Source organism: Triticum aestivum, chromosome 5A (genome assembly GCF_018294505.1).
Source record: "Triticum aestivum cultivar Chinese Spring chromosome 5A, IWGSC CS RefSeq v2.1, whole genome shotgun sequence".
Classification (NCBI taxonomy): Eukaryota; Viridiplantae; Streptophyta; class Magnoliopsida; order Poales; family Poaceae; genus Triticum; species Triticum aestivum.
The window spans coordinates 659,032,845-659,104,933 of NC_057806.1; the positions used below are offsets into that span (position 1 = coordinate 659,032,845).

Consider the following 72,089-nt stretch of genomic DNA (forward strand, 5'->3'; position numbering starts at 1 on the left):
ATATTCTGGCCGGACTGGACCGCGACTACGACCCCGTGGTGGCGGCGATCGGCGCTGTCAAAAACATCATCACAGCCGACGATCTTTTTGCCCAGATTGCTGCCTTTGATCAAAGGATGGAGATGCTAGGCGACTCATCTTCAGGCGGGTTCTATTCATCCGCTAATGCGGTCTACAGAGGTCGTGGCCAGTCCCGTGGCAGATCTCGCGGGCGTGGAGGAAGAGGCCGTGGCCGTGGTGATCGTGGTGACCGCGGTGACCGACAGTCGTCTTCCTCCAATGGAGGCGGCGGATTCAGAGGCCGTCGTCGACAGCAACAGCAACAGCAGGCTCGTGAGCAACAGCATGACTATCCAGAATGTCAGATATGCTACAGACACCATCCAGGAGGTGCACGAGTTTGCTGGTGGCGTTATGAAGAAAACGACCAGGAAGAAAAGCAAGCGCATGCAGCCTCCTATGGCGTGGACACCAACTGGTACGCCGACAGTGCAGCAACAAACCACATCACAGGTGAACTTGACAAGTTGACGATGCGGGAGAAGTACAATGGAGGCGACCAAATTCGCACGGCAAGAGGTTCTGGTATGGATATCACACACATTGGCAGTTCAATTGTTAAAACCCCCATGAAAAATTTACACTTGACCAATGTCTTGCATGTTCCTCAAACCTCTAAAAATCTTGTTTCCGTTCATCGATTCACTCTTGATAACAATGTTCTTATTGAGTTCTATCCTTATTTTTTCTTGGTTAAGGACTTGAAAACAAGGAGAGTCATTCTTAGAGGACGATGCGTGGGAGGACTCTACCCACTCATATCATCATCATCATCATCTTCATGGTCCAATAAACAAGCAAATATTGTCACCAAGCTATCTACATCAAGGTGGCATAGTCGTTTAGGTTATCCATCTTCAGTCATAGTTAGATATGTTCTTAGCAAAAATAAACTCTCTTATGAGCCTAGTAGTGAGTTAGTTTGCGATCCGTGTCAACAAGCAAAAAGTCATCAATTACCTTACCCAATTTCTACTAGTGTGTCTACTGCCCCTTTACAACTTATCTTTTCAGATGTATGGGGGCCAGCTCCTATTTCAGTTGGTAGATTTTCCTATTATGTAAGTTTTATTGATGACTATAGTAAATTTACTTGGATTTATCTGTTGAAAAAGCGATCTGATGTATTCCAAGTTTTCCTCAATTTCCAAAATCTTGTTGAACGCAAACTGAACTCTAAAATCATTGCTATGCAAAGTGACTGGGGTGGTGAGTATGAAAAACTAAATTCTTTCTTTCAAAAGCTTGGCATATCACACCATGTATCTTGTCCTCACGCTCACCAACAAAATGGATCCGCTGAAAGAAAGCACCGTCACATAGTTGATATGGGGCTTGCCTTGTTAGCAAATGCTTCCATGCCGCTTAAATTTTGGGATGAAGCATTCTTAACTGCTACATATCTCATCAACTTGCTTCCAAGTAAAGTTATCAAATTTGAAACACCCATTACACGATTTCTTGGTGTCACACCCAACTATACATCTCTTCGTATTTTTGGTTGTGCCTGTTGGCCCAATCTTAGGCCTTACAACACACGCAAACTCGCTTTCCGCTCAAAACGGTGTGTCTTTTTAGGCTATAGCCCCATGCATAAAGGGGTTAAGTGCCTTGATGTTCCTACTGGTCGGGTGTATATATCCAGAGATGTTGTATTTGATGAGTCCGTGTTTCCCTTTGCATCCCTTCATTCTAATGCTGGTGCACTTCTCCGCAAAGAAATTCTCCTTCTTCCTTCACATCTTCGGTCTTTTGATCATGGGGGCGACAACAATTGTACTAACCAATGTGATGATATTCCTGCTGGTACTAGTCTTTCTCTTATGCCTGTGCAGGTCCCTGGAGAAAACGGTGCTCAAAATGACCAAGATCTCGAAAATATGGCTGGTTTTGATCCTATATTTCATGCTGAGGAAGGAGACGAAGCTGGCACAGATGACGAAGAAGATCTGGCGGCGCCTGCCACCCCTGCACGCGCGCAGATCTCGGATCACGCGACCGCGTCCGCCTCGGATCAAGCCCCTGATGGCTCCAGTCCTGGATCCAGGGCGGGCCACTCCCGTGCTGCCGCGTCAGCTTCAGGCGGGACCAGCAGCGGGGCCGAATCCCCCTCGCCCCGCGCGCCAGCGTCAGACGGGACCAGCGGCGGGACCAGATCCTCTCCGCATCACGCGCGCCTCCAGTCGCGGTCGGGTGGCGGATCCTCTGCGCCAGTGCCTGCAGGAGGGGCAGCCACACCAGAAGCCACAGGATCCCCTGCGCATATGACGACAAATCAGTCCACTGCATCAGCAGATTCTCCTGGATCTTCTGTGGCAAGTATACCAGCGGTGCAGCGAGAGGTTTCTTCACGTGTTATGACCCGGCTACAGAAAGGTATACAGAATCCTAAAATTAGGAAAGATGGAACTATACCATATGGAATGTTGTGTATTTCAGGAGAACCAACATCGTTGAAGAATGCACTTGATGATCCTAAATGGAAAAAGGCAATGGATGAGGAGTATTCTGCGCTCATGAGGAATAAGACTTGGCATCTTGTACCAAATCAGAGAGGTAAAAATATTATTGATTGCAAATGGGTGTATAGAATTAAGAAGAAGGCAGATGGCTCCATTGACAGATATAAGGCACATCTAGTTGCAAAGGGCTTTAAGCAACGTTATGGCATTGACTATGAGGACACCTTTAGTCCCGTTGTGAAAGCTGCAACTATCAGACTTGTGTTAGCCATTGCTGTATCCAGAGGATGGAGTTTAAGGCAGCTAGATGTACAGAATGCGTTTCTGCACGGTGTTCTGGAAGAGGAAGTGTTTATGAGACAACCACCTGGGTATGAGAGTAAGAAATTGCCACAGTATGTCTGCAAGCTTGATAAAGCACTCTATGGTCTAAAGCAAGCACCCAGAGCATGGTATTCCAGATTGAGCTCACAGTTAAAATATCTTGGCTTTGTTGCTTCCAAGGCTGACACATCCTTGTTTATTTATAACAAGGCAGGAGTAGTCATTTTTGTGCTTATATATGTTGATGATATCATAGTTGCAAGTTCTTCACAAAATGCTACTAATGCTCTTTTGCATGATTTGAGCTCAGAGTTTGCCTTGAAGGACCTAGGTGATTTGCATTTCTTCTTGGGTATTGAAGTCAAGAAAACTCAAGATGGTATTGTGTTAAATCAGGAAAAATATATTCTTGAGCTTCTGTCTCGCATGGGGATGAAAAATTGCAAGCCAATGTCTACACCTTTATCCTCCTCAGAAAGTCTCTCAGCATATGAGGGTGAGCCACTTCAAGAGGAGGAGAGTACAAGGTATAGGAGTACTGTGGGAGCACTACAATATTTAACTCTCACACGTCCAGATATCTCATTTGCTGTCAACAAGGTTTGTCAATATCTTCATGCACCTACTTCTGCACATTGGTCAGCTGTCAAGAGGATTGTGAGATATGTGAAACATACTATGGGAATAGGACTTCATTTCAAACGGTCTAATTCTTCTCTTGTGAGTGCATTCTCTGATGCTGACTGGGCAGGATGTAGTGATGACAGAAGATCAACTGGAGGTTTTGCAGTGTTCTTTGGATCTATTCTTATCTCCTGGAGTGCTAGAAAGCAAGCTACTGTGTCACGCTCAAGTACAGAAGCTGAATACAAGTCTTTGGCTAATGCAACTGCTGAGATCATTTGGGTTGAATCACTTCTTGAGGAATTGGGAATCAAGAAGAATCGTATCTCATGTTTATGGTGTGATAATTTGGGAGCAACATATCTGTCTGCAAATCCAGTGTTTCATGCCAGGACAAAGCACATAGAAATTGATTTTCACTTTGTACGAGAAAGGGTTGCGACAAGGAAACTTGAGATTCGATTTATTTCTTCTAAGGATCAAGTGGCTGACGGTTTTACAAAAGCACTACCAGCAAGACCATTTGAAGAATTCAAGAGTAATCTTAACTTAGGTTAGTTGAGATTAAGGGAGGGTGTTAGAATATAGAGTTGTAATCTCAACCTCCTTCCTTCTCTTGTATTCTACCCAAACTCTTTCTGTCATAACCTTGTACGTTAAGCCAGGCTTCGGCCACGCATCAATATAAACTACCACGCGGCTCCCTCGATGGAGTAGGAACGCTTCATATCTTTCAGGGTGACCCTGACCGACCGACCGACCGACTTGACTGAGTGACACAGCGATATTGATCACTCATCACTCGATCGACCTCCATAGACTGAGGTGCGAGGTCCATACGGCCAGGCCGCTCACCGGTCTGTACGTACGCGGGGTACGTACGTACTCGGTACTCATGCTGGCTGAGGCCTGACGGGGACCTCCATTGAGCGTTAACTCGCCAGTTTGCCACGAGCCAGCCAACGACGTCCATCTCGAGCTAACGACGTCTCCGGCGATTGATTGAGGTGGTCGCGTCGCATGCACGCATTGACGGCGCAAGTGCAGCGTGCGTGCATCGCACCTCGCAGTCACGTACGCGTCGTAAATGGGTGCGCGCGTGACGCACCTCCGCCGTGTGTCACCTTAGGTGTGCTCCTCTTCGTCTTTTTTAGCTGTCCTACTCGATGCCAGATTAATCACGCCGTTGTGTTAAAAGAAAAAGGGATCGATCCCGCGACATTTTTTTATAGAAAATACAACATAGACTGAGATGTTTACATACATGCGCATACACTTTGTAAAGTTTAGGATTTCGGTGCCGCGTTAGCTCTTTATATCAGAGGGTCAATACATATACTACAAGGCATATACATTGCTTAAGAATCCAATCCATATACAATACTAAGCCTAACACCCTCCTTCAATCTTAAACGGTCTTCAAACAACGGGAGTGGCAGTGGCTTGGTAAAGACATCCGCAAGTTGATCTTTAAACGAGATGAACTTGATCTGTAATAGCTTCTGCTCAACGCGTTCCCTTACGAAATGAAAATCAACTTGGGTATGCTTTATTTGGGACATGTTAGTTTTAGTTAGCTGATATGCCCGAAATTTTGAACGAACTAAGACATTTCCTTTTTAAAATAATCAAACGTTATTCATTCACTAAACAAATGACATCGTATAAGAGAAGCCGAACCACGTGCAGAAGGGTTATGGCCACAACCAAAAGTACATCTAAATTCTTTGACATCATTGCCTCTAGCATCATCTTTTGTACTATCGCTTTTCCTCGAGCCTTCCCGTGAAACAAAGTCGCAGAAGACCAAACATGCACAAACTGAACTAACCTTGTAGCTTCTGAAAAGCCGCATGTGCCGTCCACCCCCAATAGATGATAACCTAAGATTGTCGAACACACTATGGTCGGGGCACACCCCATACAAGGCAGGTTGCCTTACAATGGCCTTGATGTTGTACTATATATCATGGAAGAAGATAAGGAACAGAAAAACATGAAAAACAGAAGAACCGACGATAAAACCAAACTTGACGCCACACTTGCCGTCTTGACAGGCTGAAGCGTCGGCTGATAACCCACCGAATCTAGACCCCATGATGAAGGAGACAATCACACCAGGAAGGAGACAATGCCACATGCTCCTCGATGTTTACCGCGTCGATCTCAATAATCAGATCGGGATGGATATAGCCGCCGGACTTGTATTTTGTGTGACATGGCCTTCACTGTCAAGATGCCACAACCTTTGGCATATAAAATTATCAGGGCCACTTCGATTCAAGAAATTCCATGGGCATTTTGATAGATTTGAATCCTCATGAGTTTTCCCTATATTGATTGTTTGACTCGTAACATTGAATCCTTTACCCCATGACTCATTTATACTACATTCCATAAGATTTTTTTTGTGAGAAAATTTCCGATCTATTCATCTTCAAACATGGCAGTACAACGAATACCAGAAATAATAAAAATTACAACCAGATCCATATACCACCTAGCGACGACTACAAGCACTGAAGCGAGCCGAAGGTGCGCCGCCGTCATCGCCCCTCCATCGCCGGAGTCGGGCACAACTTGTTGTAGTAGACAGTCGGGAACTCGTGGTGTTAAGGCCCCGTAGGGCCAGCGCACCAGAACAGCAACCGCCGGAGATGAAGAATAACGGAGATCGGAAGGATCCAATTCGAAGAGATATGAACAACGACGAGATCCGAGCAAATACACCAAAGAGATCCGTCGGAGACACACCTCCACACGCCCACCAACGGTGCTAGACGCACCGCCGGAACGGGGGCTAGGCGGGGAGACCTTTATTCCATCTTCAGGGAGCCGCCGTTGTCTCGTCTTCCTGAGTAGGACACAAACCCTAGCAAAATTGAACGAAACAACTAAAAACGGAGCCCTCCCGCCGGCCCTTGCCGAGATCCACCGCGCCCCCATGGCCCTAGGGCCACCGGAGAGGAGGCGGACCTACGGCGGCGCCGGCAGGAGGCAGAAGCCCTGGCTTTTTGTGGAGGAGGAGGTGGCGGCGACTAGGTTATGCAGGTTTGTCCCTCCATAAGAATTTTCATTGACTCAAAATTCCTAGAAAGAATTCCTTGGTTTTTCCTGTGATACAATCAAACAAACTAAAATCTTATATGATTTAAGTGAGCATGACATTGGAACACAATTTTTTATTCCTGCGCCTTTGGATCTTGCAAATCAAATAGGCCCTTAGACTACTCTCTCACGTTGACACATGGTTCCACCAGCTCCAGGTTCCGAAGTGGTCACAAAAATGAGGGGAACCGGCGAAACCACGAGCTAGAAGATGGAGCTTCCTTGCCTTCATGGTTTGGGTTTACTGTCTCCACTCTTTCCGCCTCACGACATACGGTCTTCCATTCATTTAGCATTTTTAAACAAGGCTAAATCATATAGTTTTTTTTATTTGAGGGGTCAAGAACATCTTTTTTAAGGGGAGGGCCAAGAGCCCAATCATACTGTACACGCAGCAATACCAGCCCTCCTCGGGTGAGACTATATCTCGCTTAATGCGAGACAATAGCTCGACTTGCTTACAAGAAGCCGGTAGTGGGCCGGCCCAGTAGGCATCGATTTTGTCATGTTGGTGTCATGAAAATGTCAAACACATATATTTTTTACTTTTTTATATTTTTAAAATACTAAATACATATAATATGAAAAAAAATATTTTAGTTAACTTTTAAAAAGTGCTCATCGCACATAAAAAATCATGTACTATAAAAATATATTGCTCAATTTTTTGGAAAATGTTAGTATCATTCAAATTTGACATTTAAAAAAAATGTTTCAAACAAATGTAGAAGACATTTAGGAAACTCTCGTGTTTCAAAAATACATTCATGACATATTAAATAAAATATACAATGTAAATTCTTTTCCATAGTTCTTTTTAAATCATATCATTCAAGAAAATATTTTGACGTAAATTTGAAAAATGTTTAATGTGTTCTAAGAAAAGTTCAAAACACGTATTTAAAAAATGTTGATCCTGTATTATAAAAAACTTAACATATATAATGTATACAAAAAATGCAGAATGTGTATGAAGAAAGTAGAGATACATTAAAAAGAGTAAAGGAGAAAACCAAATTGGTGAAAACTGAAGAATGACACAAGGAAAATCGAAGGAAAAAAGCAAAAGAAAGAGCAAAGAGGAGAAATCAGAGAAAAGCCAAAGAAAGCCGATGCAAAATTGTGAAAACAAATCGATTAAAGACATGTCAGAAAGAAAGAAAGAAAAACTCGCGCGCAGCTACACGTGCTGTAGGTGAAACCTATAGGCTTCCGGACATGGTCCTTAATGGGCTTGTTGAATGGACGCCTGTCCAGCAATGCAATTCCAACCCGTTTGGAAATGATACAGTTCACTATATACTACATGGGCGTGGCAGGCCCGTGTAGGAGCTTCTGTTACAACTTTTAGGTTAAAAATAGCGACGTCAAAGAAAAATATTTTGGTCAAATAGGGAACTTCTATCGAGTAAAAGCAGATTGGAGTTGTTCTTTGCAGCTTGTGCAACTGGTACAGCTGACATATCCACCACCTCCGTTATTTCATACCAGTGCATTGGACACGTACAACGCTGGGAATGAACACCCATTTTGTTTCCAGGGTAACCAATCTGTGCGCCCGAGCTATTACTACGATGACATCTACAGTCGGGCGCCTTAAACCAGCCTCATATGTCTAGACGGACCGTCCGGTCACTAATCAGTCATAAAATTTCAACCTAGACGGATTCCTTAAACAAGCTTCAAATGCCCGGGTTGACCGGCATTCCTCACATCCAGCCAAATATAGGGCAGATATGGGGTGCCCGACACGCCCGACACATCAGACCCGACAGCCCGATCCAACCGTAAATTGCATCAAATCTACCAAACCCTTCCTCCTCCTCCCGTCGCCCTCCAACCTTTCATGTGTCCGAGCCCTCGCCGTTCTCCACCCTTGCTCCCCATCCTCACCACCCGATCCACCGCCGGAGATGTCGTCCAGCCTTTCCCTGACCGTCACGACGGTGACGCGGTCCGCCTACGCGGTCCGCCTCATCCGTCAGCGTCCCTTCGTCGGATCTGTCTTGAAAGGCGGAGAACGTCGCCCGAAAGTTGCGGTGACGCCAGCAGCGAGAGAGGGAGAAGACGGCGGCGCAGGGTGGTTCAGACATGCACTAGTAGAAAACAGGGCTTTGGTCCAGGCCGGGTCAGCTCATTAGTCCCGGTTCAGTCCAGAACCGGGACCAATGGGGGCATTGGTCCCGGTTCGTGAGCCCAGAGGGCCGGCCGGGCCACGTGGGCCATTGGTCCCGGTTCATCTGGACCTTTTGGTCCCGGTTGGTGGGATGAACCGGGACCAATGGGCCTCGCTCCTGGCCCACCACCATTGGTCCCAGTTGGTGGCTTGAACCGGGACCAAAGGCTCCCCTTTAGTCCCGGCTCATGTCACCAACCGGGACCAATGAGGTGCCTACATATACCCCTCGCTCGCGAGCAGAGCACCCCAGTGCTCTGTTTTTCTCTGGCCGAGGGGGAAAGGGCTTGGTGGTGCTCTAGCTCACCTCCTATGCACACAAGGTGTTCGATGGAATGCCTGAGCCACACCACTTAAGCTTTCTCCTCTCCAAGCTCGACCTCCAAGCTCCATTTTCCATAATATTTGTCTAGGTTTAGCGGTCCGTCACGTCCCGTCCCCGTCTTCGCCGTCGTCGATCACCCGCGCCGAGCTCATCGCCGGCACCACCATGGTGAGCCTCTTGTTCTTATCTTCTTTCTGAAAGGAAAAATATTCTTACTTGTATGTTTACATAGATACTTGTATTATTTTCTTACTTTTATTATTGCATCTTATATAGTGCGATGGCTTTGGTATCCGCCCCCGTCGGCCCTCGTCCTGTCTATGATTCGGATGTGGTATATATATTATCTTTATAACTATTGGTTCATTTATTGTTTATGAAAATTATGCCGACCAACGTGACATGGATTTTATTTATGTAGGATGTATGTGAATCGGAAATGCCAACCGACCCTATTGTCGAGAGGTTAAATTTAGTTGAAGAAGAAAACAATTTGTTGAAGGAAAAAATAAAAAAAATGAGGAGGAGAAGATGATATTGGAGTTGCATGTTGCGGATGTCGTCGATGATCACAAGATCAAGATGGATGCAATGCGCTTGACGATTAGAAAGATTAGAAAATATGCCATTCATACCGAGGCTTGGTATCATTATGTCGTTGGATCAATTGTTACCTTGGTTGCGATTATGATCGCATTTGTTTTCGCATTGAAATATTTTACATAGTTTCAATGTATGGTTTAATTAATTAGATGCTCTCGAGAACTATATGTTGTTAGATGAGAACTATGTATGCACTTTGGTTTTAATGTGATGATGAACTTCTATTAATTTGGACACTTAATTATATATAATGCACACAGATGAACCGGCAATGGATGTACGGTGATAGACACACCCGCGAGTACATTAAGGGCGTGCATGAGTTTCTCGATGCGGCTGAGGCAAACAAGCAGAATGGTTTTATGTGTTGTCCATGCACTCAATGTGGGAATACAAGGTCTTACTCTAACCGGAAAATCCTTCACTCCCACCTGCTTTATGAGGGTTTCATGCCACACTATAATGTTTGGACGAGGCACGGAGAAATAGGGGTTATGATGGAAGACGGCGAAGAAGAAGAGTACGATGACAACTATGTGCCCCCTGAATACGGTGATGCTGCAACGGGGGGAGCTGGTGAAGACCAAGAGGAACCAGACGATGTGCCCAGTGATGCTGCAACGGGTGAAGCTGCTGAAGATCAAGAGGAACCAGACGATGTGTCCGATGATGATGATCTCCGCCGGGTCATTGTCGATGCAAGGACGCAATGCGAAAGTCAAAAGGAGAAGCTGAAGTTCAATCGCATGTTAGAGGATCACAAAAAAGGGTTATACCCCAATTGCGAAGATGGCAACACAAAGCTCGGTACCATACTGGAATTGCTGTAGTGGAAGGCAGAGAATGCTGTGGCTGACAAAGGATTTGAGAAGCTACTGAAAATATTCAAGAAGAAGCTTCCAAAGGATAACGAATTGCCCGACAGTACATATGCAGGAAAGAAGGTCGTATGCCCTCTAGGATTGGAGGTGGAGAAGATACATGCATGCCCTAATGACTGCATCCTCTACCGCGGTGCATACAAGGATCTGAACGCATGCCCGGTATGCGGTGCATTGCGGTATAAGATCAGACGAGATGACCCTGGTGATGTTGACGGCGAGCCCCTCGGGAAGAGGGTTCCTGCGAAGGTGATGTGGTATGCTCCTATAATACCACGGTTGAAACGTCTGTTCAGAAACGAAGAGCATGCCAAGTTGATGTGATGGCACAGTAAGAACCGAAAGAAAGATGGGAAGTTGAGAGCACCCGCTAACGGGTCGCAGTGGAGAAAAATCGAGAGAAAGTACTGGGATGAGTTTGCAAAGGACCCAAGGAATGTATGGTTTGCTTTAAGCACGGATGGCATTAATCCTTTCGGGGAGCAGAGGAGCAATCACAGCACCTGGCCCGTGATTCTATGTATGTATAACCTTCCTCCTTGGATGTGCATGAAGCGGAAGTTCATTATGATGCCAGTTCTCATCCAAGGCCCTAAGCAACCCGGCAACGAAATTGATGTGTACCTAAGGCCATTAGTTGAAGAACTTTTACAGCTGTGGAATGGAAACGGTGTACGTACGTGGGATGAGCACAGACAGGAGGAATTTAACCTTAAGGCGTTGCTGTTCATGACCATCAACGATTGGCCCGCTCTCAGTAACCTTTCAGGACAGACAAACAAAGGATACCACGCATGCATGCACTGTTTAGATGACACTGAAAGTATATACATGGACAAATGCAGGAAGAATGTGTACCTGGGCCATCGTCGATTTCTTCCGACCAACCATCAATGTCGAAAAAAAGACAAGCATTTCAAAGGCGAGGCAGGTCACCGGAAGAAGCCCGCCATGCACACCGGTGATCACGTGCTTGCTATGGTCAATGATTTACACTACGTAATCTTTGGAAAGGGTCCCGGTGGACTAGCTGTTCCGAATGACGCTGAGGGACACGCACCCATGTGGAAGAAGAAATCTATATTTTGGGACCTACCCTACTGGAAAGACCTAGAGGTCCGCTCCTCAATCGATGTGATGCACGTGACGAAGAACCTTTGCGTGAACCTGCTAGGCTTCTTGGGCGTGTATGGGAAGACAAAAGATACACCTGAGGCACGGGAGGACCTGCAACGTTTGCACGAAAAAGACGGCATGCCTTCGAAGCAGTATAAAGGTCCTGCCAGCTACGCTCTTACGAAAGAAGGGAAAGAAATCTTCTTTGAATGCCTGCTCAGTATGAAGGTCACGACTGGCTTCTCGTCGAATATAAAGGGAATAATAAATATGCCAGAGAAAAAGTTTCAGAACCTAAAGTCTCATGACTGCCACGTGATTATGACGCAACTGCTTCCGGTTGCATTGAGGGGGCTTCTACCGGAAAATGTCCGATAAACCATTGTGAAGCTATGTGCATTCCTCAATGCAATCTCTCAGAAGGTGATCGATCCAGAAATCATACCAAGGATAAGGAGTGATGTGGCGCAATGTCTTGTCAGTTTCGAGATGGTGTTCCCACCATCCTTCTTCAATATCATGACGCACGTCCTAGTTCATCTAGTCGACGAGATTGTCATCCTGGGGCCCGTATTTCTACACAATATGTTCCCCTTTGAGAGGTTCATGGGAGTCCTAAAGAAATATGTCCGTAACCGCGCTAGGCCAGAAGGAAGCATCTCCATGGGCCATCAAACAGAGGATGTTATCGGGTTTTGTGTTGACTTCATTCGTGGCCTTAAGAAGATAGGTCTCCCTAAATCGCGGTATGAGGGGAGACTGACTGGAAAAGGCACTCTTGGAAGAGACTCCATAATATGCAGGGACGGATATTCTTGGTCTCAAGCAAACTACACAGTTCTACAGAACTCTACCTTGGTGACCCCGTATGTAGATGAACACAAGAACAGTCTGCGCTCCAAACACCCGGAGCAGTGCGACGACTGGATTACATGTGAACACATCATGACTTTCAGCAGTTGGTTGGAAACACGTCTCAGAGGTGACAACACTGTTTGTGATGAGTTGTACTTGTTGTCCAGGGGACCATGTTTGACTGTATTGACTTATAAAGGATACGAGATAAATGGGAATACATTTTATACGATCGCCCAAGATCAAAAGAGCACCAACCAAAACAGCGGTGTCCGCTTTGATGCAGCAACCGAGAGTGAAAAGGACACATATTATGGTTACATAGTGGACATATGAGAACTTGACTACGGACCTGATTTTAAGGTCCCTTTGTTTAAGTGCAAATGGGTCAATCTGTTAGGCGGCGGGGTACAGGTAGACCCACAGTACGGAATGACAACAGTGGATCTGAAAAATCTTGGGTACACTGACGAACCGTTCGTCCTAGCCAATGATGTGGCAGAGGTTATCTATGTGAAGGACATGTCTAAAAAACCGAGAAAAAGAAAAGATAAGGAAGCGAATACATCATACGATGAGCCAAAGCGCCACATGGTTCTTTCAGGAAAAAGGGACATCCTAGGAGTGGACGGCAAGACAGACATGTCTGAAGATTATGAAAAGTTTCATGAAATTCCTCCCTTCAATGTCAAGGCTGACCCAAGCATCCTGATAAACAATGAAGATTATCCATGGTTACGGCGCAATAAGCAAATGACACAAGCGAAGAAAAAGTGAAGATTTTCTCCCGCAACTATTATGATGATACCATGCCAACTTTGTAACACACGAACATGCTACCATTGTCCGTTTTGTACATGCACATGCTATGTAGGTGAAATTATGATACCATCCCAACTTTCAACTTTTTCAGAGTTCATTTGAAATGCTTTCATGTCTTATGGTTCGGCCCTCGTAATACCATGACCATTAGTCCCTGGCCCATGCCAACTTTCAACTTTCTAAAACTAATGGCACTAACAAAAAGTTTATAATTTTGCTCCTCGCCCCTGGCCCATGACCATTAGTCCCGGTTTGTGCCACAAACCGGGACTAAAGGGTTGGTCCTCATTGCGGGTAGAGTTTAGTCCCACCTCGCCAACCGAAGGGGGCTCACACCGGTTTATAAGCCCTTCCCTCTCTGCCTTGTTGAGCTCCTCTCGAAGTGAAAATAGATGCCCTAATAGAGAAAAGTTTAACCTAAATTCATAGTGAATTTCTCTGAAATTCATAGAAATTTACTAGGAATTTAGGTTGAATTTTCTCTATAAGCGCATCTATTCTCATTTTTTAGTAAGTTAATCACAAACTTGTGATTCAAACAATTTTCAAAGAATTCAAATTTTAACTATTAAAATTTGAAAACTAATGGCACTAACAGAAAGTTTATAATTTTTCTAAAACTAATGGCACTAACAGAAAGTTTATAATTTTTCTAAAACTAATGGCACTAACAGAAAGTTTATAATTTTGCTAACCTAAAAGCAAACAGAATTAAAAATTAAAGCAAAAAACAAAAGAAAATAAATAATGCAAAAAACAAATCAAAAAAATAGGAAAAAACTATTTTTATAGTAAAGTTAATCACAAAATAAAATAAATAAAGCAACAAAGAAAACAAAAAAACTAAAAAAGTGTTTTCAAATTTGAAAACTAATGGCACTAACAGAAAGTTTATAATTTTTCTAAAACTAATGGCACTAACAGAAAGTTTATAATTTTGCTAACCTAAAAGCAAACAGAATTAAAAATTAAAGCAAAACAAAATAAATAATGCAAAAAACAAATCAAAAAAACAGGAAAAAACTATTTTTATAGTAAAGTTAATCACAAAATAAAATAAATAAAGCAACAAAGAAAACAAAAAAACTAAAAAAGTGTTTTCAAATTTGAAAACTAATGGCATTAACAAAAAGTTTATAATTTTTCTAAAACTAAAAGCATAAAGAATTAAAAAAATAAAGCAAAAAACAAAAGAAAATAAATAAAGCAACAAAAAAACAAAAAAATGCCACCTACTGGGCCACCACGGCCTGAATACGACTAGAAACCCTACCATGGGCCAGGATTCAGGCCCGCAACAGGCCCAGTAGGCCCACAGGCATTGCAGTGACAGATTAGGCCCGAAAGCCTGCAGTTGAGAGGAGCTCGGGAGGGTGGGCGCAGCAGCGCTTATAAACCACTCTCGAGCTCTCTCAGCTAGCTAGGTGGTACTAAACTTTTGACGCGGGGCAGCACAAGGCCATTGGTCCCGGTTAGTGGCACCAACCGGGACTAAAGGGGGCATTGGTCACGGTTGGTTCCACGAACCGGGACCAATGGTCTCAGTATATAAGAAAACACTTGTGAAATTTTCATTCAGTTCCTCATTCTCCCGCTGCCCCGCCCCCCTCTGCCTCGTCGCTCGTGCCCGTCGTCGCCCACGCCCATCGTCGCCGCCCCCGTCGCCGCGCGCCACCCCGCGCCGTCGCCGTCCGCCTCACCGCGCCGCCCCGACGCCGTCGCCGCCCCGCTCCACCGCTGCCCCGACCTCGCCGCCTCGACGCCACCGCTGCCCTGCGTCGCCCTCACGCCGTCCCTGCCCCATGCGCCACCGCCTCTGCCTCAGGCCGGCCCCGACCCCTCCCCGTGCCCGTTGTTGCTGTCGCTCCGGGGAAGCACCATGCCGGCTCCCGCGACCCATTCATCCCCGAGGCCGTTCATCCGCCGCCACACCGATTTCGGCCGGCGACCTCGACCTCTCCCCGCGCTGTGAGCCCCTGCCTCCTCCCCTTTCCTTCTCATTGTCGTCCCCGCATGCCATCCGTAAGCTGCACCGCCAACCATCGTCGCCGTCGCCGACCACCGCGGCCTATTTTTCATTTTTTTGTTAAGATGTATGTATGTATGTATGTTCACTGTATATATAATGCTCTGTATATGCTGTATAATGCTCTTTATATGTTCATATGTAACATTTAAGAAAAAAAGTGTTGTGTTGGAGAAGAAAAGAGGAAGAAGGAAGAAGAAGGAGCGTGTATATGTCCTTTTTTAGATTTTTTGTTGTTTGCATTTTTATAAAAATGTATATATGTATGTATGTTCTCTGTGTATATGGCAAAATTTCAGAATTTTTTGATTGGTTTAGAATAGGTTTTCAGCAAGGAATTTGAATCTGGTTCAAATTTCATTTGAATGAAATTTAAAAAATTTAAACTATGGATCAGAAGGTTTTTGGTGAAATGGAGTGTGGGTACTATCATGAAGTTGGAGTAATTTTTGTGGTTGTAAAAGAGTTAGGAAAATTTAGAATGTGCTAAATATGTCAAAAATGTTTTTCTGTTCATACAAAGTTTTTTGTTCATAGAAAGTTTTTTGTTCATAGGCAGAAAGTTTTTATATATGACTATGGATATATGAGCAATGATGATCCATGGATGTATGCATTGATATATATGTATTTTTGTTCATAGCATTTTTTCCATTTATATATGTATGTGGCTATAGATGGATATATATGAGAGGTTTCCTAGTGTCAAAGTATTGAAGAAATCCATGGCTTCATCATTAGCCGGAAGTAACCAGGGCATGACGAAGTCCTCCAAAGTTATTTTGGAATGGTGTCCTGGATAGGATAATTTGCCTTTTTGTATGAATTTCAGCAAAGGCCTTCCAAATAACGATATTTGGAAGGTTCTTGCTGAACTTTGTATCAAAAAGCGAATTATCCTATCTAGGACTCCGTTCCAAAATAACTTTGGAGAGCTTCGTACCATCATGCACCTGTTACTTTCTCCTAATGATGAAGACATGGTTTTGTTGAATCCTTTGACACTAGGCAACCTCCCGACCCCTCGGCGATCCTCTCCAACATGAGAGGAAGAAGAGGATAAAAAAAGAAGAGGAAGAAGAAAAGAGAGAGGAGAAGAAAGAATAGAGGAGTTCTTCTCCTCTATTCTTTCTTCTCCTCTTTTTTTCTTCTTCTTCCTCTTTTTTTTATCGGGAACGAGGGTCGTCGAGGGACATAGATGTAGTGTCGTCGTTGTCGATATATACCCCCTCTCGATAGCTTCAACACGTGGGGGGGGGTCGATATTACCCCCTCCTTGAAGCGTTCTCGAGGCCACCCCAAACCCTTGAAGCGTTGTCGAGGCCACCCCAAACCCTAGAGAAGCAGCGTCGAGGCCACTAATTAATATATATGATTCCTTACTATGATTAGGTAGCTAGTTCTACGTTTGCCACTAATATATCCATCTGTAATGTTTGAATAATAATTGCCATGTTGTAAATATTTGTAGAAACTATGGACACCGCCCGAGACGAAGCAAAAGAAGCGTTGCTGAGGGACATAATCGCAGAAGGAAGTGATGCCGTCTCGTTGTTTCTCAACGACACCGATGGTCTGGAAGGAGAGGGTGAAGAAGGTGGCTACGGTGACCTAATGCCGGTGCAAGAAGAAGAACATGAGGACGACTCCGGTGACCCAATGCCGGTGCAAGAAGGAGACCGTGATGACAGCTCGGTGACCGAACCGAGTCCGGCCAGGTATATATATTAGTTAAGCCTGTGCTGACTAGCTAATTGATGCATTCATTGTTTTGGTATGTACACATATTAATTAAGTCTTTGTTCTTTTTTCTAGCCCTCCGGATCGAGCACAACTTCGGTAAAGAGACGAGGCCCGAAGAAAAAGTTGAGCTCGGATGAAAGGTTTGAGATCATAGCAATCGCGCCCGACGGCCAACCGATTGAACCCATCCGAACAAAGAACGCATTTGTTGCTTAGTGCGGGGTTCTGGTTAGGGACAAGATCCCGATCAGCATCCAGCAATGGTTTAAGCCGGCTACAAAAGACCCTGAGGTGTCTTATGTCAATGATATGCAGAAAAATGATCTTTAGACTGAGCTGAAGTCAAATTTCACCCTACCGCCAGAGGATAATCCAGAGAACCCAGTTAAAGAGCAATTAATCAAGTCTTTTGCTCTTAAGAGGATGGCAGAACTATTCAGGAGGTGGAAGAAAGAGCTGAATAAGTTTGTCGAAAATGATGAGACACCAGAATTCAAGGGCAGATATGAGAAGATCAGAGATCACTGGCCCGCATTTGTGGCCCACAAGACATCGGAAAAGGGTAAGAAGATGTCGGCGACAAACAAGCAAAATGTTGCGAAGAAGAAGCATCACCATCGCACGGGATCAGGTGGCTACCTCGTAGCCCGGCCTAAGTGGGCCAAGACTGAGAATGATCTGGTTGATAAAGGGATCGAACCAGAGACAATTAACTGGCCAGACCGTTGTCGGACTTGGTTCTTCGAGGCTGGCGGAACCTTGGACCCTGTAACAGGGAAGTGCATTTGGACGAACGATCAAATGGACATACCAGTCAGGAAGCTTAAGCAGTATATCGAAGCAGCGCAGCAAGGGACGTTCTTTCCATATAGAGAGAACGACGAGCTCACAATGGCCCTCGGGAATCCTGAGCACCCTGGACGGACACGAGGCACGCCAGGCTCCATTCCGTGGAAGGTTGGGTTTCCGGACGCAGGCGGATACAAATCCCATGAGAGGAGGAAAAAAGTACAGCAGACCCAAATGCAGGCGCTGCAAGCAAGGGTAGACGCGATAGAGGAACGAGAAGCAAATCGCAGCAAACGTACTGCCGAAGCTTCCCCCGAAGCTACCCCGCCATCTCAGCACAGAAGCAGCGTGGCTTCCACCGAGCTACTTCAGCCGGAGCATGCCTTGACGGCTCCTGCCAGCTATCCCGTGGATGCTATCACGGAGTCTCAAAATTGCCACCTTATGACGCAATGGATGAATTTGAAGGTCAAGGCGGCTGTTGGCTCTGTTTATCCTACTGAACCCGGCGCAACTTTTCACTGCCGGCCGATTCCAGAAGGATATGCTAGGGTGATGGTGGATGAAATAACGGAGGGATTTGAGGACCTCCAGCTTGACCATCCTACCCGTGAAGGGGAGACTAGGCTAGGGTCTGCTCTGAAGACTCCATGCCTATGGCGGAAGGAGCTCATTAACCTTCCGAACTGGACGCCTCCGCCTCCTCCTCCTCCCCTGGCAAGTCAGGGCACTCCGCCTCCTCCACCGCCTCCTCCTCCGGCGAGTGATGATCAGGACACTCGACCGGCTCCTTCTCCAGCGCGTGGCGGCACTCCGCCTCCTTCTCCACCTGCGCCGACGCGCCCGAGCAGCCAGCCTCCTCCTTCTCCGCCTCATCAGCAAGGGCGGAAGAGACCTGCCGCCGCTCCGGCTGCTCCGGCGCGTCGTGGTCCTTCTCCTCCGCCTCGTAAGCAAGTAAAGAAGACAACCGCTCCGTCTGCTCGGTCGGCGTCTAGCAGTACAACCAGAGGCGGGAGGACATACAGATTCGGTCCTTCTCTGAAGACTCCAAAGAAGTTACCATACGAGAGGACCCCGGAGGAGAATGCCGAGATCGCACGAACCGAAGTGGATGACTGGTTTCAAGGGTTGAAAGCAAAGAGACATCCACTTCCGGAGGAGAAGGTAGATCCGGTGAAAGCGAAGCGCACTCTGGCTGCCCTGACAAAACCACCGAAGTCTCCACCGAAAGGAAACTATGAGCGCATTATTAGAAAGGAATTTGCCGAAGCGGAGCGGTCGGGAAGTACTGTCAGTGATCAAAGGCTGAAAGAACGACGAGCTGGGAAACAAATTACCCAGCTCGGCGAACAAGTGAAGCAATCGTGCCCCCCGCTCAAGGTGCCTAGCCACAACGTCGCCAATGATCCGAGGATGGTGCCCGGTTATAGCAATCTTGCAGATTACCTGCCCGACGATGTACATTATGAACCCATGGACGTGCAGATACAAAGATACGAGTACGGGAAGCCTCTCGTCAAAGATGAAAGATCTCTATCAATGATGATGCGAAGATTGCATGATTGGTACTTGAAAATCTGCAGAGACTCTGGGGGGAGGAGTACTTTGTATGTGAAAGTTCAAAAGGAGCATGACCTCGTTGGAATTGAACTGTTGCCTGTTCCATTTGAGAAGTTCTATCAGTTTTTCAATCAATTGGCCCTCGATAAAACAACGATCGCCTGCTACTGTCTGTAAGTAGTACTACTTCTGTCATTAAGTCTCTCTATATAGCTCAGCTCTTTCATTGCATGTATTTATAATCATCCTCACTATATTATGCAAATTGAAGATCGTTGAATTGAAGAAAAGACAAGTCGATGATATTGGGTTCATTAACACATATCTCATAGATGCAACTCAGGTTAAATTTCATGCCGCAGCTACCGAGGCCAACTTGCTACGACCGTTCGTAATAAATGAAAACAAAGATATAATACTCTTTCCTTACAACTTCAAGTGAGTGTTACTGTCTTGTGCGTATTCGGTTTCCCTTATATATTAGTCAAGGTTATAGTAATGTAATTGATGAGTTATGCATGCGTGTGCAGTTTCCACTATATTCTCCTAGAGATTAAGCTTGAGCATGGACTAGTAACCGTCTTAGACTCAAGACGAAAAGATCCCCAGGACTATGCAGACATGACTCAAATACTCGAGAAGTAAGTTAAATCGATCATTATCCACCATATCAGCAAATTTGTTCATTTCCTGATATATCAAGTAATTGTTTTCTTTGTCCGGCAGGGTTTGGAGAAAATTCACCAGAAAAGCTCCGGGACTACCGAAGGAGCTGCAATTTAGACACCCGAAAGTAAGTACTATAGTAGCATGTTCCGCGCATCTACTAGTCATTCAAGCGCTAGTTTCATCAATACCATTTGGAATTCTTGCTTATCAGTTTGATTGACCTCTATTTCTTGTAAAGTGGTTGTGGCAGGAACAAGGGAATGATTTCTGTGGATACTACGTTTGCGAGTCCATCCGCCACACGACCTGTGAGCGGGGCTACACTGACGAACAATATGAAGTACGTAAATAACAACATTCACAATTTTATTTTATTACCATAATTTGTGTTGAGTTTCATTCATTCATATATATATGTATTGACCCCCTTCTTTAAATTAGATGTTTCGGAAGCGGGATGAAGTCCTAGCACTAGCTCGCATGCGAGTAATTCAAGAGGAATTGGCGGCATTCTTTCTTGACCACGTGATCCCTGAAGACGGAGAATTCTATGTGGACCCTGAGTCCGTATGATTATACTTGTAGGAGATAATTATTGTATATATGTAGCCGGTAGTGTCGGATAGATATACGAGAACTTGTTGTTCGACCAATCTCTCGGAGAAGGAGAGGTGGTCGATATCACTTCTCTCTGTATGCATATATGTTCATGACGATCTTCTGTTTTCTTCGTTTGCTTACTACCTAGCTAGCGTGTCTAGTCCTCTCTATACGTATGTATAGTACGTAGCGTCGACCAAGCACGGACATAAGAGAGGACACTTCTCTCTATTAATTATAGCTAGCTAACACAATATATGAAACACCTAAATTAATCCCCCAACCCCCCCCCCCTTTAAAAAAAACAAAAACCCCAGCCACAGAAATGCTAACGCGTGGATGCCTATTGGTCCCGGTTCGTGCCACCAACCGGGACCAAAGGGTCTCCTGCCTGGGCTCCACGCACAGGCCACGTGCAGACCCATCTGTCCCGGTTCTGGATTGAACCGGGACTAAAGGGACAGGGCATTAGTACCGACCCTTTAGTCCCGGTTCCAGAACCGGGACAAAAGGCCCTTACGAACCGGAACAATAGGCCCTTTTTCTACCAGTGATGGTGGAGCAGTTGTCTCCTCTACCGCGCCTGGAACTCCGCTCCCCTTATCCGAGCGCCAACGCGGATTACGCTGTCCGACTCCGTTGGGATAGAGGAGGATTCGACGGTCGGCTGGGCCATTCCGAGAGCTTTTCGCCCATGCAGATTCCAGCGATTGACATATGTGACTCGCCACAGCTCGTTCGGGCGCGGATAAGCACGGGCACCAGCGGCGCCCATACTGCCCTCGACATGTTCGACGGAATGACAGAACAAGGGTCGTCACATTTTCTTTGCTCTTGTCCGATCAAACTTTTGCATAGACCACTAGTTCATTTCGCACATGATGAATGCTTACAAACCAGTATCATGTAGGAGGCGTTCTTGTCGAACATGATCAATGGCAATGACGATCCGACTGGAATGGAGTATGAATTGGAGGGCACCACCGCATTTGAAGTTGGGACAACATCCGACCCCAATCCGAGCAACAACAACAACAACAACAAGAAGAAGAAGAAGAAGAAGAAGAAGAAGAAGAAGAAGAAGAAGAAGAAGAAGAAGAAGACCATGACGGCGAAGGCAAGAGGGTCGGCATTCTCAAGATTTGAGGACATCTTGTTGGTCAAAGCTTGGTTGGTCACTACGACGGATCCAATATGCGGCACAGAGCAAAAGGGGAATATGTATTGAGAGAAAATTTGGAAGGAGTATCGTGAACAAAAGGAGTATGTGGACTAGCATCCTATCGTGACCACCCGCAATGTGGCATCTCTCAAACATCGCTGGGGGGTCATTCAAGGGGAAGTGGACAAGTATATCGGCGACTACTCACAAGTGACCAAACACCCCTCAAAATGGGATGGGAGTGGCAACTCACGTAAGCTCAATTGCTTCATCTTGTCATCATTTGCGTATGATTCTTGTGTTTGCATTCTCGTGCTCATACATATGTTGTTTGCTAGATGGCGGTGGCGTCCATTTTGTATCACGAGGTGGAGAAAAAGTTGTTGGATTTTAGCCATTGTTGGATCATATTGAATGGCAAATCGAAGTGAAACTAACTCGTGGCCAATCTCAAGTCCTGCAAGAAGAGGAAAGATGTCTCAAGCGCCCACAAATCAATGGCGATGAAGAGGACGATGTTGTCGTCACAAATGGAAGATCCACCGTGCCAAAAGATAACTGCCAAGTCATGGGAAAATAGTGGGAGAAGGCACGGGCCTCCCGTGACGCCGCGGCTACAAAAATGTCGTCCACATGGACAGAATTTTTTTTGGCTAGGGAGAACAAGGAGGAGAGGTACAAGCTCATGGTTGATACACAAAAGGAGAGTATGGAGTGAGACCGAAAGAGGACGAAGAAGAAACTTAAAATTGAGAGAGAAAAGATCGAGTTGGAGTAGTAAGATGCGCCGATCAAATGAGAACTCGAGAAAGCCAAGACATTTGGCAAGATAGAGCTTGAGAATGGGAGGTTGCAACTCACACGAGACGCCGTGGATGCGAAGATCATGTTGGCGAACAAGACTCTCCTGAATGAACATGCGAAGAAGTGGCTTGCGAATAAGAAGAAGGAGATCAACAACCGTAGAAAATACAAGGTGACGAAGACGGTTGCGAGCATATAGAGAGCCGATTTGTCAAGTCTAGCCGTAGATGCTCCGAGGAACAAAAAGCAGCACACCACACGTGTGCACGGCTCCAAAGCCAAAAAAAAGCCTATCATCTTTGGTAACCACCGACCCTGTACGCTGAACCCTCCCATGAGCGGAGCCACGGGCGAACAGCGACGGCACGTACGCACCGGACGACGGTCGACCGCTGGCCGATGCTGGCGACGCAGACGGCTGGGTTTTACAGCTCGAAAAGCGGAGGCGGCCGGGGCGACAGCGTGTGGGCGCGGGGGCGAGGGGCGCACACGTTGCGCTGCCGCCGCCGTGCTCCCCCGGCCCGCGACGCGCCACCACCTTTCCCCGTCGTCCGCCCCGCCCCTGTCCCTCGTGTACGTGACACACGTCGACTTTGTTAAGTCCAATCCGGCCAGGAAACATCTAACCTTTTGGCCTTTCCGCTATACTACGAGTTTTAACATAATTAAACACGGGGGAATCTGTCGCTTTCTAGCTGCGTAAGGGACAGGTTGTAGTAATAGTAGGTTATTTGTAGGTTTGGTTTGGTTTTGTGCGCTGCATGCGATGGCTTCATCGGCTGGTCGATCGATCGAGCGTGCAAAGGGGGAGGGATGTGAGCTGGACAGCTGCTCTTCGGTCTGGGTGTCGACTGGCTCCGGTCGCGTGCACCGAAGGCTTTGCCTCTTTGGATCAAAGGTTTGTACCATTATAGGGAATTTTGTAGGGTTTTTATAAACAACGCTAACTGTTTCTTTAGAACGTAGTACAAACGCAAGCTTTCGGAGAGACTGGGCCGGCATACACTCACCCTTATGAATACACACGCATATCCTACCTTTATGAGCACCTCGGAGAGACTGAGCCGACATATCATCTTGAGATTGATGGAGCCACCACAGGCACCTCGTAGTCAACGAGAATGTCTGCTCCCAGTCTCTCACTAAACGCGTCTCGTCGAAAATTCTGAAATAAATTCAGGATAATGCGAACACCTGGGTTGAATCCTGGTGGGCTGGGGATACCACTGTCCTTCTAACCATCCAACCATAGACTGGTTCACAACCAAGCGAACAGTTATAACCCGCGACCCTTATTGGTGGTGGAGAGGAGGTGACATGCGGCACGGTCAACAAGCCCGGCCTCCTCTCTGCTATGTCACCTAAAATGACTTCGTGGTTAAAAACAACCAGGATTACCGAAAAGACACAAAAAGGAAATCAAATAGTTCTCTTGTGAAAATGATAGGTAAGTTTTGGAATGTGAGAGGTATTGGTCAGGATTGTTAGAGAAATGATTTGTGAGAAGAAGCTGGACTTTGTTGGTTTGCAGGAGACAACTAAAACTCGTTTCTCCAAAAATGAGCCCCACAATTTGTGTGGAGAAAAAAATTACGTGTGCAATTTGGCCCCTCCTAGGGGAAAATATGGTGGAATTTTAGTTGGGGTTTATAGTGATATGCTAGATGTGGTTCAAGTGGAAATAGGGGTGTATTTTGTAAGAATTTTGGTGTTTGACAAAATTGCCAAATTCCAATGGAACTTCATTATTGTTTATGAAGATGCACAAAATTGCCAAATTCCAATTGAAGTGGAAATAGGGTTGAGAGAATTGCCATTAAATGGTAGAAATTTTACTTGGGCTAATAACCAAGTGGATTCTACCTATGAGAAAATAGATATGGTTTTAATATGCCCTTTATGGGAAGAATAATACCCCCCTTGCTTTTCTTCAAGATTTAGCAAGAGAAGTGCCAGATCATACTTCTTTGATTCTTGTCATTGGATCTCACAGTGTTACACAACCTATTTTTATGTTTGAGAATTCACGGTTGTGCAGAGAAGCTTTTAAATATTTTGTCACTAAAGTCTGGCTGTGAAAAATTTGATGGTTCTGCCATTGAAAAATGGTTGCAAAAACTTATAACTTTGAGAAGGGAACTTAAGGGGTTGAATAGAAATGTTGATGCTTGGTATAGAAAGAATAAAGCTAAGCTAGTAGGAAAACTAGATATATAGTATTATTAAGAATGTTGAGATTAATGGCTTAACTACACATGATAGAAATGATCATAAAGAACTAACAGATAAATTAGGGGATCTACTGAAACAAGAAGAGTTAAAATGCCTGTAGAGGTACAATGAAAAAGAGATTAAGGAACGAGATATAACACTAGATACTATCATGCCAAGGTGAATGGGAGAGGAAGAAAAGGTAGAATTATTTCCCTTGAACAAGAGGCAGGGGTGATTGACGGAGAGGATTTCTTCTCGAATATTTCACCGAATTTTATAAGAATCTTTTTGGTAGGGCTAACGAGTCTACGATTTATTTAAATATCCAGGGTGCTCCGACAACTCCTGATGATGATGTTGAGAAACTTACTAAACCCTTTTTCATGGAGGAATTGCATTCTATGGTTTTCCATACGGAGAAAAATAAAAGCCATGGGCCTAATGGTGTCTCTGTGGATTTTTATCAGCATTTTTGGGATGTGGTCAAGTGGGATCTAAAAGATCGATTAGATGATTTTCATAAAAGAACTTTAGATATTAATAGGTTGAATTATGAGATCATTACTTTAGTGCCTAAAACCAAGGATGCCAAACAAATCGAGAAATTTAGCCCCATTCGTTTACTTAATGTTAGCTTTAGATGAACAAACTTAGGAAGATAGTTAATACCATTATCTCTCCAAATCAGATTGACTTTATGAAAGGTAGCTACATAATGAAGTGTTGTTATGCCGCATGAAGGTTTGAGTTCCATACATCACAATGAACAAAGTGCTCTACTTTTCAAGATTTATTTTGAAAATGCATATGGCAAAATTAAATGGCCTTTTGTTTATCAAATGATGAACTTAAAGAACTTTCCTGATCAATGGTATGAATGGGTGATGAAAACTATGAGGTGTGGCCATGTTGGTATGAAAGTCAATGATATTATATGATCATATTTCAAACCCACAAAGGCTTGAGGCAGGAAGATGTGCTGCCCCCTGCCGTTTGACTTAGTTGCTGATGCTCTTACCATTATTATGGAAATAGAAAAGGTAAATGATTTTGTCCGTTACTTGCTTCAACCACATGGTAGGTGATAGAGGATAAGAAAGCTTCAGGAGCCCTCATTTCATCGCCTACATTTGTTTTATTTCTTTCGTGCCACCATGTCCATGGTAAGATGCATACTTTCACTCGTTCTTCTTCATCTAGTTTGAGCACATCTTCTAATAGGTTGAGAGGATCTGGGCATTGAACAAGCTTCATCCTAATTTGTTCCAGTTGAGCCATTCTCCATATCTTTTCCACCTTTTTTCATTTGAGAGAGCAGTGTCCTTCGTCTTCATCTAATTGGATTTCGAAGGTCCCATTTTTTCAGAATCCTCTATTATTTTAGTTCTTCCACCCATGCAATAGAGAGGGAATGGGAAAAGAAGGGTTACTTTTATTTGCATTTTTTCCTTAAAAGATAGACTTTGAAATAGGAGTCTTGGAATAATGCTGAATTCAAAGGTTTATTTCTTTCTATAGTATAAGAAAAACAATTTATTTCTATTTCTATAGTATAAGAAAAACAAATAGTATAAGAAAAACAAATCGAATCAAATTCATGGATTTACCACGACCTCGGTTGTGACTGTGACTCCATAGATAAAAATGGAAAATTTCTCTCTTCGAGACCATTGGAAAAGGGCATTGAACGAGAAAGAAATCATCCACAGATAATAAAACTATCATATGCCTTGGAAAGTGATATGAGGTGCTCGGAAATGGTTGAAGTAATTGAATAGGAGGATCACTATGACTATAGCCCTTGGTAGAATTCCTAAAGAAGAAAATGATCTATTTGATACTATGGATGACTGGTTACGAAGGGACCGTTTCATTTTTGTAGGATGGTCTGGCCTATTGCTCTTTCCTTGTGCTTATTTCGCTTTAGGGGGTTGGTTTACATGGACAACTTTTATAACTTCTTGGTATACCCATGGATTGGCTAGTTCCTATTTGGAAGGTTGTAATTTCTTAACCGCATCAGTTTCTACCCCTGCCAATAGTTTAGCACACTCTTTGTTGCTACTATGGGGGCCCGAAGCACAAGGAGATTTTACTCGTTGGTGTCAATTAGGCGGTCTATGGACTTTTGTAGCTCTCCATGGGGATTTTGCACTAATAGGTTTCATGTTATGCCAATTTGAACTTGCTCGGTCTGTTCAATTGCGGCCTTATAATGAAATCTCATTCTCTGGTCCAATTGCTGTTTTTGTTTCTGTATTCCTTATTTATCCATTGGGGCAATCTGGTTGGTTCTTTGCGCCGAGTTTTGGCGTAGCAGCGATATTTCGATTCATCCTTTTCTTCCAAGGATTTCATAATTGGACGTTGAACCCATTTCATATGATGGGAGTTGCCGGAGTATTAGGTGCGGCTCTGCTATGCGCTATTCATGGAGCGACCGTAGAAAACACTCTATTTGAGGACGGTGATGGTGCAAATACCTTCTGTCGTGGAATTGTCACGGCAGATGTCCTAGTGTAAGGACTTAGTCACGAGGCCAACGCATCTATGTGGTAGCTTGAAGGGGTTGAGCGGAATCAAGAGATGCAACACACAAGACGAGGATTTAGACAGCTTCGGGCCCCGGGAAACATCATCCGGTAATAACCCTACGTGCTGTTTGTGGCTAGGTCTCATTATGATCATGAGGGAGTCGCCGTAAGCCGGCTCTCCTCTTTGTGTCTAGCCCTAGATATTGTTTCTTGTTCCTTGTCCCTCTTTGGGGAGCCCTGCCCCTCCTTATATAAGTTGAAGGGGCGGCTTACATGTAGAATCCTATTAGGATTAGAACTAACTTATTCTCTATTACAAGTCGGATACAAGTACGGGTCTTGCTTCCTCATAAAGGAAATATTCCTCATGCCTTCTGTCTTAAGCCGGCCCACCATAATATGAGCCGGCCTACTGGGCCTTGGGCCTAGTCTTCTATGTGACACGCCGTCGGGGTCATCTGTGAGTCGTCTGACCAGTGAGCCGCCAGACCCGTGAGTCGCCAGTCCTCCGGCGGGTCATCGGTGAAGCACCAAGTCCGGCCGGGTCATACTTCCGGCCTGGTCATACCGCGGGGTACATCCCCGACACCTTCCGTGCTTTTAACCCAACTCAAGCTGAAGAAACTTATTCAATGGTCACTGCTAACCGCTTTCGGTCCCAAATCTTTGGTGTTGCTTTTTTCCAATAAACGTTGGTTACATTTCTTTATGCTATTTGTACTTATCACCGGTTTATGGATGAGTGCTATTGGCGTAGTTGGCTTGCTCTGAACTTACGTGCCTATGACTTTGTTTCCCAGGAAATCCGTGCAGCGGAAGATCCTGAATTTGAGACTTTCTACACCAAAAATATTCTTTTAAATGAGGGTATTCGTGCGTGGATGGCAGCTCAGGATCAGCCTCATGAAAATCTTATATTCCCTGAGGAGGTTCTGCCACGTGGAAACGCTCTTTAATGGAACTTTCGTTTTAGCTGGTCGTGACCAAGAAACCACCGGCTTTGCTTGGTGGGCTGGGAATGCCAGACTTATCAATTTGTTCGGTAAACTGCTTGGAGCTCATGTAGCTCATGCTAGATTAATCGTATTCTGGGCTAGAGCAATGAACCTATTTGAAGTGGCCCATTTCGTACAAGAAAAGCCCATGTATGAACAAGGGTTGATTTTACTTCCACAGTTAGCTACTCTAGGTTGGGGAGTAGGGCCAGGGGGGAAGTTCTAGATACTTTTTCGTACTTTGTATCTGGCGTACTTCACCTAATTTCCTCAGCAATCTTAGGCTTCGATGGCATTTATCACGCGCTTCTGGGACCCGAGACTCTTGAGGAATCTTTTCCATTCTTTGGTTATTGTAGGATCGAAAGTATGTCTAGAGGGGGTGATTAGACTACTTCACCAATTAAAAATCTATCATTTTTCCAATTTTAGCCTTTGGCAGATTTTAGCTATCTTAGCACAAGTCAAGCAATCTTAACACAATTCAAGCAAGCATGCAAAGAGTCTATGAGCAGCGGAAAGTAAAGCATGCAACTTGCAAGAATGTAAAGGGAAGGGTTTGGAGAATTCAAACGCAATTGGAGACACGGATGTTTTTGTCGTGGTTCGGATAGGTGGTGCTATCGTACATCCACGTTGATGGAGACTTCAACCCACGGAGGGTAACAGTTGCGCGAGTCCACGGAGGGCTCCATGTTGGAAATATGCCCTAGAGGCAATAATAAAAGCATTATTATTATATTTCCTTGTTCATGATAATTGTCTTTATTCATGCTATAATTGTGTTATCTGGAAATCGTAATACATGTGTGAATAATAGACACCAACATGTCCCTAGTAAGCCTCTAGTTGACTAGCTCGTTGATCAATAGATAGTCATGGTTTCCTGACTATGGACATTGGATGTCATTGATAACGGGATCACATCATTAGGAGAATGATGTGATGGACAAGACCCAATCCTAAACATAGCACAAGATCGTATAGTTCGTTTGCTAGAGTTTTCCAATGTCAAGTATCCTTTCCTTAGACCATGAGATCGTGTAACTCCCGGATACCGTAGGAGTGCTTTGGGTGTGCCAAACGTCACAACGTAACTGGGTGACTATAAAGGTATATTACGGGTATCTCCGAAAGTGTCTGTTGGGTTGACACGGATCAAGACTGGGATTTGTCACTCCGTATGACGGAGAGGTATCACTAGGCCCACTCGGTAATGCATCATCATAATGAGCTCAAAGTGACCAAGTGTCTGGTCACGGGATCATGCATTACGGTACGAGTAAAGTGACTTGCCGGTAACGAGATTGAACGAGGTATTGGGATACCGACGATCGAATCTCGGGCAAGTAACATACTGATTGACAAAGGGAATTGTATACGGGGTTGCTTGAATCCTCGACATCGTGGTTCATCCGATGAGATCATCGAGGAGCATGTGGGAGCCAACATGGGTATCCAGATCCCGCTGTTGGTTATTGACCGGAGAGTCGTCTCGGTCATGTCTACATGTCTCCCGAACCCGTACGGTCTACACACTTAAGGTTCGGTGACGCTAGGGTTGTAGGGATATGTATATGCAGTAACCCAAATGTTGTTCGGAGTCCCGGATGAGATCCCGGACGTCACTAGGAGTTCCGGAATGGTCCGGAGGTAAAGAATTATATATAGGAAGTGCTATTTCGGGCATCGGGACAAGTTTCGGGGTCACCGGTATTGTACCGGAACCACTGAAGGGTCCCGGGGGTCCACCGGGTGGGGCCACCTGTCCCGGGGGGCCACATGGGCTATAGGGGGTGCGCCTTGGCCTACATGGGCCAAGGGCACCAGCCCCAAGAGGCCCATGCGCCTAGGGTTTCAAGGAGGGAAGAGTCCTAGGAGGGGAAGGCACCTCCTAGGTGCCTTGGGGAGGAGGGATTCCTCCCCTTGGCCGCACCCCCCTAGGAGATTAGATCTCCTAGGGCCAGCGCCCCCCCTTGGCCCTCCTATATATAGTGGGGGAGATGGAGGACTTCTTACCTTTTCCTTTGGTGCCTCCCTCTCCCTCTCCAACACCTCTTCCACTTCCATAGTGCTTGGCGAAGCCCTGCCGGAGTACTGCAGCTCCATCACCACCACGCCGTCGTGATGCTGCTGGAGCCATCTCCCTCAACCTCTCCTCCCCCCTTGCTGGATCAAGAAGGAGGAGACGTGGCTGTTCCGTACGTGTGTTGAACGCGGAGGTGCCGTCCGTTTGGTGCTAGGATCTTCGGTGATTCGAATCACGTCGAGTACGACTCCATCATCCCCGTTCTTTGAACGCTTCCGCTCGCGATCTACGAGGTACGTAGATGCATCTAATCACTTGTTGTTAGATGAACTCCTAGATGGATCTTGGTGAAACCGTAGGAAATTTTTTGTTTTCTGCTACGTTCCCCAACACTCCACCCACGAAGGGTCCACGAAGAAGCAACCTTGTCTATCCCATCATGGCCATCGCCCACGAAGGACTTGCCTCACTAGCGGTAGATATTCATGAAGTAGGCGATCTCCTTGCCCTTACAAACTCCTTGGTTCAACTCCACAATCTTTGTCGGAGGCTCCCAAGTGACACCTAGCCAATCTAGGAGACACCACTCTCCAAGAAGTAACAAATGGTGTGTTGATGATGAATCCTTGCTCTTGTGCTTCAAATGATAGTCTCCCCAACACTCAACTCTCTGTCTCTCACAGGATTTGGATTTGGTGGAAAGAGGATTTGAGTGGAAAGCAACTTGGGGAAGGCTAGAGATCAGGATTCAACGGTATTGTGGGATGAAGCGGCCCGGACCAACCTTACACGTACGCTTACGTGAGACCGGTTCCACCGACAAACATGCACTAGTTGCATAAGGTGGCTGGCGGGTGTCTGTCTCTCCCACTTTACTTGGAGCGGATTCGATGAAAAGGGTCCTTATGAAGGGTAAATAGAAGTTGACAAATCACGTTGTGGCTTTCACGTAGGTAAGAAAACGTTCTTGCTAGAACCCTACTTCAGCCACGTAAAACTTGCAACAACAATTAGAGGACGTCTAACTTGTTTTTGCAGCAAGTGCTTTGTGATATGATATGGCCAAAGTTGTGATGAATGATGAATGATCTATATGTGATGTATGAGCTGTTCATGCTATTGTAATAGGAATCACGACTTGCATGTCGATGAGTATGACAACCGGCAGGAGCCATAGGAGTTGTCTTTATTTTTTGTATGACCTGCGTGTCATTGAGAAACGCCATGTAAATTACTTTACTTTATTGCTAAACGCGTTAGCCATAGTAGTAGAAGTAATAGTTGGCGAGCAACTTCATGGAGACACGATGATGGAGATCATGATGATGGAGATCATGATGATGGAGATCATGGTGTCATGCGGGTGACAAGATGATCATGGAGCCCCAAGATGGAGATCAAAGGAGCTATGTGATATTGGCCATATCATGTCACTATTATTATTTGATTGCATGTGATGTTTATCATGTTTTTTCATCTTGTTTGCTTAGAACGACGGTAGTAAATAAGATGATCCCTCATAATAATTTCAAGAAAGTGTTCCCCCTAACTGTGCACCGTTGCGGCAGTTCGTTGTTTCGAAGCACCACGTGATGATCGGGTGTGATAGATTCTAACGTTCACATACAACGGGTGTAAGATAGATTTACACATGCAAAACACTTAGGTTGACTTGACGAGCCTAGCATGTACAGACATGGCCTCGGAACAAAGAAGACCGAAAGGTCGAGCATGAGTCGTATAGAAGATACGATCAACATGAAGATGTTCACCGACGTTGACTAGTCCGTCTCACGTGATGATCGGACACGGCCTAGTTAACTCGGATCATGTTATACTTAGATGACTGGAGGGATGTCTATCTAAGTGGGAGTTCATTGAATAATTTGATTAGATGAACTTAATTGTCATGAACTTAGTCTAAAATCTTTACAATATGTCTTGTAGATCAAATGGCCAACGTAGTCCTCAACTTCAACGCGTTCCTAGAGGAAACCAAGCTGAAAGATGATGGCAGCAACTACACGGACTGGGTCCGGAACCTGAGGATCATCCTCATAGCTGCCAAGAAAGATTATGTCCTACAAGCACCGCTAGGTGATGCACCTGTTCTCCCTGCAGAACAAGACGTTATGAACGCTTGGCAGGCACGTACCGATGACTACTCCCTCATTTAGTGCGGCATGCTTTACAACTTAGAGCCGGGGCTCCAAAAGTGTTTTGAGAGACACGGAGCATATGAGATGTTCGAAGAGCTGAAAATGGTTTTCCAAGCTCATGCCCGGGTCGAGAGATATGAAGTCTCCGACAAATTCTTCAGTTGTAAGATAGAGGAAAATAGTTCTGTCAGTGAGCACATACTCACAATGTCTGGGTTACATAACCGCTTGACTCAGCTGGGAGTTAATCTCCCGGATGACGCGGTCATTGACAGAATCCTCCAGTCGCTTCCACCGAGCTACAAGAGCTTTGTGATGAACTTCAATATGCAGGGGATGGAAAAGACCATTCCTGAAGTATTTGCAATGCTGAAATCAGCAGAGGTAGAAGTCAAAAAGGAACATCAAGTGTTGATGGTGAATAAAACCACTAAGTTCAAGAAGGGCAAGGGTAAGAAAGCCTTCAAGAAGGACGGCAAGGGAGTTGCCGCGCCCGGCAAGCAAGCTGGCGGGAAGAAGCCAAAGAATGGACCCAAGCCCGAGACTGAGTGCTTTTATTGCAAGGAAAGTGGTCACTGGAAGCGGAACTACCCCCAAATACTTAGCGGACAAGAAGGCCGGCGAAACGAAAGGTATATGTGATATACATGTAATTGATGTGTACCTTACCAGTACTCGTAGTAGCTCCTGGGTATTTGATACCGGTGCAGTTGCTCACATTTGTAACTCAAAGCAGGAGCTGCGGAATAAGCGGAGACTGGCGAAGGACGAGGTGACGATGCGCGTCGGGAATGGTTCCAAGGTCGATGTGATCGCCGTCGGCACGCTACCTCTACATTTACCTACGGGATTAGTTTTGAACCTCAATAATTGTTATTTAGTGCCAAGTTTGAGCATGAACATTGTATCAGGATCTCGTTTAATACGAGATGGCTACTCATTTAAATCCAAGAATAATGGTTGTTCTATTTATATGAGAGATATGTTTTATGGTCATGCTCCGATGGTGAATGGTTTATTCTTAATGAATCTCGAGTGTAATGCTACACACATTCATAGTGTGAGTACCAAAAGATATAAGATTGATAATGATAGTCCCACATACTTGTGGCACTGCCACCTTGGTCACATAGGTGTCAAACGCATGAAGAAGCTCCATGCTGATGGACTTTTAGAGTCTCTTGATTACGAATCATTTGACACGTGCGAACCATGCCTCATGGGTAAAATGACCAAGACTCCGTTCTCAGGAACAATGGAGCGAGCAACCAACTTATTGGAAATCATACATACTGATGTATGCGGTCCAATGAGTGTTGAGGCTCGCGGTGGCTATCGTTATGTTCTCACCCTCACTGATGACTTGAGTAGATATGGGTATGTCTACTTAATGAAACACAAGTCTGAGACCTTTGAAAAGTTCAAGGAATTTCAGAGTGAGGTTGAGAATCAACGTGACAGAAAAATCAAGTTCCTACGATCAGATCGTGGAGGAGAATACTTGAGTCATGAATTTGGCACACACTTAAGAAAATGTGGAATAGTTTCACAGCTCACGCCGCCTGGAACACCTCAGCGTAATGGTGTGTCCGAACGTCGTAATCGCACTCTATTAGATATGGTGCGATCTATGATGTCTCTTACCGATTTACCGCTATCTTTTTGGGGTTATGCTTTAGAGACTGCCGCATTCACTTTAAATAGGGCTCCGTCGAAATCCGTTGAGACGACACCGTATGAATTATGGTTTGGGAAGAAACCTAAGCTGTCATTTCTAAAAGTTTGGGGATGCGATGCTTATGTCAAGAAACTTCAACCTGAAAAGCTCAAACCCAAGTCGGAAAAATGCGTCTTCATAGGATACCCTAAAGAAACTATTGGGTATACCTTCTACCTCAGATCCGAAGGCAAGATCTTTGTTGCCAAGAATGGATCCTTTCTAGAGAAGGAGTTTCTCTCGAAAGAAGTAAGTGGGAGGAAAGTAGAACTTGATGAAGTATTACCTCTTGAACCGGAAAATGGCACAACTCAAGAAAATGTTCCTGAGGTGCCTGCACCGACTAAAGAGGAAGTTGATGATGATGATCAAGATACTTCTGATCAAGCTCCTACTGAAATTTGAAGGTCCACAAGGACACGTTCCGCACCAGTGTGGTACGGCAACCCTGTCTTGGAAATCATGTTGTTAGACAACGGTGAACCTTCGAACTATGAAGAAGCGATGGCGGGCCTGGATTCCGACAAATGGCTAGAAGCCATGAAATCCGAGATAGGATCCATGTATGAAAATGAAGTATGGACTTTGACTGACTTGCCCGTTGAGCGGCGAGCCATAGAAAATAAATGGATCTTTAAGAAGAAGACAGACGCGGATGGTAATGTGACCATCTATAAAGCTCGGCTTGTCGCTATGGGTTATCGACAAGTTCAAGGGGTTGACTACGATGAGACTTTCTCACCGGTAGCGAAGCTGAAGTCCGTCCGAATCATGTTAGCAATTGCCGCATTTTATGATTATGAAATATGGCAGATGGACGTCAAAACAGCATTCCTTAATGGTTTCCTTAAGGAAGAATTGTATATGATGCAGCTGGAAGGTTTTGTCGATCCTAAGAATGCTGACAAGGTGTGCAAGCTCCAACGCTCGATTTATGGGCTGGTGCAAGCATCTCGGAGTTGGAACATTCGCTTTGATGAGATGATCAAAGCGTTTGGGTTTACACAGACTTATGGAGAAGCCTGTGTTTACAAGAAAGTGAGTGGGAGCTCTGTAGCATTTCTCATATTATATGTAGATGACATACTTTTGATGGGAAATGATATAGAACTCTTGGACAGCATTAAGGCCTACTTGAATAAAAGTTTTTCAATGAAGGACCTTGGAGAAGCTGCTTATATATTAGGCATCAAGATCTACAGAGATAGATCAAGACGCCTCATAGGTCTTTCACAAAGAACATACCTTGATAAGATATTGAAGAAGTTCAATATGGATCAGTCTAAGAAGGGGTTCTTGCCTGTGTTGCAAGGTGTGAAATTGAGCTCAGCTCAATGTCCGACCACGGCAGAAGATATAGAAGAGATGAGTGTCATCCCCTATGCCTCAGCCATAGGTTCTATTATGTATGCCATGCTTTGTACCAGACCTGATGTAAACCTTGCCGTAAGTTTGGTAGGAAGGTACCAAAGTAATCCCGGCAAGGAACACTGGACAGCGGTCAAGAATATCCTGAAGTACCTGAAAAGGACTAAGGAAATGTTTCTCGTTTATGGAGGTGACGAAGAGCTTGTCGTAAAAGGTTACGTCGACGCTAGCTTGGACACAGATCTGGATGACTCTAAGTCACAAATAGGATACGTGAATATTTTGAATGGTGGGGCAGTAAGCTGGTGCAGTTGCAAGCAGAGCGTCGTGGCGGGATCTACATGTGAAGCGGAATACATGGCAGCCTCGGAGGCAGCGCATGAAGCAATTTGGGTGAAGGAGTTCATCACCGACCTAGGAGTCATACCCAATGCGTCGGGGCCGATCAAGCTCTTCTGTGACAACACTGGAGCTATTGCACTTGCCAAGGAGCCCAGGTTTCACAAGAAGACAAGGCACATCAAGCGTCGCTTCAACTCCATTCGTGAAAATGTTCAAGATGGAGACATAGATATTTGTAAAGTACACACGGACCTGAATGTAGCAGATCCGTTGACTAAACCTCTCCCTAGAGCAAAACATGATCAACACCAGAATTCCATGGGTGTTCGATTCATCACAATGTAACTAGATTATTGACTCTAGTGCAAGTGGGAGACTGTTGGAAATATGCCCTAGAGGCAATAATAAAAGCATTATTATTATATTTCCTTGTTCATGATAATTGTCTTTATTCATGCTATAATTGTGTTATCTGGAAATCGTAATACATGTGTGAATAATAGACACCAACATGTCCCTAGTAAGCCTCTAGTTGACTAGCTCGTTGATCAACAGATAGTCATGGTTTCCTGACTATGGACATTGGATGTCATTGATAACGGGATCACATCATTAGGAGAATGATGTGATGGACAAGACCCAATCCTAAACATAGCACAAGATCATATAGTTCGTTTGCTAGAGTTTTCCAATGTCAAGTATCCTTTCCTTAGACCATGAGATCGTGTAACTCCCGGATATCGTAGGAGTGCTTTGGGTGTGCCAAACGTCACAACGTAACTGGGTGACTATAAAGGTATATTACGGGTATCTCCGAAAGTGTCTGTTGGGTTGACACGAATCAAGACTGGGATTTGTCACTCCATATGACGGAGAGGTATCACTGGGCCCACTCAGTAATGCATCATCATAATGAGCTCAAAGTGACCAAGTGTCCGGTCACGGGATCATGCATTATGGTACGAGTAAAGTGACTTGCCGGTAACGAGATTGAACGAGGTATTGGGATACCGACGATCGAATCTCGGGCAAGTAACACATCCTCGACATCGTGGTTCATCCGATGAGATCATCGAGGAGCATGTGGGAGCCAACATGGGTATCCAGATCCCGCTATTGGTTATTGACCGGAGAGTCGTCTCGGTCATGTCTACATGTCTCCCGAACCCGTAGGGTCTACACACTTAAGGTTCGGTGACGCTAGGGTTGTAGGGATATGTATATGCAGTAACCCGAATGTTGTTCGGAGTCCCGGATGAGATCCCGGACGTCACGAGGAGTTCCGGAATGGTCCGGAGGTAAAGAATTATATATAGGAAGTGCTATTTCGGGCATCGGGACAAGTTTCGGGGTCACCGGTATTGTACCGGAACCACCGGAAGGGTCCCTGGGGTCCACCGGGTGGGGCCACCTGTCCCGGGGGGCCACATGGGCTGTAGGGGGTGCGCCTTGGCCTACATGGGCCAAGGACACCAGCCCCAAGAGGCCCATGCACCTAGGGTTTCAAGGAGGGAAGAGTCCTAGGAGGGGAAGGCACCTCCTAGGTGCCTTGGGGACGAGGGATTCCTCCCCTTGGCCGCAGCCCCCTAGGAGATTAGATCTCCTAGGGCCTGCGCCCCCCCTTGGCCCTCCTATATATAGTGGGGGAGATGGAGGACTTCTTACCTTTTCCTTTGGTGCCTCCCTCTCCCTCTCCAACACCTCTTCCTCCTCCATAGTGCTTGGCGAAGCCCTACCGGAGTACTGCAGCTCCATCACCACCACGCCGTCGTGCTGCTGCTGGAGCCATCTCCCTCAACCTCTCCTCCCCCCTTGCTGGATCAAGAAGGAGGAGACGTGGCTGTTCCGTACGTGTGTTGAACGCAGAGGTGCCGTCCGTTCGGTGCTAGGATCTTCGGTGATTCGAATCACGTCGAGTACGACTCCATCATCCCCGTTCTTTGAACGCTTCCGCTCGCGATCTACGAGGTACGTAGATGCATCTAATCACTCATTGTTAGATGAACTCCTAGATGGATCTTGGTGAAACCGTAGGAAAATTTTTGTTTTCTGCTACGTTCCCCAACACTCCACCCACGAAGGGTCCACGAAGAAGCAACCTTGTCTATCCCGTCATGGCCATCGCCCACGAAGGACTTGCCTCACTAGCGGTAGATATTCACGAAGTAGGCGATCTCCTTGCCCTTACAAACTCCTTGGTTCAACTCCACAATCTTTGTCGAAGGCTCCCAAGTGACACCTAGCCAATCTAGGAGACACCACTCTCCAAGAAGTAACAAATGGTGTGTTGATGATGAACCCTTGCTCTTGTGCTTCAAATGATAGTCTCCCCAACACTCAACTCTCTCTCTCACAGGATTTGGATTTGGTGGAAAGAGGATTTGAGTGGAAAGCAACTTGGGGAAGGCTAGAGATCAGGATTCATATGGTGGGAATGGAATATCTTAGCCTCAACACATGAGTAGGTGGTTCTCTCTCATAAAATGTGTATTGGAAGTGTAGGTATGTTCTGATGGCTCTCTCCCCGAATGAAGAGTGGGTGGAGGGGTATATATAGCCTCCACACAAAAACTAACCGTTACACACAATTTACCAATCTCGGTGAGACCGAATGGAGAAACTCGGTCAGACCGATTTAGCAAACCTAGTGACTGTTAGGATTTTCGGTGGGACTGAGATGCAACTCAGTAGGACCGATATGGTTAGGGTTAGGGCATAACGTAATCTCGCTGTGACCGATTACACAAACTCAGTGGGACCGGTTTTGGTAATAAGCTAACCAGAGAGTTGGTCAGGTAAACTCGGTGGGACCGATCGCTCATTTCGGTGGGACCGAAATGTTACAAAGAGAAACAGAGAGTTTACATTGCAATCTCAGTGGGACCAATCGCTCATCTTGGTAGAACCGAAACGTTACGAAAGGAAACAGATAGATTACAACCCCATCTCGGTGTGACCGAAATCCCTATCGGTGAGACCGATTTGCCTACGGTTTGTGGCAGTGGCTATGACATCTGAACTCGGTGGCACCGGATAGAAAGAATCGGTGGGGCCGAGTTTGACTTTTAGTTTAGATCATATGTGGATGTGGGAAGGTAGTTGAGGATTTTGGAGCATATCACTAAGCACTATGAAGCAAGAACCTCATCAAGCAACACCTCATCCCTCCTTGATAGTATTGGCTTTTCCTATAGACTCAATGTGATCTTGGATCACTAAAATATAAAATGTAGAGTCTTGAGCTTTGAGCTTGAGCCAATCTTTTTGTCCCTAGTATTTTGAGGGGTCCACTTTCCTCATCCATGCCATGCCATTCATTGAGTTTTTCCTGAAATATTAATCTTGGAATAGCATTAGCTCAATGAGCTATATGTTGTTAGGAATTACCAAAACCACCTCGGGATAGATGCACTTTCAATCTCCCCCTTTTTGGTAATTGATGACAACATATAGATCAAAGCTTCGACAAATGATAATAAGAGTGAAAAACATTGTCGCTTTAAGAAGTATGTGAAAAGCAAGAGCTCCCCCTAAATGTGTGCATAGTTTATGATTTGCTTTGGACTGCAAATGCACAGAGAATTAGACTCATGGGTTACTTTTCCATGTCACATACATCTTGGTGGAGCGCTCAAAATGATAATAATTAAATACATGCACTCATCACCAAGCAAAGTGAATGATCATATAGGGATAAAAGGATAATGTCATCCAACAAGCATTAATGTAGCATATGATCAAACACATGATCATCCAAGTATCACACAGACAAAAAGTATCTCAAACAAGCAAAGCAAATAAAGTTCAACCACCAAAGCAAGAGAGAATAAAAAGCAACGCTCTCTCTCGAAGCCTATGATCTATACATTTTTCTCCCCCTTTGGCAACAAGTTACCAAAAAGTTCCTAGAAAATGCATAGCACTAAATCGTCTCTCAGGCTTGGTCTTCAGGTGGTGGTGTCCGGATAACTCCAAGAACGAAGGCTTCAGTCGATGTGGATGGAGCTGATGGAGTAGGTGCTGGAGCTGGTGGCGCTGAAGCTGTAGCTGGTGCAGATGAAGTGGCTCTGGTGTCTGGAACAGGCACTGCAGTAGATCTCTGAGCTCTAAGCACTCTGGCAAATGCATCAGTGGTTGTCTTGCCCTTCCTCTCCCGCATATCATCCTGAAGTTGCTCCACAATAGACTGGATCTCAATTACCTTCACATCCAAGTCATAGAACTTCTGCTCTACGATCCTTTCCAAGCTCTCCTGGTTTTGAGTCAGGGTGGCCAGCCCTTTCTCAATCCTTAGAGTGGATGCAATCAAGTAGCCAAGCTGATCTTGCTTGCTCTTCAGAAGATACTGAGATGCTTCTTCAGTAGTTGGCATCCTTGCAGCCTTTTCAGCCTTTGCCTTCTCCTTCTTGGCTTGTGCGTGCACAGAAAATGGTTCATCCTCATTCATCACCACAGTGTTGTCCTCAAATTCTGGGTAGATAGGCATGTGCTCCTTGTCCAGCAGATATGTACCAGTGCCCATCTTGAAGTTGATCAGCTCCTAGATCTGTGGAGCATACCCACAACTCCTCTTCTGATCTGCAGATGTCCTATTGATAGTTTCAACTATAAGGCTCGTGACTTTGAACTTATGTGGGACATCAAAGATATGAAGCAAGTTTATTGCATGGCCTCTGATCATCTTGTGATCACCTGACTTTGGCAAGAGAGTGTGCCTGAGGATCCAGTTGATGGTTCGCAAGCCTGACAGAAGGTAATGTACAGATCCAAACTTGTATGTCTCAAGAGCAGCATCTGGGATCTCCTTGTACATGTGTGCCATGGAGTTGTGATCCTTCTTCTTGTTGGCATAGACATCCAAGTCATCTTCACTCTCTTTTGGAGCATTGATCAACTTCGCCCATTCAAAAACCGTGGACTGGTACCTAGTACCTTCAGACATCCAGACAATCCTTCCATCTGGGTAGAAGTGAGCTGTGGAGTAGAACTGCATGATAAGCTCATCATTCCATTTTGTGAGCTTCTGAGCCACAAAATCATCAAGTCCACAAGCCTTGAAACTGTCATATACACCTGGATAGTGATCCTCGTTATCCTCTTCAGAATCTCTCATGATTGAGGATCTTCCAAGCACTCTAGCAGTGGTCTTTTTGACCCTCTCTTTCCTCTTCTTCCCTTCTGCAGCAGCTTCTTTGGGTTCAGATTTCAAAGGTACTTGAGTAGAGGCTCTAGCTTTAGACATGGGAATTCTCTTTGCAGACACTTTGGTTTTCATACCAGGCTTAGTGGCAGCAGCAGTGCTATATTCCTTCTTAACCACTTTCTTCTTGGAAGTGGCCTCATCCTCAACTGCCACATAGTCTTCATTCTCAGATTCAGACGTTTTCTTCTTTCTGGCCCTGGTGGTAGCTTTGGGTAAGTTGCTTGGGGTGCTCTGCTACCATCATCAGAGCTGCTAGAGGGACTAGTGCCCTCACTTAAGTGAACCTGCTCCTCTGACTTGTTCTAGCTGTCACTCTGATCAGACATATTGCAAACACTGACAACAGACCTCATGAATAGATATAGATGAGATAGAGTGGATGAGCATCACAAAATGCATAGGTTTTTGCAAAAGAATGAGTCAAAAACTTAGTTTTAGTTTTCCACAGAAAGCATTTCAGATCAACCGATTTGTAAACTCGGTGATACCGAAGCAGCTATTGGAACCTAAACTAGTGAACTCGGTTAGACCGAGTCACAGTTCGGTGGCACCGAGACTGCTAGGGTTTCACAAAGTCCTGAACTCGGTCACACCAATTTGCAATTCTCGGTTAGACCGAGAATCACATGTGCAATGGCCCGAGCCGAATCGGTGGTACCGAGTTCCACAACTCGGTGGGTACGAGATGGTTTCGGCGGAAACCTAACCCTAAATTCTTAATTCACGACTAAACTACGGAGTGTTTTCGATGATAGAATGATCTCAATCGTGGCAAGATACATGGCGAACACAATGTGCTAGGAATCAGATAAGGATAGCACAGTGATCAAGTTCATACCCTAGTTCAGCGATGAACTCGCTACGGCGGCAACGGCGGGGATGATTCCAGTTGACGGCGGCGAAGACCAGCGGCAGGAGGCGGCTGGCGATGAGGAGGACGATCCGGAGACCCTGGAGGCAGAGCCGGCTAAGCGCCGGTCGAGGAGGTTCGGAAGTTTTCCAAAATTTGACCCGTGGATATATATAGCCTGACCCTGTCGGTGTGACCGAGTGGAACAACTTGGTGTGACCGAAAAGTTCGAATCGGTTGCACCAAGGTTGAAAACCTAGATCGACTTAGTGATCTCGGTATGACCAAAATGGGTGAATCGGTCAGACCGAAACACACAAAGAAGTTTTGGAAGTTTAACTCTATGATGAATCGGGGACTCCGAGTGCTCCTCACATAGAGTGGTTCGAATCTGACTTGATCAAATTTTGTGATGCAGCATGAATAGAGTTTGAGACAAGAAAAGCATAGATAGCTAGAGAAGGTTCTTAGGCATTCTTGTCCATCCACTTGGCCAAAAGAAAAGGAAACCAAACAAGCAAAACAACAAGTGGATGTCCTCGAATGAGTAAATTATGCAACCAACATGCTCACACAATAAAATGACAAATGAAATATGTGGCAAAGCATGCACAAACAATTCTAGCATCTATCAAGCAATTGGCGATGACTAGGTCATCTATATATGAGTATATTGACTTAGGAGTCAAATGAGAACATTTGATCATAGGTCATACTCATCGTTTAAGCACAAATGGGGTTACCACTTTTACATAAAGTGTTGTTGTGTTCACACCATTAGAGTTGCTTTAACTCAATTGTTAGAGTAAAGCTCCCCCTAGATGTGAGATCTCCTCTAAGAGGAATGAACTAACCTTGGGTTTTGTCGATGATGACTTCATGTAGGTGTTGAAGATGTGGATGCTCTATGTTGATGTAGATCATTTGGAGCTATCCTTTGGAGTGAGTTGCACTTTCAATACCTACACGGGTTAGTCCCACAAGGAACAAACAAGGATATCCATAGACATAGAGTCATGCACACACAAGATGATGTCTATGCAAGCTTTAGGTTACCTTGTCCCTTGTCTTACCAACAAGAGGGTTTGTAACTCCTTGAACTAGTGCAAAATGTGGAAGTTGATTGCACTTGTTCTTGCCAAAATGATAAGAGTGAAGTATGTTGGCGGAGTCACCCTCAAGAACTCTCTAGTTCTTCTTCTTAGGGATCCACACCATCTTGATGGGAATCCTCAGAGTTGTAGTTGTACTTGATGAAGTGGAACTTGATGTAGTCTTGGGAACCCACTTGACCAAGGCCTTAGGAGCTTCTTCAAATGCATCAATTTCCTCTTGAAGCTTGTCCTTACCTTTTTGCTTGTGGTCTTGTGGTGGAAGATCATCTTGAGCTTGTGTCCCTTGGAAAGAAGTAGGATCATACTTCTCTTGTTGAGGAACAAACTTCGTCTTGGGGTATTGATCTTCTTCCCACTCAACTCCATTGGCATTGAACTTTCGTTCAAAACCAATACCTTGACTCTTCCGGTGCCTTCCTTGCTTGCGTACAATTTCCTCGAATTGCTTATTCCCGGCAAGGCTCTTGTAAACACCTTTCTCTATAATTCCCTTCAATAAGCTATTTTCTTGCTCAAGTGTAACTTGGCAAAGAGAATCATTAGTGGAATCAAGAGAACTACTAGAAGCAACAACATTGGATTTAGCATGAATATTGTTACTACTAGAGGAAGAATCATTCTTGTTCTTGTTACTAGACTTGACTTGAGGCATGTAAGTGGATAAGAGTAAACACTTGGCAATGTAAGAAGAACTTTTCTTGCGAAGATCATCATTGATTACCTTTAAGAACTCATGCTCTTGCTCAAGATTGAGCTTCTCAAAATGTAATTTCTCATGAGTCCTTAAAAGTTCTCGATGATCTCCCAAGATAGTTTCATGAGCTAACTTAAGAGTGTTTAGTTCTTTAGTTAGAGACTCAATCTTCTCCTTATCGTTGTCATTTGTTTCATCATAGTATTCATCACTATAGTTGTCAACAAGTAAATCATCATCACCTAACAAGTCATCTTCATCACTATTGAAATCAACATACTCGGGGTGTGATACCTTTGGACCTTTGGCCATGAAGCATCTTCCAATTCCTTTATTTGGTGAATCAAATATGTCGTAGGAGTTGGTTGACACAAGTGCTAGTCCAGCAACACCTTCATCTTGAGTATATTCGGAGTCGGAGTGATAGCTTCTCTCGGAGTCATTGTCGGAGTTGGAGCCGGATACCCATTCACCAACATGAGCTTGATGTCTTCGTTTTGTGTAGCTCCTTGATGACTTGTCCTTCCTTTCCGAATCCTTGCTTCTCCGAGAGGTTCTTCGTTCATATCGATCATCCCTACTCCTTCTCTCCCTTGATGGTGATTCTTCTCTTCTACTTCTTCTTTTGGGAGAATCTTCTCTTCTCTTGTGGGGAGCCGTACACTCATTGGAGTAGTGTTCGGGTCTTCCACAATTGTAACAGTTTCGCTCTCGACTAAAGATCTTTTGTCATTGTAGGACCTTGACTTGGAACTTCTCTCCTTGCTTCTATTCTTGTAGAACTTGTTGAAGTTCTTCACCATTAGGCTCAATTCTTCATTGAAGGTTGGTTTCTCACTTGATGATGTGGGAGCTTCACATGAGGCTTTGTAAGCACCACTTGACTTGTTATGGAGCTCCTCCTTATCCTTGAGTGATATCTCATGAGCAACAATACTTCCAATGACTTCTGTTGGCTTGAGATCTTTGTAATTTGGCATCATTTGGATCAATGTGCATACGGTATCGTATTTTCCATCCAAGGCTCTTAGGATCTTCTTGATGATGAATTTGTCGGTCATCTCTTCACTTCCTAAGCCGGCAATCTCATTTGTGATAAGAGCAAGCCTAGAGTACATCTCAGCGACACCTTCACCATCCTTCATTTTGAACTTGTCAAGTTGACTTTGAAGCACATCCAACTTGGATTCCTTGACGGAGTCGGTACCTTCGTGCATATCAATCAAAGTATCCCAAATTTCCTTTGCATTCTCAAGACGGCTGATTTTGTTGAATTCTTCGGGGCACAATCCGTTGAAGAGGAAAGAGGATATCACAAGCTTGAGCATTGTATTTTAGCATCTTCAACTCATCCGCGGTAGCTTCATGATTCGGTTCTCTCCCATCAAAGAATTCACCTTGAAAGCCAACACACACAATAGCCCAAACGGCGGGATTATGTCCAAGAATATGCATTTTCATCTTATGCTTCCAACTAGCAAAATTAGTACCATCAAAGTAAGGACCTCTACGGTGGTAATTTCCCTCGCTAGATGCCATACTCTTCTAGGTTGTGAAACCAAGGCTATGACCACCAAAAGCTATGGAAATCAAAGCAAATGGAGACCAAAGCTCTGATACCACTTGTAGGATCGAAAGTCTGTCTAGAGGGGGGTGATTAGACTACTTGACCAATTAAAAATCTATCTTTTTCCCAATTTTAGTCTTTGGCAGATTTTAGCTATCTTAGCACAAGTCAAGCAATCTTAACACAATTCAAGCAAGCATGCAAAGATTCTATGAGCAGCGGAAAGTAAAGCATGCAACTTGCAAGAATGTAAAGGGAAGGGTTTGGAGAATTCAAACGCAATTGGAGACACGGATATTTTTGTCGTGGTTCCGATAGGTGGTGCTATCGTACATCCACGTTGATGGAGACTTCAACCCATGGAGGGTAACGGTTGTGCGAGTCCACGAAGGGCTCCACCCACGAAGGGTCCACGAAGAAGCAACCTTGTCTATCCCATCATGGCCATCGCCCACGAAGGACTTGCCTCACTAGCGGTAGATCTTCACGAAGTAGGCGATCTCCTTGCCCTTACAAACTCCTTGGTTCAACTCCATAATCTTTGTCGGAGGCTCCCAAGTGACACCTAGCCAATCTAGGAGACACCACTCTCCAAGAAGTAACAAATGGTGTGTTTATGATGAACTCCTTGCTCTTGTGCTTCAAATGATAGTCTCCCCAACACTCAACTCTCTCTCACAGGATTTGGATTTGGTGGAAAGAGGATTTGAGTGGAAAGCAACTTGGGGAAGGCTAGAGATCAAGATTCATATGGTGGGAATGGAATATCTTGGCCTCAACACATGACTAGGTGGTTCTCTCTCAGAAAATGTGTATTGGAAGTGTAGGTATGTTCTGATGGCTCTCTTCCCGAATGAAGAGTGGGTGGAGGGGTATATATAGCCTCCACACAAAAACTAATCGTTACACACAATTTACCAATCTCGGTGAGACCGAATGGAGAAACTTAGTCGGACCGATTTAGCAAACCTAGTGACCGTTAGGATTTTCGGTGGGACTGAGATGCAACTCGGTAGGACCGATATGGTTAGGGTTAGGGCATAACGTAATCTCGGTGTGACCGATTACACAAACTCGATGGGACCGCTTTTGGTAATAAGCTAACCAGAGAGTTGGTCAGGTAAACTCGGTGGGACCGATCGCTCATTTCGGTGGGACCGAAATGTTACAAAAGAGAAACGAAGAGTTTACATTGCAATCTCGGTGGGACCGATCGCTCATCTCGGTAGGACCGAAACGTTACAAAGGGAAACAGAGAGATTGCAACCCCATCTCGGTGTGACCGAAATCCCTATCGGTGAGACCGATTTGCCTAGGGTTTGTAGCAGTGGTTATGACATTTGAATTCGGTGGCGCCGGATAGAAAGAATCGGTGGGGCCGAGTTTGACTTTTAGTTTAGGTCATATGTGGATGTGGGAAGGTAGTTGAGGGTTTTGGAGCATATCACTAAGCAGTATGAAGCAAGAACCTCATCAAGCAACACCTCATCCCTCCTTGATAGTATTGGCTTTTCCTATAGACTCAATGTGATCTTGGATCACTAAAATATAAAATGTAGAGTCTTGAGCTTTGAGCTTGAGCCAATCTTTTTGTCCCTAGTATTTTGAGGGGTCCACTTTCCTCATCCATGCCATGCCATTCATTGAGCTTTTCCTGAAATATTAATCTTGGAATAGCATTAGCTCAATGAGCTATATGTTGTTAGGAGTTACCAAAACCACCTAGGGATAGATGCACTTTCAGTTATGTCTGGAAAGATAGAAATAAAATGACTACAATTTTGGGTATTCACTTAATTTTGTTAGGTCTAGGTGCCTTTTCTTCTAGTACTCAAGGCTCTTTATTTTGGCGGTGTATATGATACCTGGCCCCGGGGGGGGGGGGGAGATGTAAGAAAAATTACCAATTTGACCCTTAGTCCCAGTGTTATATTTGGTTATTTACTAAAATCTCCTTTTGGTGGAGAAGGGTGGATTGTTAGTGTAGATGATTTAGAAGATATAATTGGTGGGCATGTATGGTTGGGTTTTATTTGTGTATTTGGCGGAATTTGGTATATTTTAACCAAACCCTTCGCATGGGCTCGTCGTGCATTTGTATGGTCTGGAGAAGCTTACTTGTCTTATAGTTTAGCTGCTTTATCTGTGTTTGGTTTTATCGCTTGTTGTTTTGTATGGTTCAATAATACAGCTTATCCGAGTGAGTTTTATGGACCCACCGGGCCAGAAGCTTCTCAAGCTCAAGCATTTACTTTTCTAGTTAGAGACCAGCGTCTTGGAGCTAATGTGGGATCCGCTCAAGGACCCACAGGTTTAGGTAAATATCTAATGCGTTCCCCAACTGGGGAGGTTATCTTTGGAGGGGAAACTATGCGTTTTTGGGACCTTCGTGCTCCATGGTTAGAACCTCTAAGGGGCCCCAACGGTTTGGACTTGAGTAGGTTGAAAAAAGACATACAACCTTGGCAAGAACGACGCTCAGCAGAATATATGACCCACGCTCCTTTAGGCTCTTTAAATTCCGTGGGTGGCGTAGCTACCGAGATCAATGCAGTTAATTATGTCTCTCCTAGAAGTTGGTTATCAACTTCTCATTTTGTTCTAGGATTCTTCTTTTTGTGGGCCATTTATGGCATGCAGGAAGAGCCCGAGCTGCTGCAGCAGGTTTTGAAAAGGGAATCGATCGTGATTTGGAACCTGTTCTTTACATGAACCCTCTTAACTAAGATTTTCTTATTTATACCTGTTCTACTTTTTTTCTGTTCTGGCTCGGTTATTCCATCTAGCCGAGCCATTCATTCCTTTTTATGAAAGAAAGATAAGGGACAGAAAAAAAAAAAATGAAAGAAACAAACGTATTCAATAAGCAAAAGGAGAGAGAGGGATTCGAACCCTCGATAGTTCCTAGAACTATACCGGTTTTCAAGACCGGAGCTATCAACCACTCAGCCATCTCTCCACAGCCTAATCCTTATTTTACTCCTACAAATAGAACATAGCCATATAAAAAATAAAAAGATTTATTAGCCTCTAGAAAGATATCAGATACAAGTTCCTTTTCGATATATCTCTGTATACTGTATACACGGATACAGGATCCGCTATACCCGCTTGTGAAATAAAGAGTAAATAATCTCTTCTCACCCCCATATCCAAATAAAAAAGCGGTTTAAGTAATAAATTTGAATTAAAGAGAAGAATCAATGGATTCATGATTAAACCCCTCCTACTTCTTGTATTTTTTTACAATTTTGGTTAAGTGAGGGATCAAATATGTAGTCAACTTTATTTGATGGTAGCTTGGAGGATTAGAAATATGACTATTGCTTTCCAATTAGCTGTTTTTGCATTAATTGCGACTTCCTCAGTCTTAGTAATTAGTGTACCCCTTGTATTTGCTTCTCCTGATGGTTGGTCAAATAATAAAAATGTTGTATTTTCTGGTACATCATTATGGATTGGACTAGTCTTTCTCGTAGCTATTCTGAATTCTCTCATTTCTTAAATTAAATTTGGTTAATATTTATTAACCCCATAAAAAAGAAATAATAAAGGCCATTTCTTCTAAAAAATTAGAATAGTGAGACGTATTAAAACGCAATTTGCGTTCCGAATTGCTAGCTCTTCTCTTTCAGTATTATGAAATTCCATTCCCATTAGAATATTCATTGACAGATAATAAAAAAAGGAAAACTCTAATATAATAGAAAATGAAATGAAACGGTCGACCCAGACATAGAAGGTCGACCCAGGCGGATATACGCTATAAAATATATACCGTAGCGAGCGTAGTTCAATGGTAAAATATCTCCTTGCCAAGGAGAAGATACGAGTTCGATTCCCGCAGCTCGCCCGCTTAATTTATCAAAGTACTATGATAAAAAGTTTAGTCTAGTTAACTGTTTAACTACTTATATTAAATTAAGTATTAATTAGGTGTTAGTCTAGTGTCGTATCCCTTACTATCTTACCCTTCCTTTGCATCCCACTCAAAAAAAGAGGGCGCTCCAGAGGCAGAAATAGAACTCGCCAACAGAGCTTCAAAAATTGGGTATTAACTGAGACAAACAACAAGCAAACTTTTTTTAAAGGGAAGGGAGAGGTAGACTTCATTAAGTCCAACGAATTTTATTCTCTTTATCCATCTAACTTCACCAAAATCTACTAACCATTGAGCTGAGCTCATCACACACAGATTTCGTGGTATCAAAGCATGTCATAGAGTAGACAGTGATGTTTTGTGCTGCTACTTTAGTCAAACTCTCTGTTGCCGCTTTAGATAGTATTTTTTTCCTTCCGGCCTTCAATCTTATTCCGTACCTTATACTTCATATATTATTGTCGTCGGCAATAGTTGCCGTTCTGGTATGGTGCGCTGGTTATTTGGGGTCTTAGCACGACGATTTACTGACTATCTACCAAAACAAGGTTCGATCGTCTTCGTGAGGGATTGGCGAAGACGACAACACGCCTTCAGCGTTAATGTAATTTTTGTTACTTCTCATGTTTTTTGAACTTCCATGATGTCTAATGAATAAATCGAATGTTTTTTTATACACAAAAAAGAATCACGCAAAGATATTCTCGTCCCGGTGACAGGATAAAATTGTTCTCGGGCCTCTTTGGTTCGCAGGATTTGCAAAACACGAAAAATATAGAAATTAGATGAAAGCCATAACATGCTAAATCCTAATCGCGGGAACGCCGAGTTAGTATATATTTTTTAAAACCCAATGATTTGGTAAAAAAAGTGTTTTGTTTCATTTGAATCTTCTTCTTTTTTCATGAAAGTTTTCCTTCTATGCTGTTGAAGCGGGGGTTTGCGTGTGAGCAATGATGTGCGGCTGCGCCCCTAAACATGGGCTAGGGACGACTAGCCCGTCGTGCGGTGCGGCGGTGGCGCTAGAAAGAAAGAAAGAAAGAAAGAAAGAACAGTGACAGTAGTAGCTTGTTGCACGTCTGCACCGTGCGCCATAGTACTGATCAAGCCTCCTACTCGTTCCTAGGATGCACGAGCGGAAGAATCAGATCTTTCGATCCAACAGCAGAGGTAGCCAGATCCAGATCACGAGCAGGACCGTCCAACATCATCACTGCCCTGGTAGCCTCTACAGCAGCCACATCATGCCGAGCAAAATAAAATAAAATAAAATATGCTGCTCCCCGGCAGCGGCAGGCCTCGGACAAAGGGGAATATCCAGAGCAGAGCAGGCCTCGGCCTCGGCGACACGCCAGTGCATTGCATGGTACTCCTACTACGAGTAGGCGCTCGCTCGCTCGCTTTCCCACGGGCCGCGGCCGTCACCGCCATCATTGCCAGCCGGTTTGCCACCGCGCCCAAGACCCAATCACCTCGGTGGCCGGCTCGGTCGGTCGAGTGCGCAGCGGCCGGGTTCTCGGAGCGAGCGGATTTCGCCGGCTCCCGAGGACACCGGCCACCTACCTCGGCCGATCGATGATCACTGCCCAGCACAGCAGCAGTACTACTACTGTTTGCTGTGCCACAGTATGGGGTACTAGTACGGAGTGCACGAAATGGCGTCGCGTGAGACGGCCGTGGCCCGTGGGACAGACAGAACGTGAGGAGGGGTGCACGCAATTGGGCATTAACTCGTGCCTACGGATGCGACGGGTCACGCACACGAATTGAAGGGGGGGGCACGGAGACGGCATGGTGGTGCCACTGCCACGGCGGAGTTCATGCCCATCCCGTGCGCGCGCGCCCGCCCGCCCGCCGTGGAGGTGTGCGCACGTACGGGGCGGCGTGCACGTGAGCGGACGGGGATTGACATTCACGCCTCCCGCCGGTCACGTCGCGAGGTCGACGTCGGCCGAGCCGAGCACCGGTGCCGCTGTCCACGTCCATCGGTCCTCTGCAGGGCAGGACAGGGCAGGGCAGAGCAGGGCAGGGCAGGGAAGGTGGCAAAAGATTTCGCTGTCCTGTCGCCGCCCGTGCACGGGGAAAGGAAAAGGCTAGCTAGCTAGCCTTGCCCTCGCCCCTCGCTCTGCTGTCTCGAGCGCCGTGTCCCCCGTGTGGCGTGCTCGCGTTCGTCCGTGCGTAGGCGGTAGGGTGGCGCGAGCGCGCACGCACGCACGCGGACGTGCTGTCTGTCGCGCGGGGGCCGGGTGGATGGGCGTCCGCGGAGCGCGACACGCGACGGCTAGGAGCCTAGGAGCAGGAGGGGACTTGGCATCGACCTGCGGCGCCACGCTACGCTGCGCTAGCACGATGATGACGGTGATAAAGTTGGACAGGTCCTTTTTATTCCCTGGACAGATGGACGGACGGACGGACGGATGGATGGAAGGAACTTCGCCTGCCTGCCTGCCTGCCACTCTGCCGTTTGTACAGCGCACGGGCCATGCCACTCCACAGTTCCGGTGAAAGTTTCCCCGGCGATTAAAGAGGTACTGGTAGCCGGTTGGTTAAATTTTTTTTACAGTCTCGGTAGAATCTGACGATTGTCACTTTTTTTAACACGGTACAGACGCAAGTGCTCATATACACGCACATACATTCTAATTTATGAATACACACGCATACTCTATCCTTATGAGCACATTCGAAAGACTAAGCAGGCATATCATTGTTAAATTTACGAAGTCATCTTAGGCGCCTCGTCGTCGACAGGAACGTCTTCTCTCATTGAATGTGCATCGTCAAAAATACTGAAATAAATCTGAGGATTGTCACTTGCCAGTTCAAACTTCAAAGGTCATGCTCACACTGATCGTACATACTTCTACTACATACTCCTATCTTACAAATTGTACTAGTGTAGTAGTATAGTATATTGCATTGCCAGCAGCGCTCCTGGTCAATTCGATCGTTGCATCAGCATGTGATGTTTAACGCAGTTTAACACCCTGTGGCAGGGAGTTGTCAATTTTTTAACAGCGACCTTCCTCGTAGCGCGCCCATGCCCTGCGCTGCCGCATGCATGTGCCCAGCTAGTTGACGCGCCGTCGTTTCCTTCGATCGAGCCCGGGTTATTTTCACACTCTACTTTATTATTCAAGCAACGGAAAAACGACGCTGCAAGTGCACTTTTTTTAATTTTACATAACGATGCAAGTGCTTAGGCTGTTGACCTAGGGCCTTCGAACTTAATCCTACCTTTGTTTTCCCGGGGATACGGAAGACTGTACTATTACCCATGTTTACAGTGATTTAGGCTGGTCACAATGGACAGGAACATGAGCTAGTAACCTACACACTTCTCTACACTATATTACTATCTTCATAGTGGGTAGAAAGATGTATGTAGTGTCATGCAACGATGTATTTATTAGGTCATAGACTCATTGTTTCTTGGAGTGTGTGATGTTCCGGTAACTTAGCTAGTTACCACAAGAAGCTCTCTCTTCATTAAATATGTACCATATAAACAAAATTATATTAAAGTGTGTGATGTTACTCCTAAGTTTCTGCCCATTGTGACCAGCCTTATTCTTCTGTCAACACCTAACAAGACTAACTACAATCACCCTTCCGCCACGCGTCAACGTCTTAATGTCACCAACCAGCGCCATATAGTACTTGGATCGGTTGCCCGATGGCGCCTTGATTAATCATGGAGGCTGCATCTGCACAGTCCAGTTCCATCGCTATCGGTAAATAGAGAAACAAAAGGCAAAGTCGAGTCAATAAATAAATAAATAAACAATTTTGCTAAAGCACGTGTAGATGTGCCATAAGTATTGCACATCTAAGTCCTATGTCATTGATCTTACGTTGAGATTCGTGTGGACTTTTTTTTTCTTTTCCTCTTTGTATGCTTGATTCACTCACTTAGATGTGCAATAACTAGAGCACATCTAGATGTGCCCTAGACACACCCACGCAAAGTAAACATAGCCGGTCTGCTCCACCATTTTCTAGGCAGCGCCTAGGGTTTCACCTCCTAGGGTTTCTCCTTCGTTTGGCTGGTGGGAGGGGAAAGTGGGGGGCGACCACAGATCCTTCGTGCAAGTTGCTTCTTCTCCATTGTGAGTCCGCTCGCCCTCTCTGGCGCAGGCCGTCTGACAGGGCGAGATGGGATGCTGCGGACATGAAGATGCAGAGCGATGGCCGCCGCACTGAGAGATGGGCCGACAACAACCAGGGCAAGCTGGGCGCGGGGAGCTCCTCCTGTCTTCGTCAACAACAAGACTTCCGCCCGCAACAAGAATCTCACCCACAACAAGATCGCCGTCCAGCAAACTCCGTGCAAGAGGAACGCCTCCCCACTAGTGGGCGGCGCTGAAGTTTGCGTTACTTGCAAATAACTTGGGCATATGCTTGTGTGCTGTCCTAGAGCAATCTGTGGCAGATATGGTTTGCATGGGTACCTTCTTCCGATTTGCAATAATGTGCTTCCTTGGGAATATGTGCCTCCGATGTGTGGCTTCAGGGGTAAGGGGAAAGGTGTTAGGGCATATTTCTTCCTTAGTGGTTTTGGTGATTTATGACAATATTTTTGCGGACTAATCATGTGCATTGAGCATTTCTGATAATCCATTATATGACACAAGACGATTCGTGCCCCTCGGAGCTTTTGCGAAGACGGTGTTTTTCCTTCGTTTAATTTTTGGTGGACTTGAGTCGTAGGAACACTGTACTATTAAGAGGGGGGTCCGCTTCGGAAAGGTTTGGGTGGAATCATCATGCACACAGTCTCTTTGCACCCTCGTTCTTTCCCGGCAATTGAGCTTGTTCATCCCTTGTGCTTCAGCTTTTCAAACCAACTTAAGCAGTAGTACTGCTCTGCTCAACGGTAGTACCGCTCTAGTGGTACTGCCGCAGTTCAGTGTTGTTTCTTACTTCCACTTGTTTTCTGCATTCTGTAAATGGGCGGTAGTTGAGCAGCAGTTCAGCGTGGTAGTACTGCTCTAGCGGTACTGCGGCTCTAACTGCCACCCCACTACCGCAGGTTTACTGGGCACACTAAAGCTAAGCGGAAGTACCGCTCCACGGCTATCCTCCTGGCAATTGAGCTTGTTCATCCCTTGTGCTTGACTTTTCCAGACCAACTTAAGCGGTAGTACCGCTCCAGCAGTACTATCGCAATTCAGTGTTGTCCTTACTTCCGCTTATTTTCTGCATTCCGTAAATGGGCAGTAGTTGAGCGCGGTAGTACCGCTCTAGCGGTACTGCGGCTCTAACTACCGCCCCCACTATCGTAGGTTTACTGGGCACACTAAAGCTGAGCGGAAGTACCGCTCCGCGGCTGTCCTCTACTGCATGGAGTACCGCTTGTTTATTGCGTTCTGAAATGCTCAGTCCCTCGAGCTTAAGTAGAGCAGTAGTACCGCCCAGGGTGGCACTACTGCCCTGCCTTCGTCTACTACAGCTGGGTTCAGCTGTAGTTCAATACCAAGCGAGAGTACCGCTGGTGGGAGAGGTAGTACCGCTGGTGGGAGCGCAACTGCAGTTCAATACCAAGCGAAAGTACCGCTGGTGGGAGAGGTAGTACCGTTGGTGGGAGTGGTAGTACCGCTCCGGCGGCACTACCGGCTCCCTGATCTGCTCATTTGTACACTGTGGCTGAATCTTCCGTGCTAGCGGAAGTACCGCTCTTGAGCGGTACTACCGCTTGTGCATGAGCTGTGGGTGCATAACGGTTGGATTCTTTTCCCCGCTACATGAGGGAGTCATCTTCCCCAAGTTGACTTACCTCTTTCTCCCCTTAGCTCCATTGTTGTTCATAAGCTCATTCTTGCCCGATCTCTCTCCCTAGCTAATCAAACTTGTTGATTCTTTAGGGATTGCTTGAGAAGGCCTAGATCTACACTTCCACCAAGGGAAATTTGATTCCCCCACTAATCGCTTGCGGATCTTGTTACTCTTGGGTGTTTGAGCATCCTAGACGGTTGAGGTCACCTCGGAGCCACATTCCATTGTGGTGAAGCTTCTGGTGGTATTGGGAGCCTTCAATTCGGTTGTGGAGAGAGCGTCAACCTTGTTTGTAAAGGTTTGGTTGCCGCCTTCAAGGGCACCACTAGTGGAATCACGACATCTTGCATTGTGTGAGGGCATGAGAAGAATACAGTGGCCCTAGTGGATTCTTTGGGAGCATTGTGCCTCCACATCGCTTCAATGAAGACGCACTTCCTCTCAAAGGAAAGGAACTTTGGTAACACATGCTCGTCTCCACCGGCTCCACTTGTGGTTATTTCTTACCTTTGCTTTGTGCAAGCTTTACTTGTGTTGTATCCTTGCTTGCTTGCTCGCTTGTTGTTGTTGTTGTTGCTAGCATCATATAGGTTGCTCACCTAGTTGCACATCTAAACAACCTATTTGTTGTTAAACCTTATTTGTTAACAAAAGTTAAAAATTGGTAGTTGCCTATTCACGCCCCTCTAGTTAACCATATTGATCATTTCAATTGATATCAGAGCCTCGTCTCTTTTTAAGGGTTTCACCACCCGAAGAGTATGGTTGACGGGGATGAGGAAGTGCACGAGGCCATGGAGTTGAACTCGATCACTCGAGATGACTTAAATGAAGCTATGGCTTCACTTAAGACGTCTATGACAGCCGGGAGCAAGTCCATGTTTAAAGAATTACTTGAGGGGCTGAAAACTATTCCTGGTCCGTTGCTTGTGGTTAATCCCACCACATCGGAGTCGGAGGTCAATTCCGACAAGGAAGCGGCTAAAGGTACTCATACTTGTTCCCATCATGGTAAGAATGGGACATGAACCTATGCCTTGGTTCCCCCTCCCCGGGTCTACGGAGGACCGGTCCCTACGCCGCATATTAACAACCTTGGTCCTCCTCCTAAACTTGTGAAGGGTGATTTTGCTAATTGGGTTTTCCGTATCAAGTCTCATTTGAATCACAACTCAACTAATCTTTGGAGAATCATCGAGCAAGGCTTCTACCCGCATGATCCAAACAACCTCACTCCAAGAGAAGAGGTGGAAAATCAATACAATCACTTCGCATTATTCATCCTTCAATCTGCGATGCCTCCCAAAGATCTATCTCACTTGTGTTCCTTCTCCCGTGTAAAGGATTGTTGGGAACATATCATATCTTTGTATAAGGGGAGCTCAAGCATTCAACGGTCCAACTTTGAGGTGGTTCTTGATGAGGCCGATGAGTTTGTGATGATTGAAGATGAGGGTCCTCGTGATCTCTATGGAAGATTGACAACTCTTGTGGCTGCTCTTCAAGATCATGGGAGCAAGGATACGAATGACAATTGGATCAATCGGAAGTTTCTCAAGGCCATCATGCCATTCAATAAGGCCATGTCCTCCGTGATCCGTCAAAGGTTGGACTTCCATACCTTGTCTTCAAGTGAGGCGTTGGATGAGTTTATTGCCATGAACATCATGAATAAGACCGCCGACAATGCTCTAGCTCGTGCCCAACGATCAAGGAAGGCCTAACCCAACCTTGCTTCGAAGGCCAAGGCAATTTTGGAAGAAGAAGAAGATGAGGAAGAATAGAGTTGACCCGAAGACACCAAATATGCTTACCACGAGCACATGACTCTTGCTTCAAGGCAATTTTGGGGTAACAAGAGGAACTCAAAGCCTAACATCTCCAAGAACAACTCAAGTGCCTCAAAGGGCAAGCAACATGTGAAAACTTGCTAAATTGTGGCAATGCGAGTCACTTTATGGTGGATTGCCCCTATGAGAAGAGGGAAGACAATGATGGCAAACTTATCTGCAAGGACAAGGCCAAAAGTCCTTCCCAAGCAAGAACAACTTCACCAAGAAAGTGCCTCAAAATGGGTTGGTGGCACAAGAAGAGTACCTCTCCGATGATTATGATGAAGATACAAGTGGTAAAGGAATGGAAACAGCCACCGTGGCCATTGCCACCTCTTCCCCAACCAAGGTGTCTCTCTTTGATGCCCCCAACAAGAACCTCATTGCCAAGTGCCTCATGGGCAAAGGTACCAACAAGGAAACCTTCAACATCAAAACTTCCATCACTACTACTCCTTTGTTGGATAGTGTGGATGTTCATGTGGATGCAAAAGTGGATGAGAACGGATTTGATAAGTTCTTGAGAAGATAAGAGGTGAGACGAAGAAGCACTTTTTTGCTCTCAGAGTTGGAATAAACGTTTTGATAGTGTGATCAAAGCATTTGGTTTTATACAGACTTTTGGAGAAGCCTGTATTTACAAGAAAGTGAGTGGGAGCTCTGTAGCATTTCTGATATTATATGTGGATGACATATTATTGATTGGAAATGATATAGAATTTCTGGATAGCATAAAGGGATACTTGAATAAAAGTTTTTCAAGAAAAGACCTCAGTTAAAGCTACTTATATATTGAGAATCAAGATCTATTGAGATAGATCAAGACACTTGATAAGATTTTCAATGACTACATACCTTGGCAAGATTTTGAAATAGTTCAAAATGGAACAGTTAAAGAAAGAGTTCTTGCCTGTGTTGCAAAGGTATGAAATTGAGTAAGACTCAAATCCCGATCACAGCAGAAAATAGAAAGAGAATGAAAAGTCATTCCCTATGCCTCAGTCATAGGTTCTATAAAGTATGCTATGCTATGTACCAGACCTATTGTATACCTTGCTCTGTATTTGGCAAGGGAGTACAATAGTGATCTAGGAGTAGATCACTGGACATTGGTCAAGAATATCCTTAGTAAGGACTAAGGAGATGTTTCTCGATTATGGAGGTGATAAAAGAGTTTGTTGTAAAAGTTACATCAGTGCAAACTTTTACACTGATCCAGATGACTCTAAGTCTCAATCTGGATACATATTGAAAGTGGGAGCAATTAGCTAGAGTAGCTTCGCACAGAGCATTGTAGACATAGGATATTTGCAAAATACATACGGCTCTGAATATGACAGACCCGTTGACTAAGCTTCTCTCACGAGCAAAACATGATCACACCTTAGTACTCTTTGGGTGTTAATCACATAGCGATGTAAACTAGATTACTGAATCTAGTAAACCCTTTGGGTGTTGGTTACATAGCGATGTGAACTATGGGTGTTAATCACATGGTGATATGAACTATTGCTGTTAAATCACATGGCGATGTGCACTAGATTATTGACTCTAGTGCAAGTGGGAGACTGAAGGAAATATGCCCTAGAGGCAATAATAAAGTTATTATTTATTTCCTTATTTCATGATAAATGTTTATTATTCATGCTAGAATTGTATTTTCCGGAAACATAATACATGTGTGAATACATAGACAAACAGAGTGTCACTAGTATGCCTCTACTTGACTAGCTCGTTAATCAAAGATGGTTATGTTTCCTAACCATGAACAATGAGTTGTTATTTGATTAACGAGGTCACATCATTAGTAGAATGATCTGATTGACATGACCCATTCCATTAGCTTAGCACCTGATCGTTTAGTATGTTGCTATTGCTTTCTTCATGACTTATACATGTTCCTATGACTATGAGATTATGCAACTCCCGTTTACCGGAGGAACACTTTGGGTACTACCAAACGTCACAACGTAACTGGGTGATTATAAAGGAGTACTACAGGTGTCTCCAATGGTCGATGTTGGGTTGGCGTATTTCGAGATTAGGATTTGTCACTCCGATTGTCGGAGAGGTATCTCTGGGCCCTCTCGGTAATACACATCACATAAGCCTTGCAAGCATTACAACTAATATGTTAGTTGTGAGATGATGTATTGCGGAACGAGTAAAGAGACTTGCCGGTAATGAGATTGAACTAGGTATTGGATACCGACGATCGAATCTCGGGCAAGTAACATACCGATGACAAAGGGAACAACGTATGTTGTTATGCGGTCTGACCGATAAAGATCTTCGTAGAATATGTAGGAGCCAATATGGGCATCCAGGTCCCGCTATTGGTTATTGACCAGAGACATGTCTCGGTCATGTCTACATTGTTCTCGAACCCGTAGGGTCCGCACGCTTAAGGTTACGATGACAGTTATATTATGAGTTTATGCATTTTGATGTACCGAAGGTTGTTCGGAGTCCCGGATGTGATCACGGACATGACGAGGAGTCTCGAAATGGTCGAGACGTAAAGATTGATATATTGGAAGCCTATGTTTGGACATCGGAAGTGTTCCGGGTGAAATCGGGATTTTACCGGGTTACCGGGAGGTTACCGGAACCCCCCGGGAGCCATATGGGCCATCATGGGCCTTAGTGGAAAGGAGAAAGGGGCAGCCCAAGGTGGCTGCGCCTCTTCCCCCTCCCCTAGTCCTATTAGGACTAGGAGAAGGTGGCCGGCCCCCCTCTCTCCCTTCCCCTCCGAGGAATCCTAGTTGGACTAGGATTGGAGGGGGAATCCTACTCCCAGTGGGAGTAGGACTCTCCTGCGCCTCCCCCCCTTTGGCCGGCCAGCCTCCCTCCTCTACTCCTTTATATACGGAGGCAGGGGCACCTCTAAACACACAAGTTGACACAAGTTGATCCACGTGATCGATTCCTTAGCCGTGTGCGGTGCCCCCTGCCACCATATTCCTCGATAATACTGTAGCGGAGTTTAGGCGAAGCCCTGCTGCTGTAGTTCATCAAGATCGTCACCACGCCGTCGTGCTGACGAAACTCTTCCCCGACACTTTGCTGGATCGGAGTCCGGGGATCGTCATCGAGCTGAACGTGTGCTCGAACTCGGAGGTGCCGTAGTTTCGGTGCTTGATCGGTTGGATCGTGAAGACGTACGACTACTTCCTCTACGTCGTGTCATTGCTTCCGCAGTCGGTCTGCGTTGGGTACGTAGACAACACTCTCCCCTCGTTGCTATGCATCACATGATCTTGCGTGTGCGTAGGAAATTTTTTGAAATTACTACGAAACCCAACAGTGGCATTCGAGCCTAGGTTAATGATGTTGATGTTATATGCACGAGTAGAACACAAGTGAGTTGTGGACGATACAAGTCATACTGCCTACCAGCATGTCATATTTTGGTTCAGCGGTATTGTTGGACGAGACGACCCGGACCAACCTTACGCGTACGCTTACGCGAGACCGGTTCCCTCGACGTGCTTTGCACAGAGATGGCTTGCGGGCGACTGCCTCTCCAACTTTAGTTGAACCAAGTATGGCTACGCCCGGTCCTTGCGAAGGTTAAAACGGAGTCTATTTGACAAACTATCGTTGTGGTTTTGATGCGTAGGTGAGATTGGTTCTTACTTAAGCCCGTAGCAACCACGTAAAACATGCAACAACAAAGTAGAGGACGTCTAACTTGTTTTTGCAGGGCATGTTGTGATGTGATATGGTCAAGGCATGATGCTGAATTTTATTGTATGAGATGATCATGTTTTGTAACCAAGTTATCGGCAACTGGCAGGAGCCATATGGTTGTCGCTTTATTGTATGCAATGCAATCGCGATGTAATGCTTTACTTTATTACTAAACGGTAGTGATAGTCGTGGAAGCATAAGATTGGCGAGACGACAACGATGCTACGATGGAGATCAAGGTGTCGCGCCGGTGACGATGGTGATCATGACGGTGCTTCGGAGATGGAGATCACAAGCACAAGATGATGATGGCCATATCATATCACTTATATTGATTGCATGTGATGTTTATCTTTTTATGCATCTTATCTTGCTTTGATTGACGGTAGCATTATAAGATGATCTCTCACTAAATTATCAAGAAGTGTTCTCCCTGAGTATGCACCGTTGCAAAAGTTCTTCGTGCTGAGACACCACGTGATGATCGGGTGTGATAGGCTCTACGTTCAAATACAACGGGTGCAAAACAGTTGCGCACGCAGAATACTCAGGTTAAACTTGACGAGCCTAGCATATGCAGATATGGCCTCGGAACACGGAGACCGAAAGGTCGAGCGTGAATCATATAGTAGATATGATCAACATAATGATGTTCACCGATGAAACTACTCCATCTCACGTGATGATCGGATATGGTTTAGTTGATTTGGATCACGTGATCACTTAGAGGATTAGAGGGATGTCTATCTAAGTGGGAGTTCTTAAGTAATATGATTAAATTGAACTTAAATTTATCATGAACTTAGTCCTGGTAGTATTTTGCAAATCATGTTGTAGATCAATAGCTCGCGTTGTTGCTTCCCTGTGTTTATTTTGATATGTTCCTAGAGAAAATTGTGTTGAAAAAAATGTTAGTAGCAATGTTGCGGATTTGATCCGTGATCTGAGGTTAAATCCTCATTGCTGCACAGAAGAATTATGTCCTTAATGCACCGCTAGGTGACAGACCTATTGCAGGAGCAAATGCAGACGTTATGAACGTTTGGCTAGCTCAATATGATGACTACTTGATAGTTTAAGTGCACCATGCTTAACGGCTTAGAATCGGGAATTCAAAGATGTTTTGAACATCATGGACCATATGAGATGTTCCAGTAATTGAAGTTAATATTTCAAGCAAATACCCGAGTTGAAGAGATATGAAGTCTCCAACAAGTTCTATAGCTAAAAGATGGAGGAGAATCGCTCAACTAGTGAGCATGTGCTCAGATTGTCTGGGTACTTCAATCGCTTGAATCAAGTGGGAGTTAATCTTCCAGATAAAATAGTGATTGACAGAATTCTCTAGTCACCATCACCAAGTTAGTAGAACTTCGTGATGAACTATAGTATGCAAAGGATGATGAAAATGATTCCCGAGCTCTTCGTGATGTTGAAATCAACGAAGGTAGAAATCAAGAAAGAGCATCAAGTGTTGATGGTTGACAAGATCACTATTTTCAAGAAAAGGGCAAAGGGAAAGAAAGGGAACTTCAAGTAGATTGACAAGCAAGTTGTCACTCCCACGAAGAAGCCCAAAGCTGAACCAAAGCCTGAAACTGAGTGCTTACACTGCAAAGGAAATGGTCACTGGAAGCGGAACTACCCTAAATATTTGGTGGATAAGAAGGATGGCAAAGTAAAAAAAAAGGGTATATTTGATATACAGGTGTTTGATGTGTGCTTTACTAGTGTTTATAGCAACCCCTCAGTATTTGATACTTGTTCAGTTACTCAAAACGGGAGTTGCAGAATAAACAGAGACTAGTTAAGGGTGAAGTGACGATGTATGTTGGAAGTGGTTCCAAGATTGATATGATCATCGTCGCACACTCCCTATTCTTTCGGGATTAGTGTTGAACCTAAATAAATGTTATTTGGTGTTTGCGTTGAGCATGAATATGATTTGATCATGTTTATTGCAATATGGTTATTCATTTAAGTAAGAGAATAAACTGTTGTTCTATTTACATGAATAAAACCTTATATGGTTACACACCCAATGAAAATGGTTCATTGGATCTCGATCGTAGTGATACACATATTCATAATATTGATGCCAAAAGATGCAAAGTTAATGATAGTGCAACTTATTTGTGGCACTGCCGTTTGGGTCATATCGGTGTAAAGCGCATGAAGAAACTCCATAAAGATGGATTTTCGGAATCACTTGGTTATGAATCATTTGATGCTTGCGAACCGTGCCTTTTGGGCAAGATGACTAAAACTCCGTTCTTCGGAACAATGGAACGAGTTACTGACTTGTTGGAAATAATACATACCGATGTATGCGATCCAATGAGTGCTGATGCTCGTGGCAAGCATCGTTGTTTTCTGATCTTCACAGATGATTTGAGCAGATATGAGTATATCTACTTGATGAAACATAAGTCTGAAACATTTGAAAAGTTCAAAGAATTTCAGAGTGAAGTGAAAAATCATCGTAACAAGAAAATAAAGTTTCTACGATCTGATCGTGGAGAAGAGTATTTGAGTTACGAGTTTGGCCTTCAGTTAAAAACAATGTGAAATAGTTTCACTACTTATGCCACCTAGAACACCACAATATAATGGTGTGTCCGAACGTCATAACCGTACTTTATTAGATATGGTGCGATCTATGATGTGTCTTACCGATCTACCACTATCGTTTTGGGGTTATGCATTAGAGACAGCTGCATTCACGTTAAATAGGGCACCATCAAAATCCGTTGAGACGACGCCTTATGAACTGTGGTTTAGCAAGAAACCAAAGTTGTCGTTTCTTAAATTTGGGGTTGCGATGCTTATATGAAAAAGTTTCATCCTGATAAGCTCAAACTCAAATCGGAGAAGTGCGTCTTCATAGGATATCCAAAGGAAACTATTGGATACACCTTCTATCACAGATCTGAAAGGCAAGACTTTTGTTGCTAAATTCGGAAACTTTCTGGAGAAGGAGTTTCTCTCGAAAGAAGTGAGTGGGAGGAAAGTAGAACTTGACGAGGTAACTGTACCTGCTCCCTTACTGGAAAGTAGTTCATCACAGAAAACTGTTTCAGTGACATCTACACCAGTCAGTGAGGAAGCCAATGATAATGATCATGATACTTCAGATCAAGATACTACTGAACTTCGTAGATCAACCAGAGTAAGATCCGCACCAGAGTGGTACGGTAATCCTGTTCTGGAGGTCATGCTACTAGATCATGATGAACCTACGAACTATGAAGAAGCGATGGTGAGCCCAGATTCCGCAAAGTGGCTAGAAGCCATGAAATCTGAGATATGATCCATGTATGAGAACAAAGTGTAGACTTTGATTGACTTGCCCGATGATCGGTGAGTCATTAAGAATAAATGGATCTTCAAGAGGAAGACAGACGTTGATAGAAGTGTTACTATCTACAAAGCTAGACTTGTCGAAAAAGGTTTTTGACAAAGTTCAAGGTGTTGAATACGATGAGATTTTCTTGCTCGTATCGATGCTTAAAAGTCTGTCCGAATCATGTTAGCAATTGCCGCATTTTATGAAATCTGGCAAATGGATAAACAAAACTGCATTCCTTAATGGATTTATTAAAGAAGAGTTGTATATGATGCAACCAGAAGGTTTTGTCAATCCAAAGGGAGCTAACAAAGTGTGCAAGCTCCAGCGATCCATTTATGGACTGGTGTAAGCCTCTCAGAGTTGGAATAAACGTTTTGATAGTGTGATCAAAGCATTTGGTTTTATACAGACTTTTGGAGAAGCCTGTATTTACAAGAAAGTGAGTGGGAGCTCTGTAGCATTTCTGATATTATATGTGGATGACATATTATTGATTGGAAATGATATAGAATTTCTGGATAGCATAAAGGGATACTTGAATAAAAGTTTTTCAAGAAAAGACCTCAGTTAAAGCTACTTATATATTGAGAATCAAGATCTATTGAGATAGATCAAGACACTTGATAAGATTTTCAATGACTACATACCTTGGCAAGATTTTGAAATAGTTCAAAATGGAACAGTTAAAGAAAGAGTTCTTGCCTGTGTTGCAAAGGTATGAAATTGAGTAAGACTCAAATCCCGATCACAGCAGAAAATAGAAAGAGAATGAAAAGTCATTCCCTATGCCTCAGTCATAGGTTCTATAAAGTATGCTATGCTATGTACCAGACCTATTGTATACCTTGCTCTGTATTTGGCAAGGGAGTACAATAGTGATCTAGGAGTAGATCACTGGACATTGGTCAAGAATATCCTTAGTAAGGACTAAGGAGATGTTTCTCGATTATGGAGGTGATAAAAGAGTTTGTTGTAAAAGTTACATCAGTGCAAACTTTTACACTGATCCAGATGACTCTAAGTCTCAATCTGGATACATATTGAAAGTGGGAGCAATTAGCTAGAGTAGCTCCGCACAGAGCATTGTAGACATAGGATATTTGCAAAATACATACGGCTCTGAATATGACAGACCCGTTGACTAAGCTTCTCTCACGAGCAAAACATGATCACACCTTAGTACTCTTTGGGTGTTAATCACATAGCGATGTAAACTAGATTACTGAATCTAGTAAACCCTTTGGGTGTTGGTTACATAGCGATGTGAACTATGGGTGTTAATCACATGGTGATATGAACTATTGCTGTTAAATCACATGGCGATGTGAACTAGATTATTGACTCTAGTGCAAGTGGGAGACTGAAGGAAATATGCCCTAGAGGCAATAATAAAGTTATTATTTATTTCCTTATTTCATGATAAATGTTTATTATTCATGCTAGAATTGTATTTTCCGGAAACATAATACATGTGTGAATACATAGACAAACAGAGTGTCACTAGTATGCCTCTACTTGACTAGCTCGTTAATCAAAGATGGTTATGTTTCCTAACCATGAACAATGAGTTGTTATTTGATTAACGAGGTCACATCATTAGTAGAATGATCTGATTGACATGACCCATTCCATTAGCTTAGCACCTGATCGTTTAGTATGTTGCTATTGCTTTCTTCATGACTTATACATGTTCCTATGACTATGAGATTATGCAACTCCCGTTTACCGGAGGAACACTTTGGGTACTACCAAACGTCACAACGTAACTGGGTGATTATAAAGGAGTACTACAGGTGTCTCCAATGGTCGATGTTGGGTTGGCGTATTTCGAGATTAGGATTTGTCACTCCGATTGTCGGAGAGGTATCTCTGGGCCCTCTCGGTAATACACATCACATAAGCCTTGCAAGCATTACAACTAATATGTTAGTTGTGAGATGATGTATTGCGGAACGAGTAAAGAGACTTGCCGGTAACGAGATTGAACTAGGTATTGGATACCGACGATCGAATCTCGGGCAAGTAACATACCGATGACAAAGGGAACAACGTATGTTGTTATGCGGTCTGACCGATAAAGATCTTCGTAGAATATGTAGGAGCCAATATGGGCATCCAGGTCCCGCTATTGGTTATTGACCAGAGACATGTCTCGGTCATGTCTACATTGTTCTCGAACCCGTAGGGTCCGCACGCTTAAGGTTACGATGACAGTTATATTATGAGTTTATGCATTTTGATGTACCGAAGGTTGTTCGGAGTCCCGGATGTGATCACGGACATGACGAGGAGTCTCGAAATGGTCGAGACGTAAAGATTGATATATTGGAAGCCTATGTTTGGACATCGGAAGTGTTCCGGGTGAAATCGGGATTTTACCGGGTTACCGGGAGGTTACCGGAACCCCCCGGGAGCCATATGGGCCATCATGGGCCTTAGTGGAAAGGAGAAAGGGGCAGCCCAAGGTGGCTGCGCCTCTTCCCCCTCCCCTAGTCCTATTAGGACTAGGAGAAGGTGGCCGGCCCCCCTCTCTCCCTTCCCCTCCGAGGAATCCTAGTTGGACTAGGATTGGAGGGGGAATCCTACTCCCAGTGGGAGTAGGACTCTCCTGCGCCTCCCCCCCTTTGGCCGGCCAGCCTCCCTCCTCTACTCCTTTATATACGGAGGCAGGGGCACCTCTAAACACACAAGTTGACACAAGTTGATCCACGTGATCGATTCCTTAGCCGTGTGCGGTGCCCCCTGCCACCATATTCCTCGATAATACTGTAGCGGAGTTTAGGCGAAGCCCTGCTGCTGTAGTTCATCAAGATCGTCACCACGCCGTCGTGCTGACGAAACTCTTCCCCGACACTTTGCTGGATCGGAGTCCGGGGATCGTCATCGAGCTGAACGTGTGCTCGGACTCGGAGGTGCCGTAGTTTCGGTGCTTGATCGGTTGGATCGTGAAGACGTACGACTACTTCCTCTACGTCGTGTCATTGCTTCCGCAGTCGGTCTGCGTTGGGTACGTAGACAACACTCTCCCCTCGTTGCTATGCATCACATGATCTTGCGTGTGCGTAGGAAATTTTTTGAAATTACTACAAAACCCAACAGAAATCATATTACCGGGATCAAGGACTTAGTGGTGGACGTGCAAGAAATCCCATCTATGCCCACCCATGTCCAATTCGGTGATGCTTCAACATCTAAGGTATTGGGACTTGACGAGGTGGTCATCTCACATGATTTATCTATTGAGAAGGATGCTTGTTGAGTCCCTTGCATGCAATTTACTTTTCGTTCATCAAGTTGCATTCATGGGCTTTGGAACATTCTTTGATCTTGATACCGTGGCCCTTCTGTGGAGCAAGACTCTTATGGTAGCCTTTGTTTGGCATGTCAAGAATGGTCTCTATGTAGTTAACTTTTTGGAGCGACCCACTAAGACCGCGACATGCCTAATGGCTAAAGTTGATGTGGGATGGCTTTGGCATCGCCGACTAGCCCATGTCAATATGAGATCTTTGCAAAGTCTCCTCAAAGGGGATCACGTTCATGGACTAACAAATGTGAGTCTTGCTAAAGACCATGCTTGCAGTGCTTGTATCGAAGGAAAGCTTCATGAGTCGGCTCACCGACCCACAACTATCATCTACTCGATGAGGCCCTTGGAGCTCCTTCACATGGATCTCTTTGGTACTCCATCCTTCGATAGTCTTGGGGAACAAAGTATTGCTTGGTGATTGTAGATGATTACTCAAGATATACATGGGTATACCTCTTCAAGAGGAAGAGTGCGACTCAACAAACCGTCATTGACATTGCAAATGAAGCTCAACGTCAATATGAATCAAAGATTTTGATGATCCGTAGCGACAACGACACCGAGTTCAAGAACTACACCTTGGATGAGTTTCTTAGTGATGAGGGGATCAAGCATCAATATTCCGCACCATATACCCCCCAAAAAATGGTGTTGAGGAGAGGAAGAACCGGACGTTGATGGATGCAGTAAGGACCATAATGGCGGAGTTTAAATCTCCATACAACTTTTGGGTCGAATCCATCAACACCGCATGTAATGCATCCAATCGGCTCTACCTCTGCAAAGGCTTGAACAAAACTCCATATGAGATTCTTATCGGTAACAAGCCCAACCTCAAGTACTTCAGGGTGTTTGGTTGTAAGTGTTTCATTCTAAAGAAAGGTATTTATTTGTCTAAATTTGAACCTAGAGATCAAGAGGGCATTGATGACCCACAAATATAGGGGATCTATCGTAGTCCTTTCGATAAGTAAGAGTGTCGAACCCAACGAGGAGCAGAAGGAAATGACAAGCGATTTTTAGCAAGGTATTCTCTGCAAGCACTAAAATTATCGGTAACGGATAGTTGTGTGATAAGATAATTCGTAACGGGTAACAAGTAACAAGTGTAACAAAGGTGCAGCAAGGTGGCTCAATTATTTTTGTAGCAAAGGACAAGCCTGGACGAACTCTTATATAAAGCAAAGCGCTCCCGAGGACACATGGTAATTATTGTCAAGCTAGTTTTCATCATGCTCATATGATTCGCGTTTGTTACTTTGATAATTTGATATGTCGGTGGACCGGTGCTTGGGTGCTGTCCTTACTTGGACAAACCTCCCACTTAGGATTAACCCCTCTCGCAAGCATCCGCAACTACGAAATAAGAATTAAGATAAATCTAACCATCGCATGAAACATGTGGATCCAAATCAGCCCCTTACGAAGCAACGCATAAACTAGGGTTTTGGCTTCTATCACTCTAGCAACCCATCATCTACTTATTACTTCCCAATTCCTTCCCCTAGGCCCAAATAATGGTGAAGTGTAATGTAGTCGATGTTCACATAACACCACTAGAGGAGAGAGAACATACATCTCATCAAAATATCGAACGAATACCAAATTCACATGATTACTTATAACAAGACTTCTCCCATGTCCTCAGGAACAAACATAAGTACTCACAAAGCATATTCATGTTCATAATCAGAGGAGTATTAATTATCATTAAGGATCTAAACATATGATCTTCCACCGAATAAACCAACTAGCATCAACTACAAGGAGTAATCAACACTACTAGCAACCCACAGGTAGCAATTATGAAAATTACCTACATCATCAAGTCGGCGGGTACCTAGTATCTAAGTATGGTGGTACAATAAAAATTAGACCAGAATTATTGTTGGCATTTTAAGGCAATAATGTAGTACTACTTCTGATAGCAAGATGATATATTATCCGCAATTACATTACATGTTTATTCTGAGAAAAGTGTTATGAGCAATACATAAGGAATGATGTATTACTACCTAAATATCAATGTCCATGCCATATATTCATACATAAAAGCAACACTCCAGAGTACTATGATTAGGATATTGGGCCTAAGAGGGCCCACTTTTTAAAAAAAAATTGAAAACATAGCACTTAATAGTTTCGAACAATCTAAGAATTATTCCTAATTCTCAAAAAAAATCTAAGAATTATTCCTTTGATATATAGATGTATTTCACACATGTGAGCAATTTCATTAGGTGAAACTTCGAATTACTAAGAGTTAGCAAATATAGTGACATTGGAAAGAAAGCTATAGGCGCCTTGTTAAAGCAAGTCGTTATGTTGTTGCGTTAGTCAAAAGGGAACTTTTTCTATACAGATAATGTTATTTAGCAGACATGTGAATATATGATTTTAAAAACCCCAATCTGCACTTGAACATACAAATAAGAAGAACTATCGTATTTGGTAACTGTTAACAGTTATTTCCAGCATAACATGAAACTTCATTAGCATACATAATATTTGATATAATAATGTCAAAAATCCATTAAACCGATTGATTCACTAATGCAAGTCACATGTACAACCTGAAATTCATTAGCTATTCGCAATGCTATGATGTATAATGATATCCGCTTGGTTCAGTGATGCAAAGTAACACTCAACTATTTTCCCCATGAGAAATATTCCACTTGTGTCCTTTTTTCAAAGAAATTATTGCATTACTCAAAATTAGGGGATACAAACTCATACAATAATTTCTAGGACCTCTTCCGGACCAGAGCTCACTCAAACAACCGCTTGACATTGTAACGTAAGCAAATTAGCCATGATATGAGTGGTGATAGCTCCGACAAATTTGAGTAATGCAAGAATTTTTCCCCCATACCACTAATGATCTTTCTAATCAAGAAAGCATACTTCCTTTTGTTAGTGGCTCCACCTTTGATCATGGCTACAACCTCCAAGCTTCTGATTTCAATATTAACAGAGCATGGCGCGTCATTGCATGAGTGGCGCGATACTATGGGAAATATTATCATCGAGCATAATAGTTAACTTGAAAAAGGTTAGCTGATTCGATGATCAAGCTTTACATGTGCTCGCTCGACCTTGTAACACACGCTCGCATATACCGCATACAACAGTGGTCCGCCAACTCATGCAAAAGCTCATAAAGACAACTATTATTTTTTTGTTTTTGCGGGGCAAAAGACAACTACTCAGTAATGATCAACTAAATAGCAACCGGCGGAAGCGGTAACGTGAACATGCCATCTAGTTGCACGGATAACCCGAGTGTGTGCTCGGTGCTCTGTGCAAAAAGAAGATTCAAAAACCAATAGCAACACGCATGTACTCCAACTAGATGACCCATAAAATCCCCACACGAAGGATAACATGTCCACCCATTTCCACATCACATATACAATCCCCACACTATGCAAAATGCGCAACATTTCACCAAATCCGATCCACCGAATTGAAATATCTCAAGAGCAAAACATGAACGGTGGATTTAAGGTTAGACCACAATTAAGCCCTCCATGGGGCAGGACATGAGGAACGGGGCGATGCACATTGATTGGCTTCAATTTCACATGTAATATATGAATGTACACATTATCTTCAATGATTCATATTTCATATATAGTCTTTGACACGATGGTGATTTGCGAAGTAAATTTCTAAAAAAACACACTAGCCAATCTCTATTGTCAAAATAACTAACAATTAGTCGATTCGGTAACATACAACGCTATCCAACACATGTACCCAACATTCGTATGGAAGAAGGCATGTGCTATCACCTTAACTATTGGAAACCACATGTTGGTCAGTAACAAGGTGATCATGCTTGACCAGATATGGTCAAGACATAGTGGGAATTGACGACTTGTCCTAATTATGAGGGAAATAAAATACTCCAAACTAAACAACATTGGTGACAATATTAAAGAAAATATGTAAAATAGTGTCATACAGGGCAAATAATATTGTGGACTAACCATTGTTTCCAATACTAACCCATTTTAGGTTTGACCTTTGACCTATCACCGGTATCTATCTAAATGAGGGAGTAACACTCCCTCCATTCCACAATGTAGTGCCTATAGATTTTTGTGAAAGTCAAACTTTGCCAACTTTGACCAAGTGTATAGAGAAAACTATCTACATCTACAATACCAAACATGTACATTCTGAAAATATAACTCACGACATATCCTATGATGTGCATTTGGCATTCTAGAGTTACCTACTTTTCTCTATAAACATGGTCAAAGTTTGTAATGTTTGACTTTTGCAAAAATCTAGAGGCACTACATTATGGAACAGAGGGAGTACAACACTACCTCAAATCGTTAAATCCACACTATGTAAGGCAGTGTTGTAGTACTACTCATTAAATCTATATCTATGTAGGGCAACATATAATAGTACTTTTGAATATCTAAATTAGAGTTAGTCGCCATCACTAACACACAATTATGAAAATTACCTACAACATCAAGTCAGGGGGTACCTGGTATGTAAGTATGGTGGTACAATAAAAATTAGACCAGAATTATTGTTGGCATTTTCAGGCAATAATGTGGTACTACTTCTGATAGCAAGATGATATATCATCCACAATTACATTACATGTTTATTCTGAGAAAAGTGTTATGAGCAATACATAAGGAATGATGTATTACTACCTAAATAGCAATGTACATGCCATATATTTATACATAAAAGCAACACTCCAGAGTACTATGATTTGGATA

At 44.4% G+C, this 72,089-nt stretch overlaps 1 non-coding gene and 2 pseudogenes across 2 annotated transcripts; 2 read left to right on the plus strand and 1 right to left on the minus strand.

Moving 5' to 3' along the window:
- The first annotated feature begins 26,697 nt into the window (after nt 1-26,697).
- On the plus strand, nt 26,698-28,520 carry LOC123105725 (photosystem II D2 protein-like; annotated as a pseudogene).
- On the plus strand, nt 28,476-49,276 carry LOC123101739 (photosystem II CP43 reaction center protein-like; annotated as a pseudogene). The gene is made up of 3 exons (XR_006448604.1): nt 28,476-28,494; nt 28,634-28,802; nt 47,241-49,276. The product of XR_006448604.1 is annotated as a photosystem II CP43 reaction center protein-like (transcript).
- On the minus strand, nt 48,368-48,455 carry TRNAS-UGA (transfer RNA serine (anticodon UGA)). The gene has a single exon. It is a non-coding gene; the product is annotated as a tRNA-Ser (tRNA).
- Nucleotides 49,277-72,089: the final 22,813 nt, after the last annotated feature.